General features: G+C 38.9%; 4 protein-coding genes across 4 annotated transcripts; 3 read left to right on the top strand and 1 right to left on the bottom strand.

Moving 5' to 3' along the window:
- Positions 1-4,777: 4,777 nt before the first annotated feature.
- Positions 4,778-9,729, top strand: LOC109243465 (cinnamoyl-CoA reductase 2-like). The gene is made up of 6 exons (XM_019410401.1): positions 4,778-4,992; positions 5,713-5,882; positions 6,687-6,872; positions 7,174-7,336; positions 8,719-8,908; positions 9,387-9,729. Exons 1-6 carry the CDS (start codon positions 4,869-4,871, stop codon positions 9,517-9,519), a joined length of 966 nt encoding a protein of 321 aa, XP_019265946.1. The 5' UTR covers positions 4,778-4,868; the 3' UTR covers positions 9,520-9,729.
- A 16,875-nt stretch (positions 9,730-26,604) lies between these two features.
- On the top strand, positions 26,605-27,488 carry LOC109243462 (auxin-responsive protein SAUR50-like). The gene has a single exon (XM_019410396.1). It carries the CDS (start codon positions 26,693-26,695, stop codon positions 26,996-26,998), a length of 306 nt encoding a protein of 101 aa, XP_019265941.1. The 5' UTR covers positions 26,605-26,692; the 3' UTR covers positions 26,999-27,488.
- An 11,857-nt stretch (positions 27,489-39,345) lies between these two features.
- Positions 39,346-40,202, top strand: LOC109243460 (auxin-responsive protein SAUR50-like). The gene has a single exon (XM_019410395.1). It carries the CDS (start codon positions 39,411-39,413, stop codon positions 39,717-39,719), a length of 309 nt encoding a protein of 102 aa, XP_019265940.1. The 5' UTR covers positions 39,346-39,410; the 3' UTR covers positions 39,720-40,202.
- A 10,068-nt stretch (positions 40,203-50,270) lies between these two features.
- On the bottom strand, positions 50,271-50,843 carry LOC109243458. The gene has a single exon (XM_019410394.1). The coding sequence runs from the start codon at positions 50,841-50,843 to the stop codon at positions 50,271-50,273; it is 573 nt and encodes a 190-aa protein (XP_019265939.1).
- Between the last annotated feature and the right edge of the window lie 21,246 nt (positions 50,844-72,089).

Below are 72,089 nucleotides of genomic sequence, written 5' to 3'. Positions count from 1 at the left end.
TCATCAGGTACTTTTTGAAATCTCTTGTGATCATAGCCATTTCCGCATCCTCCAGATCTGAACCTTCAGCAATTCTAAGAGCCAGACTTCTTTCCTTCTTGGGTGCATCCATTTTCATGGTTTGCCTTCTCAGTTCATAGGCAGTAAGGTTTCCAATTAGTTCATCCAGCTTAAGGATAGCAATATTCTTTGATTCCTGAATAGCAGTGATTTTGCTTTCCCAAGAGACTGGCAGAACCCTTGTTAAAATCTTCTCAACTTTGTCTTCTTCAAGGATAATCCTTCCAAGAGACTTAAGTTCATTTGTCAGTGTGGTGAACCTTATATATATCTCTTGGATGGTTTCTCCTTCCTTCATGGTGAAATTCTCATATTGAGAATACATCAGTGTTCCTCTGGACCTCTTCACTTGAGGTGTTCCTTCATGAGCCACTTGCAAAGTGTCCCAGATTTCCTTAGAAGTGGTACAACTTTGAATTCTTCTGTACTCATACGGACCTAGTCCACACACAAGCCATTTCTTGGCCTTGGCATTCTTCTCCCATTTCTTCAAATCTTCAGCAGTGCAGTCAGCTCTTGTCATTGGCACATCCACTCCTTCCTCATTCTTCTTTGTAGTTGCCAAAGGACCATCAGTGACTATGTCCCAGAGTTCATAGTCCTCTCCTATGATATGATCTCTCATCCTGTTCTTCCACCAGGAATAGTACTGACCATTGAAGAGTGGAGGCCTAGCAGTGGATTGCCCTTCCTAGTTCCCAAATGGTGCACTCATCTTGATCTTTTCCTAAGGTGTTAACCTCTTCAAGGATAACCTGCTCTGATACCAATTGATGTTCTAAACGTCAATACCACACAAGAGGGGGGTTGATTTGTGTGGTACCCAATTTTCGCTCTAGAAGAACCTGGTTCTTCTAGGTGTAATAACTACTACTGTTTGCGGAATAATAAGTACATAAAATAAAGAACACAAAGATTTTTACGTGGAAAACACCTGGCTCAAAAGGTGAAAAAACCACGACCTACTACTCAGTAGGATTTTCCCAAACTTCCACTAAAATCACTGAGCCAAAACAGCATTTACAAAGCTCTTTGTAAACCTAAGGATTAACTCTAATCCCGTTGTGGCACACAGCCTCAACTGTTGCGACAACTTCAAGTTAGCTTATAACTTGAACACTCTAGGTACCTAATACAATTGCTTCTATGAAAGCTGAAAGGTACAATTTTAAACCACCTACTACAATTGAACTAGAATAAAAGGAATACACAATGGGACTGATTCTTCTATCTCGTTCAAGTAGCTTCAGGAGTGCACACTCAAATCTCGCATAAATTGCTTGCAAAATCGCCTTGCTCTTTTGCTCTCAATTTTGTTTAACTTCTGCGTATGTGCAATACCTGTAAAAGAGAACAATCACTGTCTTTTAATGGGTTAGTAATCAGAGTTTGATTGGGACTCAATTGCTGATCTTCTATCGTAGTTGAGTCCTCGAAGATCTCAAACTCCAACACTATCTTTATCCGAATTGTGTTCTCTTCATATAAGGAGACTTTCTCCCCTTATCCAATATGCAACCTTTTCGATCAGATCAGAAGATATTGCTGCTTGATCAGTAGGACTTATCTCCTTCACGTGCATCTCATATGTATAGGTTGAGCATGACTGTGTTTTACACGATGGACCTGGTCCATGACTGAGTTCAGTTGTCATTCTTCAAAACTTCACCTGTTCTTGGGCCAACACCTTGGCTTTCAGCCAGCTAAGAATTCGGATTCAGAATACCAAAGTAACAGGTAGGGAGGATGGACAGAAATTTCCAGAAGGATCATACAGCACAACTGGTCAAGTAGACCAGCAAATTCAAGCCAGGTTCACATAATCAAAGTGCCACATAATTAGTCATCATAGGAGTTAGGAGAATAAACAGGTTTGCAAAACATAGATTGGACTAGTTGACAATTAAAGGTCTAAATTAGGTTAAGTCTAATCTAATGCCTTGTTACTCAGTACTTGGACATAATGAAGGGATACACATATTGATGATTACAGAAAGGAAAGAATGGCAAATGCACCAAAACATTACTGAAAACATGTCGACATAGGAGTAAGGTCCTAGTTATCAAAATATAGTGTTTGTCTTTAAAAAAAAAACAAGATGGCATGAAACAAGTTTAGAGCACAGGACTTAGTAAGGAATTCATTCAAGTGAAAGGGGATTTTCATAGAGTTAAGGTATTATCCAAACACACTAGCAGAAACAACATACAACCATAATAGTCAGACTCATACCATAATACTAAGTAATACCATGGAGAAACACCCAACAACGGAGGAAAACTAATATGGTAAGTAAATAATGGGAGAATCTCATGGCTAGCGGGATTAGAAAGGGGGATTGGTGAAGGGCGGCGATTATGGTTCTTCAGAGAGGCGAGACAGAGAGAGTTTAGAGGCGGCGGGTAATGGGATAATGGGGTTAGGGTTTAGGTTAAATGGATTTAAAAGGGGAGCTGGCCTGTGAGCCATTGATCTCTGAGATCAACAACCAAGATTGAAGGAAGATGGGCGGGTCATACAAAACGGGTCCCGACCGGGTCGTTTTAAAAAGGGTGGTTTTGGTTTTGGGATAATTGATTTGGGCTGGGGGGTTTTGGGCTAGGGTATTAAGTGTTGGGTAGTTTTAGGTCCGAATTTAATTTTAAAAATGGGCTATTATTTAAATACAAATTTAACAAAAATAATTTATAAAAAATACTTTAATAAATAAAAAAATGTTATTTATGCAATAAAATAATTAACAATAATAATTTAGCATTATAATATTATAGAAGGCTATTTTGACACAAATAGTATAGATAAAGAGAAATTATATATGAATATAGGCTATTATTGCGAAATCAGGTAAATAGCTAAAAATTGCAAACATAATTATACGCAATAAAATAAAAATATTATGAAACATATATGAGGATGCACAATAGTAATCTGAATGATTAAGTCATCATAAAATAATTTGAAGGAATAATTAATAATTATTTAAGTAATTAAAATGCAGAAAAATCACTTTAAAGCTCTAAAAATTAGGGAAAATTATAAAAAATGCATGTATAGATAAATGATGATGCAAATATACTATTTTGAAAGTATATATACATTTAAAAAAATATGAGGGGAAAATTGGGTATCAACAGACGTGACAGTCTGATACAGCTCTCGAAACGTCACGTCGCTACCTCGTGACGGGGTACTCGCCTCTCGCACAAAGCGCTCAGATTTGTCACAACTTTCGAATCGACAGAGTCCGCCCATCAAGCTCGCCAAAAGACGACCTCAATAGGCGGAGGGACTAACTGTGTGGGTCGAAATCTGACCAAACAGGAATTTACGGAAAGAGGAACGACAGTCATTTGGGCCGAAGTCGCATTCGTATAAAGCTATAGCGACAAGCACCTCGGCCACGGTCGAGGTCGTGTACTCAGAATGCTTGTACAGTGAATTGGTTGTTACAACATTTCAGAGGGTCAAACTGTAACACAGTTAAGGGGCTGAGGTACTCTGGCTAATGACCGTTGTGTAAAGGAGAATACTTAGTATATATACTAGGTGAGAGAACTAAGGAAGAAAAATTCGTACAAATCACACACTTCTTCACTAACAAAAGAGGTGAATAGGAGAATCCATCTAAAAGATGAGAGAAGGTTCAGAGCTTTGCTATTCATCTTCTGTAGCTATTGTTATGGAATAAATAAAGATACACCCCGTGGTCATTAATGGTGAATTCTTTCTTTATTCTCTATTTTACAATATGGATTAACAATGTCACGAATGAATGTAAGCTCATCATATACATTAGATTTTTTTTCCATTATCTTAATGAGTTCATGAGCCTAACCTTACACAACTCTTCTTATTTATCATTCATTAATCTAGAGTCAATTATCTTTGAGTAGGATTTACCCCTTATCCATTCATTTAAATTAATTTAACTAAAAAGAGTTTAACACTTTTTGGTCAAACATTAGGCCCTCACATGTTTAAAACACGTCACTAAAGTCTAAAGCTTGTTAACTTATATACCTAGCATCCCTCTTATGTTTTGACGATATGAGACTGTATCTAAAGGTGATGTGTTATAACGAACTACTAGTATAAACATAAAAATTAAAAGTATATGATAACTTTTCAACCAAGATATAAGTTTGCTTGCAATTATGAAGGTTAGATTTGTTATTTAAATGTTTTTAATCCATGCACTTCCTGATGGATAAGTGTTAAAAATATAAATATAAGACATATAATTTGATGTAAATAAGTAATAAGAGTAAATTTTTAATAGGAGTAAATAATTTGTAATGCGAGTAAATACATTTCTTTCTTTTTTTCCATATATAAGTGCGAGTCCAAAATCAAATTATTTCATGTTCCTTGTTATTCATCAAAATAGAAAATTGGTAAGACGAGAGAACACTCATACTAGACATTAGGGAAGTAAAATTCTAAAACTACAAAAAAAAAGGTACACTAGGAACTCGAGACACTTCCAGTTTTAGTAATATGGTTATTAGGTTTTATATTTAAAAAATATTTTTGAAACTTGTGATCTTAAAAGCTTAAGGGATAAAAAGTTTGTGGGGTCATGATATTTGTGTGGCTATAAAAGCTACTCATTAAAGATAAATGGGTAAAATAAAAGAGTTTAAAGTTGAATTATTTTCAAATTTAAAAATATGTGTGTTTTTGTTTTGGAAGAGAATAAAAAGGAAAGTAGAGTACTACTATAGTGTGAATGGTCCTAAATCCTAATGCAACAAGAGTGGCAGTGAGAAAGGAAACGGAAAAGGGAAATAAATAATTGCAGAGAGCGATGGCGTTGATGGGGGAGAAATGCAGAGTGTGTGTAACAGGAGCAGGTGGCTACGTCGCTACGTCGCTAGTTAAGCTTCTCCTTTCTAAAGACTACACCGTTCATGGCACCGTTAGAAACCCTTGTAAGTAAATCCTTATTTCCTATTTTTCTACTTTTCAATATATGTAATAGTATTGAAAAGAAAGGTAAAAACTTTTTTCGACAAGATTGTCAGTTGTGTTTTAGAACTGTTCTTAGTTTTCAAACTACGGAGTATATGTTAGGAGCCTCAGCTGGGAAGGAGCCCTTTATTTCAACCGAATGTTCTAGCCTCTAGGTGAATATTCCTAAGAAATTGGTTCAACTTTCAAGCAAGCAATCAATTATTCCAAATTAGTTGAGTCGGCTTTATTGATCATTTATAAATATTTCAATTTATTCTTGTAAGGCGGAATATATTGACCTAATACTTACAGTTGCACCAATTTTTGCAATCAAAATATCTTTTTTTTTTTAAAGGAGAATTTCGATTGACTTGAATAATTTGAGAACTGAATTGAGAACGGCTGTAAATTATATCTTATGGCAATACCTAGATTTTCAGAGATATTTATAGTTGATTCATCCTTTCGCTTGCTGTGTTCCCCCCTTGTCCTCTACTCATGATCCTTTCTGCTGATAACATTGAAGAAACTAACTGTGTTATGAGAAACAAAAGGTAGCATATTTTTCATACATCCAATGCGCCCAAATAGAAAACATCGTTCTTGTTTGGTAACATGGTATAATAATTAAAATTGTAGGGGTTTTTTAGTTTCTGCTGAAAATTTCTGAAGAGGCCTCATTGTAAATCAATTTGCAGCTGATGACAAGTATGCTCATTTGAAGAACCTTGACAAAGCTGCTGAGAACCTAAAACTCTTCAAGGCAGACTTGCTAGATTACAACTCGCTTGCTGCAGCCATCAAAGGATGCAATGGAGTATTTCACGTTGCTAGTCCCGTCCCTTCAAGCTCTGTACCAAATCCCGAGGTGTGACTTTGCTATGACCTGTTAAATTTTTTCTTGTGACCACATGTAGAAGAAAACTAGGTTCCCTAAACATTTAAAACAGAGTAAACTAATAAACCAACATGGCCAGTGTCCAGTTTTTACATACCTCCACGAATTAAGAGATTATCAGCTTATTCACTTTGTTAATATGAATCACATCTTCTGGTTTTACTTTATGACTACCAGGTAAAAGTGGAATCTTCATGACTCACGAGTAGTCTAGCCTATTGATCTTTAGTACATGTTATTAGTTGTTGAAAGTGCTCTGAGGTATATTTCGACTGAATGAAAAACAAGATGGTGAATTTATATTGGGATTACACAAAGTACTATTCAAAAAAGTTTTTCAACAGAGATTCGCCAATTTATCTTTTGCCAGTCATTTTTTTATCATCGTAATATCTTTCCCTCAATTATTCTATTCCTGACTATGGGTAATCAGTGAATTGTTTTCGAAATATTGGATATTCTGATAGCAAAGGAGTTCTTTCGTCTCAATATTTGAATAATATTCATTACTTAAAGTGGTTCTTTCGATCATTCATCAAAAGGAGACACTTGATTTGAATTTGACCAGTTGAGTTCTTATAATAAGAGACGCTATCTATAGAGCTCCTCCATTTGGAGTCTTAGACATTGGAAAATCAGGTCCATCCAGGATACATTGTATTGTGATCAAACGATCTGCATTTCTAGTTTGGTTTTGGAAATAACGAATCCCACTGTGCTCTAGTTCTGCACAAATAAATTATCTTCTTCATATGTTCAATTGTTTGATTGCAGGTAGAACTAGTTGAGCCTGCAGTAAAAGGCACACTTAATGTTCTGAAGGCATGCTCTGAAGCAAACATCAAGAGAGTTGTGTTTGTATCTTCTGTTGCTGCTGCTGCCTTGAACCCCAACTGGCCGAAGGGCCAAGTGAAAGACGAGACCTGTTGGTCGGACAGTGAATACTGCAAAGCAACTAATGTAACTTCTTTACTGATACAAGTTTACGAATTTGATCTGTGGACATTTTAAGATTTTAGTTAATAATCTACATGTTTCTTAGTATGATACTCAGTGTTGGTAAAGTAATTTACAATCTGTATCTTGAATACTCAGTGTTGGTAAAGTAATTTACAATCTGTATCTTGAATACTTTTTTTACTGGAGCAGTTTCCTGTCTGATTGGCTTAGTTTTGGTGAGAATTTCAGATTTGAATCTTGAATGCTCATTTTGCTAGAGCAGTTTCCTATCTGATTGTTTTGTGGTTCCACATGCATGCAGAACTGGTACTGTTTTTCTAAGACGATGGCTGAGAAAGAAGCTTGGTCATATGCAAAACAAACTGGACTTGATATGATAACTGTGCTTCCAACACTTGTTTTGGGGCCAATGTTGCAGAGGACTACAAATGCCAGTAGTTTGGTTCTCATTAAGCTGCTGAAAGGTACCCAACAAGGCATAGTTATACCTCACTGGTTTAATGTTTCTGCATTACTTCTATTTTACATCTCTGCTTGCGTGAGTTGCTCATTGGTAAATAAACAGAATTCACTTTTCCCACAAGACATGTGTTCAGCATGCAGTTTTGTTAAATTCATTGCCAATGCTTAAAAGTCTCAAAATGATTTACATGTGTAACTATAACAAGTCTTGTCATATTGACATTTGGTTCTCCAAAATACATGGTGCTTGACAATGAGTAAGAGATCATTGAATGCAAAATGGTGCTGTCTAGTTATCTTTAAGGCATATCATTTAAGCTACAAGTGAAAATTTCTACAATATTATTTGTCCATGTAGCTGGATTAACCTGAATTGCTTTGCAGCTTGGTAGCATGTCTACCTTAGCATGGTATTTATGAGACTGAGCTCAACTGCTCAAGTTTATAGTAGTTTTTTATGCTTAATATGTTGGTTGGTGGTAGCTAGGACTTTTCGTCCATAACATTTAGATAAAATAATTATGTTGAATTCCACGCACTAGTTAAGGGGTTCTTCCTTATCTATACATTCACTTTATACCCCCAGATGCTTTGGACAACTGCCGGACGCCCCTCTAGCTTAAGTTACCATATTTGGCTCGTCTGAAGTTTATATACTCCCTTTGACCAATTTATTTTTGCACAATTATCTATTATGACAAAGAGACAGCATCACGTCCCCATTTCCCTTTTATGTAAATTGCAGAAGACTTTCTTTATTATCTATAAAATAAAAAAAATAAAGAAATATATATTGGTCATTTGATAAAATTTAGTAGGCCAGTTTGTGATATAGTTTTGGTTACAAGCATCCTCAGGTGCTTTATCATCCTTCTACTCTAGTGTTTCAAGCATGGCTTTAGCTATGAATTCTCGAGTGTATTGCCTGTTTAGATAAAAGTCCTCCAGCTACTATGCACCAAGGGCTACTAAGCATTGTGTTTAATGTTAATGCATGTCAATTTCTATGTAGCTCCCAGGACTTTGGTCTAGGAGTAAGAGCAGAGTTTGGGTTAGACACATGTCATTAGTTCGAGCCTGCTGCAGACAAGAGCCTACTATTTAAGTGGAAAAGGGTAGAGAGGCAGGCGCATCATCGATCAAGTTTTGAACTGTGTGCCACTAGCCCTCTAGAATTTCTTGGTTATAAAAGAGAACATTAGTCTCGGTTACAAAAGTCTATCCGCTTTTGTATCATCTGAGTTGCTTTGCATTTTCTTATGTTAATGGCTTCATGTGTTGTTTCTGTGTTTTCATGTATATGGATTCATGGTCATGGTTCTTTCATTTTTTCACTTGAAGTGACTGACCTCTCCCTGCCTACGCTCTTGTGTCATTCATATAGAAGGATATGAAGAGCTGGAAAACAAGAGCCGATTTATAATAGATGTACGTGATTTAGCTGAAGCTCTGGTGCTGGTATATGAGAGACCTGAAGCTGAAGGTAGATACATATGCACGGCTCATAAAGTGAAATCACAGGATTTGGTTGACATGCTGAAGAGACACTACCCCAACTACAACTATCCTAAATGGTGAATTTCTCTCCAATTCTACCTTAGGCTTCTTTATCGGAATCTAGTGTCCTATTTCCTGTGTCTGGTTTAAGAGTTACAAAAAAGCGGCGTAACGAAATCGACTTCTCTTATGGGATTGTGATTCCTTTTTCCAGTGCGTGATGCGTTTGGTTAAGAAGTTACAAAGGAAAAAGTGCATGATGAATTTGGTCTATTTGATTGAGTCTATTGATAAGTAGTCTTCTTGTCCTTCTGCATAGAAGTTCCTCACTTGTCTGTTTTGGGCCTAAGCCCGCACGACTTTAAAACGTCTTAACCGGCGAGATGCTGGATATATAAGGAAACAACCCTTAGGCATTAGTGACGCGACGCGTTTTAAGGCCGTGCAACCCTAGGTTCAAAGCGGGCATGTCACTAGTTGGGTGTACTGTTACACTTGTGCATAGAAGTTCCTCAATTAAATCTGTTGTCCTGAATTGTACTGTTTATTTTACAGCTTTACTGATTTGATGGAGGAAGGAAGTTATAGTTCAGAGAAACTGCAGAAGTTGGGTTGGCAATATAGGCCACTGGAGGAAACTCTAATTGATTCAGTTGAAAGTTACAAACAAGGGGGCTTTCTGGAATGAAGAAGAGAACATCTCAAGATCACTTTTTGCTTATTGTAATAGCTTGTGGTTGTTACTCTGCATTTTTGATACAGCATAATAAAATAATACATAGATTCCTGCATAGCACATACAAGTATTATTTAATTATGTGGGCAACAAAAATGACAGTCAAACCATGTTTTGTGTAATGCTGAATTTTATGTTAAGTATGAAAGATTCAACGGAAAAGGGCCATGTATGCTAGTGAACTATGCGAATTAGGACAGATATGCCCGTCGTTAATAGTTTGGCACAGATATGCCTAATCCGTCCAATACTTGCTCATTCATGCCCTTAGTTTAACGGAACCACTATTTTGTCTTTCTTAAGTAATTAATAACCGGACCCAACCAAAATCTGCCGACCCGATCCGTTATGACCGACCCACCCTTATTCCAAAGATATTTTTTGATATATTATTTTTGTTTGATTTGGGAAATTGTGTGATAATGATATTTATTTATTTGAGTTAATTTGATAATCGATTTGTTTTTGTTATACATCATTTCGGGAAGTAATCGTACTAAAGTAGTAATTGATATTTGTTTATTATTTTAATAATATAATATTCGAATTAGTTTGTGCTTTCTTCAATCATTTTACCATCTATCGTTATTTTTCTCACAGTCTATTTGTATTTTTCACCAATACAAATACGAATAACTCCATGTTCACTATAACTTAACTTGATGGATCCGTTTTTTTGTTTAGATAAGTGATCATTATATGATTGAATATTAGTTTATTGGATTATTTCTCCATTACAAATTTATTTATGAAATAATTAATAAATTTTTTAAATAGTGGTGCTTCTTTTTTATTTTTATTAATTAATTATTTCATAACAAGCACCACTGAGAAAAATAAAAATAGATGGTAAAATGCTTGAAGAAAGCATAACCTAATTCAAATATTATATTATTAAAATAATAAATAAATATCAATTACTACTTTTAGTAGGATTACTTTCCGAAATGTTGTATAACAAAAAAAACGATTATCAAATTACTCACATAAATAAATACACAATTTCTCAATCAAACAAAAATAATATATCAAAAAATATCTTTGAAATAAGGGTGGGTCGGGTCCTAACGGATCGGGTCAGTAGATTTTGGTTTGGTCGGGTTATTAATTATTTAAGAAAGACAAAATAGTCCGTTAAACTAAGGGCATGAATGAGCAAGTATTGGACAGATTGGGCATATATGTGCCAAACCATTAACGACGGGCATATCTGTCCTAATTCGCGTAATTCACTGGCGTATATGGTCCTTTTCCGTATGTGAAAACACAACTGTAGCTATAGAGGTACTAAAAAATATCAAAAGAATATCTTTCCTTAAAGATACACCAGTTATCTATTAGTAAACGGGCCAACTAACCAAAAGAGTTAAGCGTTTCATATACCAAAATTAGAAAAAGGAGTGAGTGAACAAGTCTATCGTTACAAGTCTATTTCCTGGTTATATGTGAAAACACAACTGTAGCTATAGAGGTACCAAGATACTAAAAAAAATATCTTCATATTGGTAGTGTTTTCCTAGAAGCTACGCTCAAATTTAAAAACGGAAAAGGTCCAAATATATCTATGTAATATGAGAAAATATTTAAATATACCCCTCGTTATATTTTGGGTCCAAATATATCACTGTAATATGAGAAAATGTATAAATATACCCCTCGTTATATTTTGTTTAACGACCCGGCCGGACGTTTTGAGAATTAATGCCCCGATCCCTTATTAACTATTTCCCCCGTGATTTTTTATGCTATTGTGATTTGCTGGGATGGTTCATCTTGAGTTTCGGAGTGTTTTGGGAAACTAAATCCCTAAATGAGAGTTTAAGTCTTAGAATTAGACCGTAGTCGGAACAGTGAGAAGACTTCTCCGAAATGGAATTCTGTCGATTCCGTTAGCTCCGTTGGGTGATTTCGGGCGTAGGGCGTGTCCGGATTGTATTTTGGAGGTCCGTGGCTTATTTAGGCTTGAAAATCGCGAAAGTTGAATTTTTAGAGTTTCGGGCCGATAGTGGAATTTTTGATATCGGGGTCGGAATCCGATTTAAGTTGGAGTAGGTCCTTAGTGTTGAATATGACTTGTATGCAAAATTTGGGGTCAATCGGACTTGGTTTGGTTGGTTTCGGCATCGATTGTAGAATTTTGGAAAATCATGTTCATTAGGTTTGGATTAGAGGGTGATTCGTGGTTTTAGCGTTGTTTGATGTGATTTGAGGGATCGACTAAGTTCGTATGATGTTTTAGGATTGGTTGGTATGTTTGATTGAGGTCCCGGGGGCCTTAGGTGAGTTTTGGATGCTTAACGGACTTGATTTGGACTTAGGCATTTTCTGAAGTTTGCTGAACCTGATATAATCGCACATGCGGATGTGCGATTGCAGGTGCGGTGCCGCAGAAGCGGCTGGGTAGTGGCAGAAGCGGAAATGGACCAAGGAAACAGGAACCGCAGGTGCGGCTGGGGGACCGCAGATGCGGAATCGCAGATGCGGCCCAGTGACCGCAGATGCGGCCCTAGCCCGGATAAGTGACCTTCGCACCTGCGATGATATTTCCGCAGGTGCAGGACCGCAGATGCGGTGCACCCCTTGCAGAAGCGAGATCTCTGGCAGAAAAAGGGCCAAATCGAGGGTTTTATCCCATTTCAATTTTGGGACTTTTGGAGCTCGGTGGGAGGCGATTTCTTGAGGGATTTTGAAGGAGAACTATTGAGTAACGAATTCTAATTCTAATTTGGTCCTAATACATTAATCTATTGTTGTTTTCCTTATCTAATTAAGGAATTTGAGAGTGGAAGTTTGGAAATGGGGGAAAAAGTTCCCCAATTGAAAATCTGAGTTTTGAATAGGAATTTGACGTCGGATTGGGATGATTTTTGTACGAGTGAACTCGTGAGTGAATGGGTGTTCATAATTTGTGATTTTTACCCGATTCCGAGAGTGGGCCCGAGGAGGATTTTTGGGCATTTTTCGCCTTAGCTTTGAATTCATTAGTTAAGTGAGTTGCTTGTAGCTATATTTACGTAATGTAATTGATTTGATTAGATTTGGGCCACTCGGAGTTGGATACTCATGGCAAGAGCGTGATTTCGGATTGATTTTGAGCTTGGTTCGAGGTAAGTGGCTTGCCTAACCTTGTGTGGGGGAACTCCCCTTAGGATTTTGGTACTGTTGTTATATGAATGCCGTGTACGTGAGGTGACGAGTGCGTACACATGCTAATTGTTGAAAAACCCCGTTTTCATTAAGTAAATATCTATGTTTTCCTTTAATTGAGCAATACCAGTATATGTCGCCTCCTGTTTAGATTAGGAAAGCATGCTTACGTGCCTTAACTGCCTTATTTGCTTTAATTGATTTACCTGGATTCTGCGTAAGCATGTTTAGAGTAAGAATTACCCGTCTTCTTTGCTACGAACTTGATTAGAACTGTAGATCTTTCCTAGCTAGAACTGTTGTGTACATTGAATGAGTTGTATATTTATTTTGGGACTACGGATCGGTATTTCGGGAGATCTCCCTGTATGTTTATGTTTGGGACTACGGGACAGTATCCCGGAAGATCCCCCTGCACTGGATATTTATTTTGAGACTACGGAACAGTATTCCAGGAGATCCCCTGCACATTTACGATTTGGACTATGGGACGGTATCCCGGGAGATCCTCTGTACATTTACGTTTGGGACTACGGGCCGGTATCTCGGAGATCCCCTGTTGTTATCTCTGTGTACTGAGTTATTTGTTCATGTGATTTCATTTTTCATTGACTGTTAGCATTTTTAACTCTACTGCGATATTTCATACTGTTTTATCTTAATATATGTATAAACCAGTAAAGCCCTGACCTAATTTCGTCACTACTCGACCGAGGTTAGGCTTGGCACTTACTAGGTACCGCTGTGGTGTACTCATGCCCTTTCCTGCACATGTTTTTCGTGTGCAGATCCAGGTACTTCTTCTCAGCCATACTTCCAGTGAGGCGAGGTGATCTCAGAGACTTCGAGGTATATCTGCCGCGTCCGCAGACCTAGAAGTCCCTCTCTATTCCTCCTTAAGCTATAGACTTCCTGTATTTTCTTCGTTGTTAGATTTCTGGAGTTAGAAACACTATGTACTTCTGTAACTTGTGATTCATGAGATTCCAGGTTTTGGGAGTGTTTATATTCAGTTCGAGAGTGTTTTTATGGTATATGCCGAGCGGCATTTTAAACTCCTTTATTATATTTACATGTTAATTGTTAATTTTCGTATCTTGTTTCATTTCCGCAAATTGTTAGGATTACCTAGTCGTAGAGACTAGGTGCCGTCCCGACAGTTCACGGAGAGAGAACTTGGGTCGTGACATTTTGGGTCCAAATATACCTCCATCATAATACTATAAATTTTAATATACTCCTCTTCTGTTAAGTTTGTCCAAGATGCACATCCAATACCACGTGGCACTGATATCTGATGAGGTGGATGCCACATGGCATGCCACCTCCGCGCCCCAAACCTATTTTACCCCTCCCCTCTATTTGTTTTTCTTCCACTAAAATTTTATTTCTCTCCACCACCATTGCCATCATAACCACCACTAAGAACAATATTGAATTTTCAGCTAGTCAACTCAGACCATATCGGAGTATCTGAACAGTACCATCTGTAAATGCTTTGCGCACCCGAGTCTGCAAAATAATACTTCAATTCGTCATCCCAGTATCATGCATACTAGTAGTACATAAAGACATTATCTAGTTTCTCGAGGAAGAGACTTCACCTAAAATTCGAGAAGCTTAGGGTTGTATCGAATCCAATGCGAGCGATGAATGAAGAAACAAATATATATAAAAGACTAAACTTTGAAATACAATATTGTTCATGGTGGCGGTAATGGTGGCAATGGTGGTGAAGGGGAAGAAAATTTTAGTGGTGGAAAAAAATGGAAGGGAGGGGTGAAATGTGTTAGGGGCACAGAGATGGCATGCCACGTTGCATCCACCTCACCAAATGTCAGTGCCAGATAAGATTGGAAGTTTAACTTAGACAAACTTAATGAAAGAGGGGTATATTTGAACCAATAGTATAATGACAGAAACATCTTTGGAACTAATCTTTTCTCTAGTACAGGGGTATATTTGGACCTTTTTCGATTTGAAAATATTTGAGTTAGGTTTCAATCTTCGGACATAATCTGCAGTTATTTACTACCTATTTAAACAGTAATCATCAATTATTTCATAACATTTCGAAACTTCAACAATCAAAGACTTCCTAAAAACTATAAATATGGAAACAATATGCGTATGAACAAAGTGTTAGGTATTTGTCTAGATTTTTTACTATATTTGATTTTTTATCTTTTGAAGAAAGGACAATATATTTACCATAAAAATTTTACCTTTTACAAAAAATAAAATATAATTCTTTCATATTTGGCTAGTCATTTTTTTTGGAGGAAAATATTTTGGACTTCTAAAAGTGGAGGATCCTTCCTTCTCAATTGGTAGCATCCATAATGTAGTCATAAGAGGTTCGAGAGTCTTGTTTATGGGGAAATTTTTGAGACAAATGTTATAGACTACCACTTTTAAGTCACGACCCAAAAACTAACTCTGTCGTGCTGGCGCTTATCGTGGTACTAGGCAAGCCGACACATTATCCAAACAAATCGATTTCCATTTCAAAGTTAATTTCCAAGCTATTTAATATAAAACTTTCATAAAGGAGTTCAAAACAAAACAAAAGTGCGGAAAGAAAGCCCGACATCGGGTGTCACTAAGTCATGAGCAAATACTACAATTGTTCAGAAATATAACAAGACTAAAGTAGTCTGGAAGTCAACTACTAATATCTATAGGGAGATAGGAGGGAGAAGAGCAAGGCCGCGATCGCTATGCAGCTATCTTGCCAACTCCAAATATCCGCGGCGGATGAAAAATCAACGCTCGCTAGCACGTTCAACAACCCCTGGATCTGCACACAAGGTGCAGGGAGTAATGTCAGTACACCAACTCAGTAAGTAATAAAGGTAAATAAAGACTGAGCGGTAGGAAACACATATTATCCACATCATAAAAACTCAGTAAGTACAACATGCTTCCAAATCAGTATATGGGTCAAATCATCTCATTTAAAATCCAGTTTTCGGTAAAATTATTTGAAGATGCTTTCCAACAGTATCAACAGAGACTCAATGCAATTTAGAGTAAAAATGGTGAAAATCATAATCAGTCCCTCGGGCAGAAACATAGTTCGTATATAGCCCCTCGGGCAACATGAATATAAACCGCCCCTCGGGCATAACATCACTCAGAATCAGCCCCTCGGGCAACCCTCACAATCGCTCGTAAACAGCCCCTTGGGCACAACATGAATCAAGAACAGCCCCTCGGGAAAAAACATCGTATCACTCATTCAGGGTAGCCGCGCTCACTGGGGGTGTGCAGACTCCGGAGGGGCTTCTACAGCCCAAGCGCTATAACAAGCCACCTCGTGTCATAATCAATCAGACCCTCGGCCTCTCATAATCACAAATCAGTAACAACATGCTGCGGTGCGCAGCTCGATCCCATAATATCCTCACAACACAGGCCCTCAGCTTCACTCAGTCAAAAACCTCTCAAGCCACTCGGGCTATCAGTAAAACAGGGTGCTCAGCCCAAAATATCATTTTATGCATCAAAAACGGAGTAATAAAGACTGAGTTATGAAATCAGTAAAACATAGCATGACTGAGTACAGATCTTAAGTCAACACAGTGAGGAAATAATAGAAAACACTCCTAAGGGTCCAAACAGCTTGGCACGAGGCACAAATATGGCATTCAACCCAAATTATAGAAATTCTTTCTAAAACACATAAGTATCGTATAGTTTTAAGTCAAATACGCAACTTAATAGCTGCTACGGAACGGACCAAGTCATTATCCCCAACGGTGCACGCCCGCACGCTCGTCATCTAGCATGTGTGTCACCTGAAAATAGTGAAACGATATGAAATTCGGGGCTTCATACCCTCAGGACAAGATTTAAAATCATTACTTACCTCAAATCGGTCAAAATCCTAATCCGCGATGCCCTTGCCTCTCGAATCGGCCTCCAAATGCCTCGAATCTAGCCACAAACAATTCAATACAATCAACACGAGCTAAAGGAATCAATACCATAAGAAAACGTTAAGCTTTAGATCAAAAGTCAAAAAGTCAACTCAAAACCCGGGCCCCGGGCCCATGTCCCGAAGTCCGACAAAAGTCAAAAAATCCGATAACCCACTCGATTATGAGACTAACCATACTAGTTTCACTCAATTCCGACTTCGAATCGACTTTCAAATCCCAAAAGTTCATTTTATGAAAGTCCACAAATTTTTCCCCAAATTCCACCCCAAATCACGAATCAAATGATGATTTCAATGATATATTCATGAATATTAGACAAAACCGAGTTAGAATTACTTACCCCAATGATTTCCTTGAAAAACTCTCAAAATTCCACCTCAAACCGAGCTCCCAATGTCAAAATGTGAAATAGAACCCTAGACCTCGCTTATATAGTGCCCTCTGAACTTCCAGTCCGCGGTCCGCGTATTTCCATCGCGGCCGGAGTCCTGAGCCAACCTCTACTGCGGTCCGCATAAAATTCACTGCGGCCGCACAATCCTCACCGCGGTCCGCGAAATTCTGTCGCGGCCGCATTTTGTATTCCTCTTTTGGAGGTTGTTCTCTCGATATTTTATAGTCCATCCGTTTTAATTTAGATGAACTAGTTTGAATAGGCATGAAGTTTGAAAAAAATAAGACTTTTGAAATTTGTGGTCTTAAAAGCATAAAGAGTAAAAGCTTTGTGAGACTATGACATTTGTGTGGTTATAAAAACTTCTTATTAAGGGTATAATGAAAAAATAAAGATTTTAAAGTTGACTTATTTCCTATTATAGAAATGTGTCTGTCATGAGCCACAATTCCCACCTTCGGGATCGTGATGGCACCTAACATTTCACTTGCTAGGCAAGCCAACGTTAGAACAATTTATCTATTTTCAACAGTTCAAACTAAATGATAAAGTAAAGGCTGAAATAACTGTAATAATCAAAAGTAAAGTGTGAAAGCCATAACAATTGAAATATCTGATACAACCTTGGAGCGAGTGTCACAAGTGCACGAGCTACTAGAGTAGTAAAAATAATTGTCTGAATAAAACATAAAGATGTCTAAGGAAAAATACACAGCTAATAGAAAGGAAAAGGGAATCTAGGAGCTGCGGGCGCTGAGCAGCTGTACCTCAAGTCTTTACAAAGCTGGCCAATCCGAGCATGGTAATAACCGCCGCTGGGACCGACTCCAAAACTGCACATGAAGTGCAGACTGTAGTATGAGTACAACCGACCCCCATGTACTCTGTAAGTGCCGAGCCTAACCTCGGCAAAGTAGTGACGAGGCTAAGGCAAGTGACTTACACTACAACTTGTACGCAGTATATAATAAAGACGGGAGAGGAAAATACAGAACGAAATAAGACAGTTAACTGAAAAAAATAGCTAAATCCTCAAAGAAAACCAGTGCCGATCAGAATTACCAAATCCTTAGAGTTCCGTATGAAAAACACCGAGAACCAACACAATACAAGGAAATAGAAACACATAGGTTGTTGCGGCGCGCAACTCGATCCCATCGTACAACACAATCCTCCTTAATTCCACCGTAATAATAACAACAATCATAAACAAATAAATACATGTTGCGGCGTGCAACCCGATCCCATCATATAACAAGATCAATATCATAATTTACCCTTATCTCACCGTGTCAATCTACCCTTATTTCACATGTTGCGGCGTGCAACCCGATCCCACCATATCAGTACAAATTCACTCTTATTCCACCATATCAGTTCACCTTTATTTCACCTGTTGTGGCATACAACCGGATCCCACCATATCAGTACAAATATTTACTGAGTACAATTAAATCCACAATTCAAATTACAAGAACCTCTACGATTGATGAATATAAAGTTGAATCAGAAAGGAAACCTTGTACCAACTTGGGAATTCACATACGTAATATTACACGGCAAGACAAGTCCGGCAAAAAACAACTAGAAGGTGCAAGTAAGTCAATTAAGGCAAATAACAGCGAATCATGAAAGCATGAAATGGTCTAACATTTTTAACAGGAGAAACAATGATTAACATGTAGCAAATAAAGCATGGAAGGCATTCAGAACACAAAACAGTTAAGGCGCGGAAGGAGATAATTAAGGAAAAATGGAAAAAATCAGGGAAACAAGTAATTCGACGGCGTATAAGCACTCATCACCTTGCATATACTCCGCAACACATGGAATTCACGTAGCACATAGTCTGAGGGTTCCTAATTTCCTCAAATCAAGGTTAAACTCAACACTTACCTCACTCTGCAGTCAACTCAGAGCTACCGGGGCCTATCCCTAAAATTTGCCTCCGAACCACTCGTATCTAACCACAATTGACTCAATAATATCAAATACTGCTATAAATCAATTACAATGCATAAATTTAGGATTCCCACATTTTCCCCCAAAAAGTAGAAAATCGGCCCCGGGCCCGCTTGATCCAAACCCAAAATTTAAACCAAAATCCAACTACACATTCACCCCCGAGCCCGGTTATGTAATTTGTTTTGAAATCCGACCCCAATTTGAGGTCTAAATTCCAATTTTACAAAAATTACTAATTCTACCCAAGTCCCCAATTTCTAACATGAAAATCCTAGATTTTAGGTGGAAATCTTATAAAATGTAATGGGTAATTGAAAGAGAGTAGGTTAGAATCACTTACCAACAAATTGGGGGAGAAGAGCTCTTGAGAAAATCGCCTCTAGGATTTTCTAGATTTGAAAATTTGAAAGAATGAACAAAATCCCGTTTTTGGGACTATTTTAATCACTGGCGTCAGGTGTTAATCGCGTTCGCATGAAACTTGACGCGCTCGCGAAGAGCAAAGTCTCACTGGCTTACGCGATCGCGAGTTAATCTACACGCATTCGCGTAGGCTTAGCCCCCTAGCCTCCGCGTTCGCGATCCTTGTATCGCGTTCGCATAGAGTAACATTCAGTTCCCAGCCCCCACCTCTATCTCACTACATGTTCGCGATTGACTGGCCGCGTTTGCGAAGAGCAGACCCCCAACGCTCCGCGTCTGAGACCAAGGTCTCGCGTTCGCATAGAACAAAATCTCCCCCAGCCCAGTTTACCCATCGCGATTGCGGGATTATATTCGTGATCGCGAAGAAGGAAACACCAGAAACTAGCAGAAGTGAAAAACCAGCAGATCTTCTAAGTTCAAAAGCATCGTAGGCTATTCGAAACACACCCGATCCCTCGTGGATCTAAAACAAAATATGCACACAAGTCCAAAAACATGATATGAATTCGCTCACTCGATCAAAACACCAAAAAAACACCTAGAACTACGAATCGAACACCAAATCAAATAAAATTTTCAATGAAGCTTTAAAATTTCTATTTTAACAACCGGATGTCTGAATCACGTCAAACCAACTCCTTTTCTCACCAAATTTGGCAGACATGTCATAAATATAGTAGTGGACCAATACTGGGTTCCGGAACCAGAATACGGACCCGGTATTAACAAAGTCAAATATTGGTCAAATCTTTAAAGCCACTAAACCTTTAAACTTTTAATTTTTGACAAAAACAGGTAACTCGAGCTAGGGACCTCCAAAATCGACTCCGAGCATAGGCCCACGTCCCAAATCACGATACAGACCCACTAGAACCATCAAAACATAAATCCGGGCCCGTTTTCCCAAAACGTTAACCAAAGTCAACTCAAATGGAATATTAAGGCAAAAATTTCATATTTTATCAATTTTTATCATAAAAGCCTTCAACAAAAAAATACCCGGACATTGCACGCAAATCGAGGAAAGCTTAAAGAAGCTATTGGAGGCTACTAAATACAGAATTAAGGTTTAAAACTCTAGATGACCTATCGGGTCATCGCATTTTCCATCTCTAAAACAACCGTTCGTCCTTAAACGAACATAGAAAAGTACTTGGGCTGGTGAAAAGGTGTGGATATCTACTCCACTTGTCCGACTCAGACTCCCGAGTAGCTGCCTCGACGACTGACCTCTCCACTGCACTTGAACTGGAGGATAACTCTTTGACCTCAACTGTCGAACCTGCCAGGCTAGAACATCCATCGGCTCCTCCTCATAAGTCAAATCCTTGTCCAATTGGACTGAGCTGAAATCTAATACATGTGACGGATCATCGTGATACTTCCAGAGCATGGACACATGGAACACCGGATGGACTGCTGATAAACTAGGTGGCAACACGAGCTTGTAAGCCACCTCACCCACTCTCTGAAGAATCTCAAAATGTCCGATATACCAAGGGCTTAACTTGCCCTTCTTTCCGACCTCATCACACCCTTCATGGGTGAAACCCGGAGTAATACCCTCTCTCCGATCATGAATGCAATATCATGAACTCGACGGTCGACATAACTCTTCTTCCTAGACTGCGTTGTCCGAAGTCGATCCTGAATAATCTTGACCTTATCCAAGGCATCATGTACAAATCTGTACCCAACAACCGAGCCTCCTCCGGCTTGAACCATCCAACTAGCGATCGGCACAGCCTCCCGTATAATGCCTCATAGGGAGCAATCAGAATACTCGACTGGTAGCTGTTGTTGTAGGAAAACTCCACAAGTGGAAAGAACTAATCCCAAGAAGCCCCGACATCTATAACACAAGCTCGGAGCATATCCTCCAATATCTGAATAGTGCGCTCGGACTGTCCATCCGTCTGAGGATGAAATGTTGTGCTCAACTCAACCTGCGTGTCCAACTCACACTGTACTGCCCTCCAGAAGTGCTAGGTGAACCGCGTACCTCGATCATAAATGATAAACATGGGCACACCGCGAAGACGAACGATCTCGCGGATGTAAATCTCAACCAACTGCTCTAAAGAATAAGTAACTGCCGCAGGAATGAAATGCGCTGACTTGGTCAGCCTGTCCACAATAACCCATACTGCATCGAACTTCTTCTAAGTCCATGGGAGTCCAACAACAAAATCCATAGTGATACGCTCCCACTTCCACCTAGAAATCTCTATCTTCTGAAGCAATCCACCAGGTCTCTGATGCTCATACTTTACTTGCTGGCAATTTAGACACCGAGCTACATATGCAACTATATCCTTCTTCATCCTTCTCCACTAATAATACTGCCGCAAATCGTGATACATCTTAGCGGCACCCGGGTGAATAGAATACCGGGAACTGTGGGCCTCCTCAAGAATCACCTTGCGAAGTCCATCTACATTGGGCACACACAAACATGACCCTACATTCTTAAAAACTCCATCATCTACGACAGTAACCTACTTAGCACCACCATGCCGCACTGTATCCCTAAGGACAAGCAAATGAGGGTTATCATACTGCCGCTCTCTGATGCGTTAAAACAAGGAAGACTGAGCGACTGTACAAGCTAGAACACGGCTGGGCTCTGAAATATCCAACCTCATGAACTGATTGGCCGAAGCCTGAACATCTGATGCAAGCGATCTCTCACCGACTGGAATGTACGCAAGGCTGCCCAAACTCACTCTCTTTCTACTAAAGGCATCGGCCACCACATTGGCCTTCCCAGGATGATACAAGATGGTGATATCATAGTCTTTCAATAGCTCCAACCACCTCCTCTGCCTCAAATTGAGATCCTTTTGTTTGAACAAATACTGCAAGCTCCGATGATCCATGAATACCTCGCACGACACGCCGTAAAGATAGCGGCTCCAAATCTTCCGCGCATGAACCATGGCTGCCGACTCTAAGTCATGAACAGAGTAGTTCTTCTCATGAACTTTCAACTGCCGCGACGAATATGCAATCACCCTTCCATCCTGCATCAGTACTGCACCAAGCCCAATACGAGATGCATCACAATACACCATGTAAGATCCTGAACCTGTGCGCAACACCAACACTAGCGCCGTAGTCAAGGCAGTCTTGAGCTTCTGAAAGCTCGCCTCACACTCTTCTAACCATCTGAACGGGGCACCCTTCTAGATCAACCTGGTCAATGTGGCTGCTATAGAGTGAAAACCCCTCCACAAATCGACGGTAATATCCCGCCAAAACCAAGAAACTCCGGATCTCCATAGCTGAAGTGGGTCTAGGCCAGTTCTGAACTGCCTCAATCTTCTTAGGATCCACCTTTATGCCCTCTGCCGATACAACGTGCCCCAAGAAAGCGACCGAGTCCTACCAAAACTCGCACTTTGAAAACTTGATATACAAGTGGCTATCCCTCAGAGTATGAAGTACAATCCGAAGATGCTGCTCGTGCTCCTCTCGACTGCGGGAGTAGATCAAGATATCATCAATAAACACAACCACAAAGGAATCCAGATAGGGCTTGAATACCCGGTTTATTAAATCCATAAATGGTGCTGAGGCATTCGTTAGCACAAATGACATCACTAGAAACTCATAATGCCCATATCGAGTCCGAGAAGCTGTCTTAGGGACATCAGATGCCCTAATCCTCAACTGATGGTAGCCAGACCTCAAATCAATCTTCGAAAACACCTTGACACCCTGAAGCTGATCAAATAAGTCATCAATCCTCGGCAATGGATACTTTTTCTTGATGGTGACTTTATTCAACTGCCAGTAATCTACGCACAGCCTCATCGTTCCATCTTTCTTCTTCACAAATAACGAGACACTAGGTCTAATGAAGCCCTTATCATGTAAATCTTGCAACTGCTCCTTCAATTATTTCAACTCTAGCGGGGCCATATGGTATGGCAGAATAGAAATGGGCTGAGTGACCGGAGCCAAATCAATATAGAAGTCAATATCTCTGTCAATATCTCGGGATATGATCGAGAAGGTTAAACTCAACACTTACCTCACTCCGCAGTCAACTCAGAGCTCTACCGGGGCCTTTACCCTAGAATCCGTCTCCGAACCACTCGTATCTAACCATAATTGACTCAATAATATCAAATACTGCTAAAGGAATCAAACATTGCATAAATTTAAGATTCCCACATTTTCCCCCAAAAAGTCAAAGAATCGGCCTCGGGCCTGCTTGGTCCAAACCCTAAATTTGGACCATAACCCGATTACCCATTTACCCCGAGCCCGGTTACGTAATTTGTTTCGAAATCCGACACCAATTTAAGGTCTAAATTCAAATTTTAGAAAAATCCCTAATTTAACCAAATCCCTAATTTCTACCATGAAAATCCTAGATTTGAGGTGGAAATCTTATGAAATGTAATGGGTAATTGAAAGAAAGTAGGTTAAAATCACTTACCAACGAATTGGGGGAGAAGAGCTCTTGGGAAAATCGCCTCTAGAGTTTTCTAAAATTGAAAATTTGAAAGAATGAACAAAATCCCGTTTTTGGGACTGTTTTAATCACTGGTGTCAGGTGTTCATCGCGTTCGCGTAAAACCTGACGCGTTCGCGAAGAGCAAAGCCTCACTAGCTTACGCGATCGCGAGTTAATCTACGCGTTCGCGTAGGCTTAGCCCCCCTAGCATCCACGTTCGCTATCCTTGTATTGGGTTCGCATAGAGTAACAGTCAGTTCCCAGCCCCCACTTCTATCTCACTACGGGTTCGCGATTCACTGGCCGTGTTCCCGAAGAGTAGGCCCCCCAACGCTCCGCGTTAGCAACCAAGGTCTCGTATTCGCATAGAATAAAATCTCTCCCAGCCCAGATCGCGAGTGTATATTTGCGATCGCAAAAAAGGAAACACCAGAAACCAACAGAAGTGAAAAACCAACAAATCTTCTAAGTTCAAAAGGATCGTAGGCTAATCGAAACTCACTCGATCCCTCGGGGATCCAAACCAAATATGCACACAAGTCAAAAAATATGATACGAACTTGCGCACGCGATCAAAAACACCAAAATAACACCTAGAAATACAAATCGGACACAAAATAAAATGAAATTTTCAATGAAGCTTTAGAATTTCTATTGTAACAACCGGACGTCCGAATCACGTCAAACCAACTCCGTTTCTCACCAAATTTGGCAGACAAGTCATATATATAGTAGTGGACCTATATCGTATTCCGAAACCAGAATACGGACCCGATATCAATAAAGTCAAACATTGGTCTAATCTTTAAAGTCATCAAACCTTTAAACTTTCAGTTTTCGACAAAAAGCGGTAACTCGAGCTAGGGACCTTCGAAATTGATTTCGGGCATACGCACAGGTCCCAAATAACGATACGGACCCTCCAGGATCGTCAAAGCACAGTTCCGGGTCTGTTTGCCCAAAATTTTGACCGAAGTCTACTCAAATGGATTTTTAAGGCAAAAATTTCATATTTTATCAATTTTTATCATAAAAAGCCTTCCAGAAAAAAGTACCCGGACCGCACACACAAATCGAGAAAGGCTTAATGAAGCTATTGGAGGCTTCAAAACACAGAATTAAGATTTAAAACTCTAGGTGACCTATCGGGTCATCACAGTGTCATTCTTTTTTGAACGGACTAATAAGGAAAGCGTGTTATCTAAATTGAAACATTGGGAGTACTCTCTTTTATATATTTGATTGTTCATCTCAGCCTGTGGATGTAGGTCAATTGACCAAATCACGTTAAATATTTGTGACTCTTTGGTTTAACGTACTCTTCAACTGTGTGACTTATCGTCATTGAAAGTATACTTTGTTAGCTTTCGCATAACACTTTATTATTTTGATCTTAACACAAAGAAGTTTCAGTAATCTAGTAGGATAGATACGATAGTAGTTAAAAATTTGGAGCCACCGAGAGGTGCGGTGGAATATGTGGGATTCTGAAACGAAAAAACCATTCAGTAGAAAATGCTTTACTCTCGTTAAAGAACTTATTCAATGCGAATTCAAATTAGTCGGATCCGCTTTTAACATCGCAAAGTTGATTGGGACTCTCATGGAATAGAGCCAATCGTAGTAGTATATACCCTATCCATATAAGGCATCTTCCGGGCCAGAGGCCCCCCTTCTCTTGAGGAATAATTCGAACTAGTAAGATTTATATACCATGGGGTAATTATATGATTAAAATTTTGGGCATCATTATTTAGGAGTATAAGAACAGAGGTGAAAAAGAACCGAGAAGATCCTACTTCAAAGGGTCAGAAACATTATAAAATCCAGTATAGAAAGATTTTTTTGTTGATCATTTTTACACTTTCCTCTCTAGATACTTATTCTTATTTCAAGTTGTTCCAAACAAAGTAACTAAAATATAACTATATATGCAGGTACAAAATGTACCCTCATTACCCCCTATGTACTATCGTGGCTCCTATCACGACTACTTACTTGCAAAATAATTCTTCATAACTCCGTTGCTATTTATAAAATAAATAAAAAATAGCTTAGTGCACAAAATATTCTGCATTCACGCAAGGACCAGGTAAGGGCTATATTTTAGGTAAGGGCTATATTTTAGGAAGATGTGATGTAAACAACCTAACCTAATACAAGAATTAATGACTGCTTCTACGGCTCGAACTCGTGACCTATAGATTATACGGAAACAACTTCACCATTGTTATTTATATTATATTAAAACCTTTTACAACCAAAGCCTTAGTGCAACTAGAAGAGCTACATTCATGTAAGGTTACAGAATCAAGTCATGAAAATAATTTTGTACAAAACATGCAAAACACTTTTACATACAATACATTCAATGTGATTCGTCCCTTCTCCAAAAACTACACACATCAAAAGCCTAAGTAAACCGTGCTGGCCTTTTATTAAAGATAAAAGAAAAAGTCACCGGGGCTGCATTTTGGGTGTTAGCTATGGGGAGGTGAGTGGTCCAATCTAGTGTTTTTAGGTGGGGTGACAAAAAGTAGGGTATAGGACCAATGGAAGAAAGAACAAAAGAGACTCAATGTCCTTATACAAGACTAATCCCTAAAAAAAAACCTTTTTAGTTCCTTTGTTCCCACACAATCCATGTGCCTTTGTTTTTCTATTTCCCCTATAAAATACTCTCCTTTCTTCCAATTCTTCCCCACACAACTCAAAAAAACAAAACTTTAAGCTACCCCAATTGAAACTTTTTTCCCCTTAATTCTTCTCATATCAAGAACCAAAATGGCTCTAAAGAAATCAAGCAAACACTTTACTCAATCTGCAGCCTTCAAACAAATTATGAAAAGATGTTCAAGCTTTGGAAAGAATGAGAATGGATTCCCTCAAGATGTCCCAAAAGGCCATTTTGTAGTATATGTGGGTGAAAATAGAAGCAGATATATAATCCCCATTTTTTGGTTGTCACATCCTGAATTTCAAAGTATGCTTCGAAGGGCTGAAGAAGAATTTGGATTCAATCATGATATGGGACTTACTATCCCTTGTGATGAAGACGATTTTTGCTCCCTAATATCAATGTTCAGATAAAAAATTGAAGGACTTGAGTTGATGATCTTTTATTATATATGTTTTTACTTGGAAATTATCAGTGAGCCGCCACTGAAGAGATGAAAAGTAAGACTGCATACAAAAGATCTAATGCTGTCCAACTCTTCTCTGAAGTCCGGATCACGCGCACAACAGAAACTTAGTGCACCGAGCCGTCCTTCATTAGTCAGACACAATGGCATCAAATGAATAGTTAAGTTCAACTAAGAAAGAAACACCATCTAACTCTTTAGGGGGTGAGTTTGTACAATCACATGTACTTAATATTTTGATCAGCGGAAATGCAGTGTTCTAGGTTCAGTTGAACTTGAACCCATTGTATGTAGTACTTTCCCATGTACTTAATATTTTGTACAATCACATGTACTTAATTAGGGGGGAAGTATACATCTTTTTAGTCATCCACTTTAAATTTGATAAACAAAAGTAATGGTCATGAGAGGTGAAATCAGAATTTAAATATGATAAATTTTATGTTTAAGGCTTTTAGTATGAATAACTTGTTTGCTTAAAAGTATGTTTAAAATTTGATATTTTTTGAAATTTTAATACTCTATAGCTTTTTATAATATATATTTATGACTATATTACTTTCCGATCAATTTAATGATTTAGATTTTCCAAATAAAATTATCTTTGTCCATTCTCTCTTTAATTTTTCAATTCTGAGACGCAATACTTATAGATGAAGACAAAAGTTAATTGGAATGAGAACGATATATGAACGATATATCTATTTGACGAATGAGAGATAACGATCTCTCACATTAAATATTATCATAACAAGTACGTAAAATCAGGGGCCGATGCATGCTTACCAAAGCGGTGCCACACAACACCGCTTCGTTAGAAAACTTTACTAAAATATATGTATTAATACTGTATGAAAATGGATAAGTAGAAAAAAATGACAATATTTGACATAAATTGTATCTTAGTGTTTTGGTCATGTGTTTGATTATGCTCTTGAAGGTCAAAGGTTCAAATCTTAACTGGCATATTTTTCTTTTGAAATATTTGAGAGAGTCTTTGTGGTTAAAAATTGTGACTAAGTAGAAATGAACTCACGACCTTTTCTAACTTAACATTCAACAAAACTAGTAGACTAAGGTTATTTCTTATCTAAAAGTATGATAATCAAAATTATATTCCAGTTCTTGCCTTACCAAAATTTCTGGGTACGCCCCTGCGTAAAATGATATAATACATATATATATATATATATATATATATATATATATATATATATATATATATATATATATATATATATGTGTGTGTGTGTGTGTGTGTGTGTGTTATATGCATATATGTATATATATGTATGTATTAGTTTTACGTGTATGCGCATGCGTGCATGTTTTTGCGCTAATTACTTGCAGGAGCGGCTCAACCCCATGGCAGCTAAAGCCAAGGCTTTTGGCTCCAAAAAATATACGGCCCAAAATATCATTCAAATTACATATATAATAAGTATGTTAAATAATTACTCCTATAATTTTTTAAAATGGTAAGTAAATACATTGATCTATCATTTGCTATGTCAATAATCATTAAGGCATAGTTTCAAATATCGAATGACATGCACTTAATGATTTCCTCCTTCCTTCCTCTTATTCTCTTCAGCTTGGATTAGTTTTCGCTTTATAATGGCTTTTGTACATACTTTAAGCTAATTAGCTTCATATTGACTTTTGGGCTTAATTTTGTAACAAAAAGTACTATGAAAAACTGTACACGTACTCTAATTGATACACTCAATGAAATAAACAGATTTGATTCGTCTTTCACATGCCTATATAATATTATTCATAGAAAAATGAAGAAATTTTCTCCAACGAAATGATGTTTTTCAAAAGTGAAATTATAAAAGTTTACCTAAGATCAACAATATTTCAAGAATAATTAAATAAATTGGCTATATTATCAATTAAAAAGAAAATATTAGAAGAAGTTAGCTGTAAATTATATTTAACATCTTTGTCTCTAAAGGCCTCTAATAACAATTCAGCTTTAGGCCCCATACTCGTTCGCGCTATTGATTACCTAACACAGCCTTCGTTAGATCGTTAGATGTTTTCTGAGGTAGATTTTATCTAACTAGTCTTTGCTTTGTAATATGGGGGACAACAATGTTGCATTTACCAGCCACTGCTTATCACTAGTCATGAATCAACAACCTCAAAATTTAGATATTAAAAGACAATATCATATGTTTAAACCCTTTTTCCAGATTTAAGATAGACAGGCTTCAAAAAGGAACTCAAAGAAATATCTCGAGAGATATCAGACAAAGTGCAATGGTCCATAACTTTTTGTATAGATGATACTGTACAACACTGTTATTAGTCTTTTCTAGTTTAGTGTATGTTTCTTTTTAGAGGCAGATCGAACAACAATAACAAAGTACCCAGTATAATCCCACAACAAGGTAGATCTTACCTCTACCTTGTGTAGGTAGAGAAACTGTTTCAGATAGACCCTCAGCTCAGCTCAGACAAGCATAAGCACAATAGTTAAGAGCGGGAAATGCAGTGATAAAGAAGATAAAGGGAACAGTAACAAGAACATGTTAAGAATAAAATCAAGGCAGAAGCAACATCAGGTAACTATTGATCTAAGAAACAAAAAAACGAGAATTGTAGAGGAGAATCCAACGTTTAAAATTTATGAATTTAGAATTTTAGTCATTTTAAGTTATCTGGTACTAAATGAATAATTTGTATAATATAAATGAATTTTTTTAAGCAAATATGAAGGTGGACTAAAATTACTAGGTTTGATCAAACTCTTAATGAGGAAGGACGTCTTTTGTAAGTGGATTATTTGATTTTATAAAAGACAAAATTGAGGATCAGAATCACTAGTTTTAGAGTCTTGTCCAATGCATCTAATCTCTTTTGCTCACCTCATCGGCTAACTACATGTATGTCCCTTTTATAAGAGTTGATAAGAATCGTAAAAGGCTTGTCTATATTGATTACAATAGAGACGTTTATATACCAAGAGGAGAAGGGAGAGAGGAGACAGAGTTCTATATACATAAGACTCTTGTGGAAATAGGAAAGAATCTCATAAGATACAACTTAAACTAGGACTCCTGAATAGGCTTGGAGTGTCTATCCTTATCATGCCCCCTTAAGATGGGCTCAATCTCCTTGAAACCAATCTTGTTGACAAAGTGTGTAAATATTGATCATTTAGGCAAGGCTTTTGTTAAGGCATCAGCAAGTTGATCGCCAGTGGGTATGTGATTAACAGAGAGCTCATTGCGTTCCACTTGATCTCGAACAAAGTGAAAATCGATAGCTACATGTTTCATACGACTGTTAGAAACTGGTTACGACTAAGGTAAGTAGTACCAATGTTGTCACAAAACACCATAGGAGGACTGGATATTGGAATGTGAAGCTCCTTCAGCATGTTAGTTATCCAATTAAGCTCAGCAGCAACAATTCTATATTCAGCTTCTGTGGAGGGTCTAGCAACTGTCTATTGCTTTGTGGAGTACCAACTTATGGGATTCTTTCCTAGAAAGATAACATATTAGGAGGTCCACCCCAATCAGCATCTGAGTATGCTTGAAGTTTGAGTGAGCTACTGGGATGAAAATGGAGACCATATGTGATAGTGACCTTCAGGTAGCGCAGAAGTTGTTTGGCAGCCTGCCAATGCTTTCAACTAGGTGCATGCTGAAATTGAGCAAGTTTGTTTACTGCAAAGCAAATGTCCGATCGAGTAAAGGTTAGGTATTGTAGGGAACCAACAACTTGCCTATACAGTTTGGCATCAGCAGGTGTTGGAATTATCATTCAGTGAGAGTGCTTCACCGACTGACATCGACATGCCAACACTGTTAGAGTTTAGCATGCTAAACTTTTCTAGGAGATCAACAATAAAGCCACTTTGAGTGAAAATTAAACTATGTTCATTTTGTAGAACTTCGACTCCAAGAAAGAAATGGAAGGGACCAAGGTCTTTAATGGAGAATCTATCACCTAGGAGTTGAATGGTGGTTTGGACTTGAGAGGAGTTAGATCCAGTGACAACAATATCATCAACATAGATCATGACAAAGAGAAGCGAGTTAGGAGAGCATTTTATAAACAGAGAATCATCTGATTTTGCTCTAAGGAACCCACAGGAAAGAAGAAAGGTTTTGAGCTCATTGTACCAAGCTCTAGGAGCTTGATGAAGGCCATAAATGGATTTGTGAAGCTTGCAGACATGCTATGGAAATTCGAGGTTGACGAAACCCCGTGGCTGCTGCATATAAACAACCTCATTGAGAGATTCTTGCAAGAAGGCATTGTTTACATCTAGTTGACGTAAAGGCCACTTGAACGACACTGCTAGAGTGATAATAAGCCTAATAATAGTGTTTGTTATTACATGGCTGAAAGTGTGAGTCGACCCCAGGACGTTGATAAAAACCCTTGGCTACTAACCTAGCTTTGAATCGTTCAATAAATCTATCAGGTTTATGTTTTACACGATAAAACCACTTGCAGCCAACAACGTTATGTGAGGGTAAGCTAGGAACCAAAGACCAAGTATTGTTTTTAAGATGAGCTGTGAATTCATCATGCATAGTAGCCCGCTACTCAGGGTATTTGTTGGCTTGAGAAAATGTGGTAGGAGCAAGAGGTAGCTGCTTTGGTGAGGATACAACAAGGTAGTCAAAAATAAACGTAGCTTTGAAAATGTTGTTCTCTGCTCTAGTGACCATGGGATGATTGGAAGATTGCAACCTATGTTGTGGTTGAGACAATGGTGATTGAGGTGGAGAAGATATAGCAGTAGGTGAGTTAGGTGTAGAAGATACCTGTGAAGGAGAAGATGAACTTACAGATGTCTCTGGTGGCGTATCACCCGCAATGGTAGGAGTTGAGATGATCTCTGGAGTGACCTGTGCAGCAAGTTATTCAAGGTGTGAAGGTGTAGGGAGTGTGATAGGTGTATCAGTGTCAGATTGCAAGTTAGAATGTAAAGAAGGGCTTTCTAAAGGATAGTGCCAAGAGTCCATATTGAGAGAAGATGCCCGGGCAAGAGCGGAAAAGTTTGATTTGAAAGGAAATACACGCTCAACAAAAGAAACATGCCTGGAAAGATAAACTTTGAAAGAAGAGAGATCAAGGCAAACATAATTGTTAGTGATAGTGGAGTATCCGATGAAGACACAAGGCTTAGATTTTGGATCAAATTTGGAAGAGGTGTATGGTTTTAACCATGGATAACAGAGGCACCCAAAGATTTTAAGTTTGTGATGGTTTGGTGAGGGAGTTAAAAAGTCAATGAAATGGTGATTTTAGATTGCGTAGCGGTGTGGCCAGACGATTGATAAGGTAAACAACAGTTTGGAAGGCAAGGGACCAAAATTTAAGGGCTACAGATGCATGGTGAAGCAAGGTTAGAGTTGTATCGACAACATGCCGATGTTTTCTTTCGGTTCTACCTAGAATTTGCGGAGTGTAAGGAGGACTTATTAGGTTTTGAATGCCATGATTCAACAGAAGAGGCTTGAGAGAAATAAATTCACCTCCTGCATCCGTATAGAGTGTTTTGATTGAAATATGAAACTGATTTGTTATCATGCGAGTGAAGTTTAGAAATATATCCTTTACTTCTGATTTAGCTTTCATGAGAAACAACCAAGTGTATTTGGTAAAATGATCAACAAACACCACATAGAAACAAAAATTATCAAAGGAAGATATAGGAGAAGGACCCCAAACATCAGAGTAAACAACATCAAATGGTTTCGTACGAGAAATAGTATTTGCACCAAAGGGTAGTTGGTGAACTTTATTACATAGACATGAATTGCAAAAGCAGAAAGACTCATTATTCGCTACTGGAAGCTTAAAGGATGAAACACATGCGAGGTTGTGGTCAAATAGTTCTTTCTACACCTCTAGCAAACCCTTCTGGTCAAATTCAAATCACACAAACACATCTCACAGTCACATCATACTCATCATGTAGCCATCCAACCACAATTTCAACAATCAACACCTCAGTGCTCAAGCCACAGTCAAAACCCAGCCTCAAGTCCTCCTGACTGGCCCATAATCAACACACAAAAATCACATCTCACACTTCATCCAGGGAATCACAAGTCGTCAATGGACAACTGATACCGAGCGCTCATGCGCACATATGAATGCGTGGAAGGAATTCAAGGAGTTACACTTCAAGCTGAATCAATACCGCACGATAAGGAAAGAAAGATGGGAAGTATATCCTAAATGTCCTGTAGCCTCTTGAAGATAGGTATGGGCGTCATCGTACCGATTTGCAAGACTCTACTAGACACTTGCTCATGACTTGTAGAACCTATGAACCTAGAGCTCTGATATCAATCTAACACGACCCAAAATCCACTAGTCGTGATGGAACCTAACCAAACCCGTTAGGTAAGCCAACTAATAACTATCCAATTTTAATATTGCTAATAAGTCAATTAAACAAAATAAGTTATCTGGATCCATTACATTTCTTGAGGAATGGTAGTACAAATCATGAGCTTCTAAGAATAGAGTTTACAAAGATGATATGAAGAAAATACACCTTCTGTTTGAAAAGTACATAAACAAAATTTTATAATCTAAGGCTACCGTGAACAAGAGGCAGCTATAGCAGGAACGCAGGTACGCCTTAAAATCCAGCAACCATCGAACGCAACAACATCGGCATCCGGGATCTGCAAGCAATGTGCAGGATGTGCAGTATGAGTTCAATCGACCCTATGTACACAAAAAGTAACAAACCTAACCTTAGGTTGAAAGCAGTAACGAGCTGGAACATAGGTCGGGTCCAACCAATAACCAATAGTAGTTCATACAATGTTGAGCATATAAACAAGGAAATAATCTCAAAGATAAAAATGTTCAGCTTTTGCACAGTTTTCTAAAAATAGTTCCGCTTTCAAGAATATCAATGAAAATCCAAATCCTTTATCGAAATAATCAAAAAGTTCTGAGATAGTTTAAAAACTGTGATTTTCGTGAAAAATCCTTTCCACAATAAATAAAAATGCTTCATTTCCTTTCCAAATAACAAGTGTGAAATACCACTCTATGCCCACATATCAATGTGTGTAAAATGTCATGAATGATGTGATACCGTACAGCATGAGGAAAATGCGTCTCTATGCATGTATGCCACAAATGCATGCCAATGCCATGTATCTCATAGATGAATCATGTACTCACACTCTCAGAGTACTCGACCTCACTGTATCACACTTTCCACTCATCATACTCAACCATTCGGTACTGTATATGGCTCATACGGCCCAGGAAAATCCATCCCGGAACATATACAACATTGACTATAAGTCACCTAGTACCGAGGAAAAAGGGCAGTCCAACCCTGTGGAGAAATCCATCTCCAAGTATCAAGTACTTCGGACAAATCCATGTCCAGGGAAATCCATCCCTCAATAATATATAAATGCTCAACCACTCGGTATTGTATTGGCCCATGCGGCCTAGGGAAATCCATTCCGGAACATATACATCACTGACTAGAAGTCCCCCAGTACCGAGGAAAAAGGGCAATCCAACCCTGTAGAGAAATCCATCTCCAGATATCAAATACTTCGGACAAATCCATGTCCAGGAAAATCTATCCCTCAATAATATCATCCGCGCTCACTGGGGGTGTGTAGACCCCGGAGGGGCTCCTTCAGCCCAAGCACTATCACAAGCCAATCATGGCATAAATCAATAAAACATGCTCCAGCGTGTAACCCGATCCCATAACTGTCATTCATAATCAGGCTCTTGGCCTCACTCAGTCATCAATCTCTCCAGTCTCACCCACGGGCTCACAATGTCATGAAAACTGACCCGGAATAATGATATGATGTATCAATAAGCTACAATTGAGACTGAGATATGATATGAGTGCATAGATGTGACTGAGTACGAAGTATCAATGAATCAATGAGATGACAAGAAGAAACGACCGCTAGGGGTCCCAACAATATCAGCATAAAGCCTAAACATGATATCTAGCATGATGTACATCTATATTACTTTATCACATGGTGAAAAACACAAATATCAACAAAGTGGGCCACTAAACATTGCCCCGGAAACAAGAGAGTCACAACTCACAAGGTGCACGCCCACATGCCCATCACCTAGCATGTGAGTCACCTCAACACCAATCACATAGCACGTAATTCGAGGTTTCATACCCTCAGCACTAAGTTTAGAGGATTTACTTATCTTAAAAAAGCCAATTCCGGCACCGAGCAAGCCAAGCGATGCTCCAAGATTGCCATCATGCACGCAGCGACCTCCGAACAGCTCAACACTAGCCAAAAGCAACTCAAATACATCAGATAAAGCCCAAGGAAGCAATTACAAATGATAAAGATCGAATCCTAAGTCAAATCCCAAATCCGGCCAAAAATCACACCCGGGCTCACGCCTCGAAACTTGACAAAACTCACAAAATCCGACAACCCATTCAATTACGAGTCCAACCATACTAGTTTCACTCAAATTTGACTCCAAATTGGTGTTCAAACCTCAAAAATTCAGATTATGAAACTTTAGGCCAAAACCCCCAATTTCCTCTTTAAATTCATCAACTAATTGCTCAAATGAAGATGGATTCATGAGATATAATCAAAACTGAGTAGAGAACACTTACCCCAATCCTTGTAATGAATTTGCTCCAAAAATCGCCTCAATCCGAATCCCACATGTCAAAATATGAAGAAAGAAAAAAAATACTCGATTTTATAGCTTCTGCCCAGCAATTTCCGCATTTGCGGTAAAAAAGTCGCATCTACGACCTCCGCTTCTACGGATAAAGAACTCGCATTTGCGAGAAAATCGCTTCTGCGATGGCCAGGACTGCACCTGCGGTCGCGCTTCTACGCAAATACCTTCACTTCTGCGGACCTCCACCCCTCAGCGAAAACTCGCATCTGCGATGCTTGGCTCGCATCTGCGGCCATCGCACCTGCGGAATATCAGTCGCAGGTGCGAAAACACTAGAACCAGCAGCTCCTCAGTAATGAATACATGAAGAACAATGATCCGAACCTTGTCCGAAACTCGCCCGAGCCCCTCGGGACCACATCCAAACATACCAACAAGTCTGATAACAACAAACGGACCTACTCGAGGCCTCAAATCACACATAAAAACATCGATACGACAAATCACACCTCAATTCGAAATCAATGAACTTGAAACTTCAAACTTCCACAACCGATGTCGAAACCTATCAAATCACGTTCGATTGACCTCTAATTTTGTACACAAGTCACATTTGACATTACGGATCTGCTCCAACTTCTGGAATCAGAATCCGACCCCGATATCAAAAAGTCCACTCCCGGTCAAACTTTCCAAAATTCCAACTTTTGCCATTTCAAGCCAAATTCTACTACGGACCTCCAATCACAATCCAGACGCGCTCCTAATTCCAAAATCACCCAACAGAGCTAACGGAACCATCAGAAATCCAATCCGAGGTCAAATACTAAAAAGTCAAACTTGGTCAAACCTTTCAAATTTAAAGTTTCAAGCTTAGAATCATTCTTCCAAATCGAATTTCGAATAACCTGAAAATCAAACCGTCGATCCAAATAAGTCATAATACTTTATCTGGAGTTACTCATACCCTTAACAACCGAACAAAGTATAAGTGCTCAAAGCGATCGGTCGGATCATTACAGTTGAGTTTTGACGCAGAGAGAGAAGGGGGTGAAGCTACAAATTTATAAACTGAAAGTGTGTACGCGTTAAGGTACACTTGCTGGCGGGGCCATGGTACGGAAGGAAAAGCTGGGGGCCTACTTGCTTTGTTGCTAAGCATGATTGATTGCTTTTCCATAGGGTTATTAGTATATGTGGGTCAAACTAGTGAGATTTGTATACCCTTGGGTTAGTATGATTGTGATTCTCCGCATCCTTATTTAGGAGTATAAGAACAGAGGTGAAAAAGAACCGAGAAAGTCCCACTTCAAAGGGTAATAAACATCATAAAATCCAACGAACTTGAATCACCAAAAGTGGATAGATTTTTTTGTTGATCATTTCTACCTTTCCCCTGTAGATAATTTTTCTTATTTCAAGTTGTTTCCAACAAAGTAACTAATATATATATATATATATATATATATATATATATATATACACACACACACACACTAGATGATGTACCCGTGCGATGCACGGGCCCAATTGTTACTTTTTTTTTTCTTCTTCTTGTTTTCATCCTTTTAATATTTCTTGGTCTATTGTTAATTATACACTTTCTACGCCTTTAGGGAAAGAAGAAAGAGAATAGGCTTTTGTGTAATAACGTATAAAACCACGCTTACATGTATTGTTATTTATCTTTTGCATTATGTGCATTTTAATTTTTCTAAAATCGTATTACTATACCAATCACTTTGAAACACTTGTCGAGTTTAATGCTTTATTATAGAGTGATTAGATAATAATTCAAGTAGAATTTTAATTATTTCTACATAGGGCCTTTTTTATTTTAAAAAAATTTTGCATCACTAATCCTTAAATTAAATTATTATTAAATAGTAATTAAAAAGTCAGTTGAAAAATAAGTCGTCATGTATTTTTCTCATTTTTTAAATTGAAATACAGTTTTATTCTTTTAGTATTTTCAGTGTGTTAATGTATTACTTTTCTCTTTTGGTACTAATCAAAATTTAAATAATAAAAAATATTAATATTATTCCCAAATAGTTGATGAAAAGGAATTTTTTGGTTCTTTGAGATAATAATCGTGATTTTTAATTATTAAGAATTTTAACAAGAAAATTTGTGTTTTGTTCTAGTTGAATGACATAATATTATAAATAAATTAATATCTCGATCACTCTAAATACTAATCAAATTGACCGTAAATTGAGATATTGCAGTTTCTTCTAGTTTCATTTGATAAGATTGAGATACTATATAGGGTATAATACGATTTTCATCACAATAGTAGTATTTGTTGAGACTATTTTAAAAATAATTAATTGTATATTTATGTATTTTGAAATTTATATAATGTTGAATTCTTATTGAATAGAGTATGTACTCAACTAACTTCGATCATAGAGGGAGAAGTATAATCCTGTATGACGATACTTCTCATACTTCCTAATATATAACGATTTTTAAAAGAAAAGAATTTCACAAATTAATTGTCTTAAGTTTTACTTCAGATATTCTCAATTCATATTTTAGAGAGGGGATACTTATTATACAATTTGAACAAATTTTTGATATTCTATAATAAAAAAGTGGACTTGAAACTATATTTTATTCTTAAATAATTTTTTTCCAAATTTTATGAAGTATTCCAGTTGAAATTGCAATTTAATGAGAACTTTGTATAAAATGATATCAATTGATAATGATATAATAACATTTGAATGTAAATCTACATACATTATCACTAATTTTTTTTTAATGAAATCTTCTTTACCTGGAATAGTTAATAAATAAAATAATATTTCTTAAAGAGATAATAGAATTGTCATATATAAATGTATGTGACTTAGTATTTTTAATCAGGTGAACATTTGAATTATAAAATTACCAAAATAATAATTTTTCTAGTTAAAAGTACTTATGGAAAAAATAATAATAACAATCAAGTAATGCATTTAATGAAGATAGTGAAGGTTGAATGGAAAGTGGGGTCCACCTAAAGAATTTAATAGCTTATGGGCACGTTAGTTTTGGTTTTTTCTTTTATTAAGAACCCACAACCAAATTTTTGAACCTAGTATACAAACAAACAATACACTAATATATAAAATAGATATTATGCCCTTGGTCAACCTCCTCTTCTCTCTTCTATATATATATAATTTTACAATCAAAGCCTTAGTGCAACTAGAAGATAGTTAATTTCATGTAAGGTTACAGAATCAAGTCATGAAAATAACTTTCTACAAAAACATGCAAAAACACTTTTACATACAATACGGTCTATGTGATTCATCCCTTCTCCGAATCCTACACACAAAGAGAGCCTAAGTACACCGAGCTGGCCTTTTATTAAAATTAAAAAGAGACGCCAGTCACCGGGGCTTCGATTTGGGTGTTAGCTATAGGAAGGGAGTGGTCCAATCTAGTGTTTTTAGGTGGGTTGACAAAAGTAGGGCATAGGACCAATGGAAGAAAGAACAAAAGAGACTCAATGCCCTTATACAAGACTAATCCCTAAAAAAAACCTTTTTAGTTCCTTTGTTCCCACACAATCCATGTGCCTTTGTTTTTCTTATTTCCCCCATAAATACTCTCCTTTCTTCCAATTCTTCCCCACACAACTCAAAAAAAACAAAACTTTAAGCTACCCCAATTGAACCTTTCCCCCCTTAATTCTTCTCATATCAAGAACCAAAATGGCTCTGAAGAAATCAAGCAAACACTTTACTCAAACTGCAGCCTTCAAACAAATTATGAAAAGGCCGTGTTCAAGCTTTGGAAAGAATGAGAATGGATATCCTCAAGATGTACCAAAAGGCCACTTTGTTGTATATGTGGGTGAAAATAGAAGCAGATATATAATTCCCATTTCTTGGTTGACAAATCCTGAATTTCAAAATTTGCTTCAAACGGCTGAAGAAGAATTTGGATTCAATCATGATATGGGACTTACTATCCCTTGTGATGAAGACGATTTTTGCTCCCTAATATCAATGTTCAGATAAAAAAATTGAAAGACTTGAGTTGATCATCTTTTCTTATATATTTTTTACTAGGAAATTATCAGTGAGCCGCCACTGAAGAGATGAAAAGTAAGACTGCATACAAAAGACATAATGTGATCCAATCCTTCTCTAGAGTCTGGATTACGCGCACAACATAAGCTTATAGTGCCGAGCTGGCCCTTCTGGATCACTTGCACAACAAAAGTTTAGTGCGCCGAGCTGGCCTTTAATTAATAAGACACTACTGAAGATGATGATGACCAAGCTTGGTTGAGCAACTAAGTTAGGCCATTAAGTGGATAGTTAAATTTAATAAATCAGAAAGAAACCCCATCTAATTACTCTTTAGGGGGTGAGTTTGTACAATTAGAAGTACTTAATATTTTGATAAGTGGTGTTAAATTTGCACCCGTTTAAAAATTCTTGGTGTTACTGTTCATGAGCAAAAAGAGATATTTCACAAATACTTTTTATGCAACTGTCCGTTTGGGTTAGAGTTTGCACCTTGTTTTTATCTTTGTTTTACTCTTTCTTCACGAACAATTTAAAACGAGCCCAAGAACTCAAAAACAACGGTAAAATAAATAGCACAAACTAGATGAATAGCATGGCAAATTAATTTGGAAAATCGTTAATGCAAGCGACGTGCAAATTATGCTAAATTTTAACGTGGAAAACATAAATTTCAATGTGATGTTAATGAATTCATGATAAGATGAAATTAATTCTTTCTTTCTTCATTTTGGTCAAAGATATTGTATAGCAAAAAAGCCTTTGTAATATCAGCGCATCTCGTTGTATAGCAAAGATATTGTAACGTTTACGCTCAGCATTTCTTTTTTGTTTTTTTAATGAAAGTTTGCCTTGCACGGAACGTTGACTCTTCACTTCATGAGTCAATGGGAGGATTCCCCTTATTCCAAGTTATTTGAGCAAAGATCATTTTTAGTGGAGAAATTAAAAAATAGTCAGATTTACAAGTGGTCGTTCAAAAATAGCCCAGTTTCAAAAGTAATCGAAATTTAGCCACTTTTCATGTAAAGATAAATCTGAGCGAAAACACTGTTCAAAACCCGGAAAATACGCCAGTATATTATGCTGGAGTTCCAGCATAAGTATATTTGAACTCCAGCATATTATACTGGAGTTCCAGGATAAGTATGCTGGAACTCCTGCATAATATGATGGAGTTCCAGCATAAGTACACTAGAACTCCAGCATAATATACTGGAGCTCCAGCAAAGTATACCGGTCCAGTATAATATGGTGAAAGTTCATACACAAGTGCTCGAATCTCCAGTATATTATGCTGGAACTTTCCATGGAGTTCCAGCATAATATGCTGGAAGTTCATACACAGGTGCACCGAACTCCAGTATATTATGCTGGACCGGTCTCTGTTGCAGCAAAATAGTGGCTATTTTTCATTGACTTGGTAAACGCTGGCTATTTTTGAATGACCAGTTCGAAAACTGGCTAGACCGTGCTATTTTACCATTTTTAGCCTACAGCCAAAATTATTTGTATCCATCAACCGAAAAAGTGTATAAAATTTATATATTTTTTATATAGAATATACTGTATATTATATACAAAAATATATAGTTTTTTGGCTATTATTTTTAGAGCGGCTTATACATTGTCATTTTTCCAAGTTATTTACGCTCTAAACACGTAAAAATAGCACGGTATAGCCAGTTTTCGGACTGGTCAATCAAAAATAGCCAGCGTTTATCAAGTCAATGAAAAATAGCCACTATTTTGCTACAATAGAGACCGGTCCAGCATAATATACTGGAGTTCGGTGCACTTGTGTATGAATTACAGCATATTATGCTGGACCGGTATACTTTGCTGGCTCCAGCATAATATACTAGAGACTGGAGCACCTTTGCTCAAAACTCCAGTATATTATACTGGACCAATATACTTGCTGGAACTCCAGTAAATTATGCTGGAGTTCTAGTGTACTTATGCTGGAACTCCGTCATATTATGCTGGAGTTCCAACATACTTATTCTGGAACTCCACTATAATATCCTCGAGTTCAAGTATACTTATGCTGGAACTCCAACATAATATACTGGAGTATTTTCCGGGTTTTGAACACTGTTTTCGCTCAGATTTATCTTTATATAAAAAGTGGCTAAATTTCGATTACTTTTGAAATTGGGCTATTTTTGAACGACCAGTTGTAAATCTTGCTATTTTTAAAATTTACCCTCTAAACACCCTTTTTCACCTAACAGAAAGCATAACACTACCAAAACTCTTTACCTTTTTCTTTTTTCTTTTTTCATTTTTTTAGTTTTATTATAGGGAATAGGAAAAAGAAGAATAGATGAGGGGATTACAAGATAGGGAATCGAACCCTTACCAATAAGGTAAAAGTTCATGTATCCATCTAATCGAGCTACTAAGATTCCCCACCAAAATTGCTTAGAAGATTAATGCAGCTTGATATATTAAGGTAAGTAATCACATGGAAGAGGCGGTTTCGACCTACATACAATGGGTTCAAATTCAACTGAATCTAGAACTTTCGACACAAAACATAAATATAAATTATTATGAAATTATTAAAATTTCAACAAATATCAAATTTGGAATCCATAATTTTAGGTGTAAATATTCTATGCTAAAAGCCTTAAATATTGAATTTTATTAAAAATTAAATTCTCAATCCACCTCTAATGACCATTATTAGTTTCAATGATGTAATCAAGTAATTATATGATAGGATAAAATGATAGTTTGACCAGATGTTGAGGCGTTGTTGAACACACAACATTCTTCTGAGCACATGCTAGTAGGACCCCTATGACTATATTACTCGACTTTCCAATCAATTAAATGATTTAGATTTTCGAAACAAAATAATTATTGTTCATTCTCTGTTTCGTTTTTCAATTCTGAGACGCCAGACTTAGTTAAATCTTATCATATTAAGTAGGTAAAATTATATAAATACACCCACATGCCTACATGCATACAAATATACAGGGGCCCAGTAATTTTCGTTCAAACTCTGTATTTGTGTTAAGAAATCCAATTAATATGTACAAATTCTTAATTTAGAACTCAGTAACTTAAAATGATTATTATGAGAGCACTTCTGGCCAACTCATTAATAGACACAAGAGCCATTTCATGACTGCTCCATGTGCCCTGCCAAGTGCTATCAGAAGAATTCAAAGGGAAACAGGCTTCTCTAGGAAAGACTCACCTCTCACATACCTAGGATGCCCTCTGTACACAGGCAGAATCAGAATAATGCATTTCAATGGCCTTATCTCTAAGGTGCTAGGAAGAATCCAAGGCTGGCATGGCAAGATGCTATCCTATGGAGGCAGGGCAACCTTGATCAAATATGTCCTCCATCCCTACCAATTCATCTCCTCTCAGCTGTGTCCCCTCCTAAGACTGTCATGAAACAAATTGAAAGGTTGACAGCAAACTTCTTCTGGGGAATGGATAAGGACAAACTCACGTATCATTGGGCATCATGGTCCAAACTATCATTCCCTCCAAATGAAGGTGGTGTGGGTTTCAGAACTATTTAGGATTCATGCAAAACCATGGAGCTCAAGCAATGGTGGCATTTCAGAACAGCAAATTCTCTTTGGAGTTCATTCCTAAAGGCAAAGTACTGTCAAAGATCAAATCCAATATCCAAGAAATCGCACTCAGGCCAGTCACAAGCATGGAAGAGATTGATGGTCAATAAGAAAGAAGCAGAAAAAGTAATCCAATGGAGACTTCACAATGGGAAATGTAATTTTTGGTGGGATAATTGGCTTGGTTCAGGGCCATTGGCATACAGCAGAACAGAAGGGGGCAGACCTGGCAACATACAAGTGTCCTATTTCTGGAATGAAGGTCATTGGGATCTCCAAAAGCTCAATGGAATTGCACCACTTCATAAAATCTCAGAGATCATGCAGACAGCTATCTTTCACAACCCTGACCTCCCTGAAAAACCTATCCAGACTCCTACTGTCAGGGGTAAGTTTATATGTGCCTCTGCATGGAACCTTATCAGAAAGAAAAAATCGCCTAATTTCACAAATAGGAAGATCTGGCATAAGAAGATTACCTTTAAGTGGTCCTTTTATTTGTGGAGAGCTCTTAGAAACAAACTCCCAACTGATGACGGAGTGCAAGTCTTCAGTGGTCCAACTGTCACCAGGTGTGTATGCTGCTCTATGCATGCTCTGGAAACAGTAGAACATCTCTTCAGTTCTGGGAACTTTGCAAGAATCATATGGAAAAAATATGGGGGTCATGTGGGCATTCAAACTGAGAACTTGCCTTTGAGAATTCTCCTGATAAAATGGTGGATGTTGAAGACTTGTAATTCAGTGCAAAAGCTCATATTAGATACCCTCCCCATCATCATCTGTTGGAACTTGTGGAAAAACAGATGTAGTGCCAAGTATGGAGCCAAAATATCCTCCCTAACTAGGGTCCTCTACTCCATCAATTCAGACATCAACCTACTCCTAAGATCCAACTTCCCTGACATCCAATGGCCTTTCAATTGGGGGGAACTCTATTCTTTCATTGAAAACATTCAGCATCATACCACCATAACCCAAGTCACATGGAATAAACCAGACAATAGCTATGTCAAGATTAATTCAGATGAAAGTGCTATGACAAATCCTGGAAAGATTGGAGGGGGTGTCATTATTAGAGACCAACATGGCCATTTCATTCATGCAATGGCTTTCCCCTTGGGAGAAGGTAGCAATAACTATGCTGAAACTGAAGCAGCCAGAATAAGAGTTCAATGGTGTTTGGACAATAATATCCCTAGAGTTCACTTGGAAGCAGACTCTACACTTCTAGTTAAATGGCTGACAGAGGAAAATGACTCTCCTTGGGCTTTGCAAGAGAAGATTTCCCAGCTAAGGCTTTTGTGCTCTCAGTTTGAAGGATTCAAAGCTTCACATGTTTATAGAGAAGGAAACTTTCCTGCTGATTCCCTCTCAAAATTGAGCCATGACCTCCATACCATAACAAACTTCACCACTGCCTCTTCACTCCCACCCCTCATCAGAGGCCAAGTTGTCCATGACCAATGGGGCACCCCAGCTTTGAGGCACAAGAAAACCAATAGCCTGTTGGTCTCATCTCAAAATGCAAGCTCCTCCTCAACATCAAATGGTTATGGTTGAAACAACTTCAAGGAAGGGGTTCTAGTTACCAGTCCAAATGAAGCACTCCATGCACCAGCTGTGGGAAATTAATGCCTTTTCTAACATTTGTTCCTTTTTTGCAGGTACCATCAGAAGGGGGCTGTACAGTCCATTGGCCTGCCTTCAGAGTGTGGTACCAACAGCAATGCTGTTCAATCTACTGAAGGGAAATCAATGGATAGTAACAACCCCAAACTCACACATACAATGCAATCTTGAACACAGAAAGCCCTGCAAACCCTATAAATGCAGGAAAAAAGATCAAGGAATCCAAAACAAAATGCACTCCATATTCCAAAAGTGTACATCAAGTCAAACCTTACCTCCCCATCCCACCATTGTTCTTAGAACCCACAAGAACCTAAGAGCAAACCTTTTCCTAGGGAAGAAAAAAAAACTGTCTGCAGAAAATAGACAAGGAATATTGGGCAGAAATGCTCTTTTCTTCTCTAACTCAATTTTCTTTTTTTGCAGGTCTCCTCAATACTTTGGTGCTCACTCAGCTGATATGCTCACAGGGTGTGGTATTAGCATCCATGATGCTCATTCCCCTGGAAGCCTATCAATTGAGTACAGCAACAGTCCCAGTTCATGCTGCAGCACTCTGCAACTTAACCTTCATCAACAACTGTTTCTGGAATTCCCAAAAACAAAAACACCTTGCAATCATAATAACATGGCAGGACTTTAATTGTTGCTATCTGACTCATGTCTCCAATCATCCAGTTTTGGGCCATCTGATTCATGCCTGGAATGTAGGGGTCCAAAAATGTCTTCTCCTATTCTTGCAACATTGTTTCTTCATCACCTGCAGGTTTCCATATACAAGCAGCAATGCCTTCCTCCTCTCTTCACAAATCAACAACAAATCAACTGATTGCAGTCACTACAAGAACCTGCAATCAGTTCTTCCTTACAAAACAGGGGTCATAACTTCCCCCCTCTCCCCAGACTCATATCCAGAATCCACAAGAACCTGGATTATGAGCTCCCTTTTTCTAACAAGTTTGCTATTCATTGCAGGTACAGGAAGCAGACTTGACCAACTGATGCATTTTCGATCAGTGGTATTAGCATCCCAGATGCTCAATCTGTTGCAAATGTATCAGTTGACTCAAGTCTCTCCACCTATTCTCATAGATGACTCTTGGTCCCATCCTCCATGGATACAACTCACAGTACACACAATACTCAACAGACCTCCAGTTTTCAGTAGAATGCAATCTCAGCAAGGACAAACATCACATACTTCTACCTCTCTGAAACTGAAGGATACACAACATGCTACAATCATTAAGCAGGCAAGCACTCAGGCTTCAGCTCAACAGCAAAACAACACCCCTGCCAAGATACAGTACAACATCCAGGAATCAAATGAAGAGCACAGCTTAGCTTTGGGAAGCAAATCATGCTCACTCCCTTCTGTCAGCTTCAAGAAACTGCAACACCATAGTCAGAATGACTGGACTGTTTTGTTTGCTATCTTCAACATAGCTTTCTTTGTATCCAATGTCAAAGCTAGGATGAAGATAGCTCTTACTCTCACTAAAAGTTTTTTGTCATACTCCCATAGGAAACTCTACAATTTCATTAGTTGTAGAAGTGTCTGTATATGGAAGATGTGCTTCCAACTCATCCTTTGCATAGATTTAGGTTTACTTTTGCTATTATATATAGTTGGCCTAGGTTATCTTCAACTTGTTTTTGTATATCTGATTATCTACCACTTAAAGGTAGATAATTGGAACATCATGATAGGTCTAACTTCTCACAGCATACAGGTGTCATTTGATTGTCAATGTTGGACAAACAAATGCCCTTTCATCTTATTTCTGGAGGTCAGGTTTATGTCCTCCTCCATTGTTGTACTTTGTGTTATATATATGAAAATCAATCCTAGGTACAATGCCCAGTAGATTCTGCAAAAAAAAAAAAAAGTTCAAATCCTAGCTCTGCCGATACAAATATACAATATGTATATGTGTTTTAGTTTTACGTGTATGAGGATACGTGCATGTGTTTGTGCAGATCTACTTAACACAGCCTTTGTTAGATAATTAGATATATTCTGAGGTAGAATTTGTCTACCCAGCCTTTGCTTTGTAGTACTAATTAACGGAAATTTAACACAAAGATAAATCTTGCTTTCATTAGATGAGGAGATTACGAATTTAAGCCGTGGAAACTAATAACTACGAATTTTTTGAAAAGATCTCATGAGGAGGGATTGTAAATATCAAGAATACAACCAACATATATGGGACAACTTCAGTACCACCGTACGTACAAAGAAAAGTAATCTTTTTAGATCACCATTTGTTAAGTTTGTTTGTACCATTTAATATGGGGGACAACAATGTTGCATTTACCAGCACACTGATTATCACTAGTCATGAATTAGCAACCTCAAATTTTAGAATTTAAAAGACAATATCGTATGTCTTATGGACGCTTTTCCAGATTTAAGATGGAGATGAACAGACTTCAAGAAGATAAATATCTGAACTCAAAGGTAAAAAATCTTCAGAGACATCAGACAAAATGCAAGGGTCCCTAATTTCTGTATGGATGATCCCGTTCAACACTGGTATTAGTCGCTTTCTTGTTTAGTGTATGTGTTTCTTTGTAGAGACAGATCCACCAACAACAACAACAGCGTACCCAGTATAATCCCACAAGTAGGGTCTGGGGAGAGTAGTGTGTACGCATATTATTAATCTATGTTCGAATAATTTATGCAAAAGTAAAATAGAAACAGAAACAGAAATAAAAACAGAAAGAATTAGAAGTTTTGAGCCCAATAGAAAACTGTGTTTCCTTAAGAAATTTAATCCCCTTATTATTTTTTTGATGAAGAAAAAAAAGATATTATTAATCATCCCAACAACAACTGCATGAGGTATACATTTTAAAACTGTACAAACTAGGAAAGCTAGGTATTGCTGCCAATAATCTTACCATTGTCGCAAAACCTGGCTCTATGTGTTCTATGTGTTATGACCTTTGTCTATATAGTCCACCTTTTACTCCCTGTCCCTCTTACTTCTTTCCTTAGTACCTATTCTATCATTTCTTATTTTACATTCATGCTGAACTTGAGTACAGATAGTCCCTGGGCTAGGGACTCGTTGATGCCATAGTGTTTCATTGCGAGCCTTCCGTATGTAGTACACCGAAGCTGCAAGTAATGTCATTATGAATGATCCGCATCTTTCTCTTTTGACCCCTATTAGCCTTCTCCATATCCCTTGTAGTGTAGTATTTTGTATCCTAATGTTCAACCACTTCAATACTGCAGTTAGGCAAAGCTTTTGAGAACAGGCATTCAAAAAACAAGTGTTCTAACGTCTCAGGAGCATTCTCACAAATTGTATAGTTTGTGTCTTGGATTATCCCTATTTTCTGCATTCTCTCTCTTGTTAGTAGTCGTTTGTGCCCAACCAACCAACGAATAAAGCTATGTTTAGGCACATTTCCTTGATTCCATACCCAGCTGCTCCAAGGCCATTTCTCCGGGTTCCTATTCTCCAAAGGTAACCACTTTTAATGGTATACCTGCCGCTCCTTATCTGCCACCCTTGCTCCACATACCCCTGTACAAACATGTCCCTAATTGTTCAAATTTTCCTCCAATACCTGCAGCAGTCATTGGGAGGTCTGTATTGCCACCAAGAGCTGCCCTTTAAGTAAACATGGTCTATCCATTTCACCCATAAGTCATCTATCTTGTGAGAAATATTCCACACATACTTGGCTATTACTGCCTCATTCCATATCACCCCATTTGTGATTTCCAGCTTCCCCTCCCCTCCCCCCCCCCAACTTTCTTTGGTCTACAGACCAAGTCCCTTGCTACCAATGGTGATTTGTTACTTACATCCTTTCCATCCCATAGAAAGTTTCTACAGATTACTATTATCTTTTTCATCATTGCTTTAGGTAAAAGAAATATGGGTGCCCAATATGTGTTTACATGCATCAATGCTGAGTTAATGAGCTGCACTCGACCTGCACATGATAAGTGCCTCGATCTCCACGCTCTTATCCTAATTATCATCCTGTCTACCAACATCTCACATTCTATACAAGTGAGCTTCTTGGTTGAAATTGGAACTCTCAGTATTTGAATGGTAGAGAACCCGTCTGGTACCCTGTGATGTCACATAAATTCATCAGACATTGTTGACCCATATTGGCACTGAATATATTTGACTTCCCTGCATTGGTGAATCCTGAAGCACTCGAGAAGGACTTTAGGCCTCTTAACATTCAGCAATACTGACTGGTAGGTTCCTTTGCAAAATAGAAGGACATCGCCAGTAAAGCATAGGTAATTCAGACTCAATCCCTTACATTTTGTATGATACTCAAAGCCTAGCATGTTAGCTACCCTCTCATTATTCTGGAAAAGTATTCCATGCAGATGACAAAAATCAGTGGGGAGATTGAATCGCCTTTTCTCAAACCACACTTACCCTGGATATATCCATATAACCCGCTATTCAAAGCAATGTTGTACTGTGTTGTTGATATATAAGTCATCACCCATTTGATGAATTTCACAGGTAAGTTCATAACATGTAACATTTCCTCAACAAATCCCCTTTCAACTGAATCGTATACTTTCTTGGGGGCAATTTTTATCAAGCAACTCTTGGTGGTGGCTTTCCTATTGTAGAGTCTTACTAGATCTTGAAAAATGAGGATATTCTGCACTATACTCCTCCCAGCTAGAAATGCACTTTGGTTGTCAGATATTAGGTCAGGGAGAACTTGTTTGAGCCTATTACAAAGCATCTTCGATATGATCTTGAAAATAGTATTGCAACATGCTATTGGTCTGTAATCCCCTATATTGATGCATGAGCACTCCTTGGTATCAATGTAATAACTATGTTATTCAATACTTTAAGCATCTTTCCACTTCTAAAGAATTCCATCACAACTTCTACCACATCTTTCCCTACTATTTCCCATCCAACTTTAAAGAATTAGCTACCAAATCCATCTGGGCCTGGTGCCTTGTCTCCAGTAGTAACCCATATTGCTTTCTTGACCTCACTTCCAGCAAATTTCTCTTCTAATTATGTTCTTTGTACAGTAGAATCAATAGGATCATGTCTTACCAAGCTTCTACATACATGCTCCCTGTCACTTTTATTGGTTCCCAATAGTCCTTCATAGAAGGTGATAAAAGCCTTAGCTACCCCCTCCAGATCAGTGATGTTCTGCCTTTTTGCATTGTCAATATAGAATATTTTGTTGGAGTTTCTTCTTGCTTTCATAACACCGCGGAAATTTTTTGTATTCATGTCCCCTTAAGTCAGCCTGTGTACTTTGCATTGTTGCCTCATGAATTTTCCCTAGCAACATTCAATGTTTTACATTCTTGTGAGAGGTTAGTTTCTTCAGCTATCAAGTGAATGTTATATAGATCCAATTGAATTTTTTCGTGGCACTTTTGAAACTTCTGTATTGCCTCATCTGCCTTCAGTTCAACCTTACTAAACCTGTCTTTATTCAGCTCTTGCAGTGTACGTTTGATCTTGTTCAATTTTCTCACTAATTCATACATCTCAGTGCCCTTCCTGTCAGTCCACCACCCTGCTTTTATTTTCTCCTTGAAGTCTAAGGCCATACTCCACATATTAAAATATCTGACTCTTTTGTTCTTTGGTTGACTTCCATTTTCCCAACTGATAATGGCTGGATAGTGATCAAACAACCCATCACTCCTATAATGTACCATTGATGCAGGTAGGTTTATTCCCCACTCAGCATTGACCATCACTTTAACTATTCTACTTCGTACCATATCCCCTCGACTTTGCTTGTTTGCCCATGTGAAAAAAGCTCCAGAGGATTTAAGGTCCAACAATGAGCAATTCTCAACACAGTTTTTAAAGTCTCTTATCTCTTCCATTATGATCGGGCTTTGCACTCTCTCTTCTTTACGTAGAACACAATTAAAGTCCCCATTATCGCCCACGGCCCCTCATTTGAGCATGAATTTCTTTAACTGCCTACCAGAGTTCTCTTCTTAGTGCAACATCATTGAAAGCATATACCATAGTCACATGAAACTTTCTTCCAGTCCTTCTATGTTGTATCTCACAGTGAATTAGTTGTACTATCATTTTAATTATATTAACTCCATATAGCATTGGATTCCATAGAATCCATATCCTTCCACCTAGATGCTGGGATAGGTTTGTGCTGAATGACCAGCCTTGACAGAGGTGAAGAGAGACTAGTTCGGCTTTTGCTCTCTTCACCTTGGTTTCCAGGAGACTAAACACCCCTACCTTTTTTGCATTATGCATGAACAGACGAATCTCAGTCTATTAGGTAGGTTTATTTACTCCCCTAGTGTTCTAGAAACCAATACTGTCCATTAGGATGGGGGAGGACCCCACTTTTGCCAAGTCCTAGCTCCCCTCCACCATGCACTTCTTCAAGAAAAGAAGAGCTTGGTTCTTCTGAGTATTTGTTCCTTCCTTCAACTGGTTGTTGCTCCACTAGGATAGAAAATGTTTTCTCTAGCTTAATGGTTGTATTATGCATGGTCACCCCTTTTTAAAAATATTTCCTCGACTTGAATCCTTGTTGGTTGACTTGCTTGCTTGTTATCTTCTTGATCTGGTTTTCCCCCTTCTCTACGGGTACTTTGTCCGCTATATCTGTTATTTTTCCCAAGCTAGTACTAGTCAATTGTTTTTCCCATCCCTTGTTGGTCTTTACTCCCTTCCATTTTCTCCTGCTTACTCTTTTCTTCCTAGAGAAATTTCCTACACTCTTTCATTTCATTTCATGGCCATAGTTACCATATTTATCACATAAAATAGGCTTCCACTCATATGTTATAGTTTGCTCTATCACTTCGCCGTACTCATTTTCAAACAATATGAATGTAGGGTATGTTTAATTTAGTGCAATCTCCACCAATAATCAAAACATATGTTAGCCTTTCCCTCTGTGTAGTTGCACTATCTGCTTTGAGTGGCTACCCTATCAGCCCTGCTATTTTGGTCAAAGCATTCTTGCCCCAGTATTTGATGTCCAATCCTGAGAGTATTACCCACACATGTATCTTCTCCATTTGAGTCTTAGAGAAGTCCATATCTGGTTTCCATGGTTTTACTATGATTGGCTTTTTGTCGAACATTTGGAACCCCTCCTCTACCACTCTGTTCCTGTTCTCCATATCATGATATCGTACAATGAAAACATCACGATTAATTTGTGCAACCTTACCAGTACCTAATTTTCCCCATATCTGCCGAAAGTAGCCATCCATTACTAGTTGAGGAGGATTGGATCCTAAGACGTAACAGACCACCGTCGATGCGCAAAACTCCACTTCATCTTTAATATCATCTAGGGTAATTTTCACATTCATATGACTCTCTACTGGTTTGCTCAAATCAAGTCCATCTGTGCTCCGAATTGCTCCTACTACACGACTCCATGATTTAGGGTTTGAAATTGAATTCGACAGCGTACCTTTGTCCTCACTATCTGTCACGACCCTAGTTCACCAACCGTGAACATGTCATGACGGCACCTGGTCCCCCATGACCAGGTAAGCCTAACATTTGCGAAAATATAATAATTGCGGAAAAATAGAGAAAAATCAAATCAATTATCTAAAGGAAACTGTACTGAATGCCGCTTGGCAAGTACAACTCAATATCACAAGTCTAAAACAATTCCCAAAACCCGGAAACTCACGGGCAACACAGGCTACAGAAGTGTATAGTAAAGGTACCAAACTCCAGAATTTCTAGCAACCGAAAGAAGGAAAACTAAGTACTAAAGATAGAGTGAGAGGGAGACTCGTCGGTCTGCGGACGTAGCAGATCTACCTCGAAGTCTCCGTAGTCCTCCTGCCTCACTGATAGTGCGCCTGAGTGGAGGTACCTGGATGATCTGCACATGAAAAACATGTGCAGGAAGGGCATGAGTACACCACAGCGGTACTCAATAAGTGCCAAGCCTAACCTCGGTTGGGTAGTGACGAGGAAGGTCAGGGCCCTACTGAGACAAAATATATTAATAATAATAATTTAACAATATAAAAATCTGACAGATATAATAAGTACAGCAGTGAGATAAGACAAGTCAACGAGGCTATAACAACTACACGAGTACAGAATGAACACAGCTCAACACCAATGATAACAATGAGGGTCTCCCAGGATACCGTCCTGTAGCCCTTTTTCTCATCTGTCCGGTAGATCTCCCGAGATACCGTCCCGTAGTCCATCATATGTGTACATCCGAAGGATCTCCCGGGATACCGTCCCGTAGTCCAACCACCAATGTGCAGGGGGATCTATCGGGAATCTAAACCGCAGTCCCAAAGTAAAAGTGCAGAGGGATCTATCGGGAATCGAACCCGCAGTCCCAAAGTAAAAGTGCAGGGGGATCTATCGGGAATCGAAGCCGCCGTCCCAAAGTAAAAGTGCAGGGGGATCTATCGGGAATCGAACCCGCAGTCCCAAAGTAAAAGTGCAGGGGGATCTATCGGGAATCGAACCCGCAGTCCCAATGTAAATGCGCAATCATAACCAGAAGGTACACGGAAACGAAGTACAAAAGACAAGCAACAGGTAGTACTGGCCTAGCATGCTTCACGTAGTACAGTTAAGGCAACTTAAGCAATTAGGCAAGTTAAATCAACTAAACATGCTTTCCTAATCTAGCACAGGTTATAATTGCAAGTAGAATAAAGCAAATATGAAAGGAACTCAATCTCAATATCTTAAGAAAATCGGATTTCCAACAATTGGCTCAAGTACGCGCCCGTCACCTCGCGTACAAGGCACTCAAATCAACAAATAACAAATCCTAAGGGGAAAGGTCCCCCACACAAGGTTAGACAAGCCACTTACCTCGAACCGGCTCAATATCAATAGAAACCACGCCTTTGCCACGAGTATCCGACTCCAAATGGCCCAAATCTATTCAATTCAATTACATATCGTAAATAATATTGCAAACAACTGATTCCACTATTAAATTTAGAGCTAGGGCGCGAAAATAGGTAAAATGACCAAAATGCCCCTCCAGCCATCGTCTCGGAATCGAATAATTTTTACGTTTTCAGAACCCTCGTACTCTCACGAGTCTAACCATATAAAAATCTCCCAAATCGGAGGTCAAATGACCCCTCAAAACCCCATAGTTAGGTCTAAGAAGTTTACCCACTTCCCATTCAAAAACACGAAATTAAAGGGTGAATTTGCGATTAGATTAATGGGTTTTAGTCATAGGAGAGTAGAGAATCGTTACCCGGTGATTGCCCTTGAAAAACCCTTGAAATTGCTCCCAAGTTCGAGCTCCAAACCTTGAGTTTTGATAAAAATGGCAAAACCTCGTTTTTGAAATGTTAAGTACTGTTCAGGAGTCTAAAGCATCGCGAACGCGATAGGAAGCACGCGTTCGCGAAGAAGGAAAATATCAGGGCCCAAAAATGCCCTTCGCGATCGCGAAGGGAGGAGCGCGAACGCGAAGGCCAGGGGATCAAGAACTACGCGAACGCGACAAGGCTTACGCGATCGCGATGGAGGAAATAGTGAAGCTACGCGGACGCGGGTGATCTTATGCGAACGCGAAGAGGAACGGGCCCCCCTCTCCAGACTTACACTACGCGAATGCGGGAGAGTGGCCGCGAACGCGATGAGAGGATAGGCTACTGCTACGCGAACGCGGTGCCTTCTTCGCGAACGCGAAGAAGGAATTCAGACCTGCAACTTTCTGCAATATTTCCAAACTTCATATTGCTCGGATGAGCATCCGAAACACACCTGAGGCTCCCGGGTCTCAACCAAACCTACGGACATATCCCATAACATCATTCAAACTTGTACCAATCCTTAAACCACCTAAAACAACGCCGGTAACACGAATTAATCAAATATTCAAGCCTAAGAACTTCAAATTCCAACGAAACACACTTTCGATCAAAAACCTAACCACACCTCGTCCGATTGACCTAAAATTTTGCACGCACGTCCCAAATGACATGACGGTGCTACAGAAACTTCCGGAATTCCATTCCGACCCTCAGATCAAAATTTCACTATCGGACCGGAAATTTAAAAAATTCATACTTCGGCATTTCAAGCCTAAATGAGCTACGAGCTTCCAAAATTCATTCCGAACACGCTCCCAACCCCGAAATCACCTAATGGAGCTAACAGAACTATCGGATTTCCATTCCGAGGTCGTCTTCACATTGTTTCGATTACGGATCATCTTTCAACACTTAAGCTCTCATTTAGGGACTAAGTGTCCCAAAACACTCCGAACCCTAACACCGAACGTCCCAGCATACCAAAATAGCAGAATGAACTTAGGGGAAGCGGTAAATGGGGGATCGGGGCATAAATTCCAAAAATGACCGGCCGGGTCGTTACACTATCTATGACTTCCTCCTCCACCATGTCATCCCAGGATGTCATCCCCAAACTTAGATCCACACATTCCCCACCTCTGTTCACTGAATTGCTCCTTTGCTGTGTTTTCGATGTGGACGCTATGGTTAGATCCAAAGGAATAATTCATTGGATTTCATCGATGATACGTTGCTCCTTCGCATTAGCCGAGTCTGAAATTCCCGTCTTTTACATGGTTATTCCTTAGTTACTACCTTTCGATTGCTGTCCCCTCCCTCTAGTCTTCGATTTTCTCGTCATCAGCGAAGCTGAGAGAAGCTCTCATTCCATAGAGAGAAAAACTTTTTCATCGCAAAACATTCCCTTATTGTTGCTCAAGGTTATTGGAATAATTCCTACTAGGATAGAATAGAACAACTATTCTATAATACCGGCAATAGAAATTACAGAATTTCATCGAACTCAACAAACGGCAGTAAACTACATTGATGCTTAGTTTTGCTGTGAAAACAATGCAGAAATGACGAGAAAAAAAGGGAGATTGTAAGGTGTACGAAACAAGGTGTTATTGCACGACATTATTAATTGTTCCCATTTCATATCGCAATAAATTATTATTAGCTTTGTACGAAAATTGTAATTAAGCTCTTCCTAAATGAGAAGGGAAGCCTTGAAGCGATAATAAAATTGTCTTCTCGTGACCTATAAGTCACGGGTTCGAGCCGTGGAATCAGCTACTGATGCTTGCATCAGGGTAGCTGCCTATACTACACCCCCTTGTAGTGCGGTCTTTCCTTGTATCCCGCATGAACGTGAGATGCTTTGTGCACCGAACTGTCCTTTTTTCCCCCTAAGTGGTAGCAATCCGATGGAGACGCTTGGGTAGAAGGAAACTCATATCAGTATTTGTGACTCTTGGTTAATGCTTGATTTGATATAAATGGTGATAGGCTCAAATTACACTTAAATAAATAGTGTAAGGCGATAACAGGGAATAGGTGTGAAAATATTACTTGAATAGTGTGAAACTTGACTTAAGTCGTAATTCTGCTCATTTAGCTTAAAAAGAGAATGATATAATTGTGAGTTAACAGGTTAACTATATTGTTGTGAGAATGTAATTAATTTTATTAAGGAAACCAAGGTTGTGTCCCCACTAATGAAATGTAATGCTATCGGTGTTACTATGATATATTTCTAATGGAAGGTCCTTTGATATGCATTTGACTATCCAATATTTTGCAATAGTTGGGTCGTATTTTCTCTTTATGATTATCCCAAATATAAAAGAGTTGCAATTAAGAATAATCAATTTATGCCAAGTAGAACCCACTTATTCCTAAGCGATTCTATTAAACAAGGTTAAAGCCTTGAGCTCTTGATATTCACTTCTACCAAACCCTAACCCACTTTTCCAAGTAAAGATAGAGTAAAATGGAACAAGTCAATGTTTGCAACCACCAATAATAAATAAAGCATTAGAAATGAATAAATATCAACCAACCATTATATATATACTCAATGTTAAACACCCATTAACATTACACCCATTTAGGGTCCACAACCTTAGTATTTAAAACTAGCTACTCATACTAGACTCCAAAAATAAAGCAATAAATAAAGTCATAAAGTTTACAAAGGTACAAGATTCTCTCTTCAAAAGCTTCCAAAATAATGGTGTATTCAATGCCTTCAATGTGGTCTTTTTTTCAGACTCAATGTCCCACAAAAACCCTAGTAAATTTATTTATAGTGGACCAAAAGTTGGGGTCAAAGATGGACAAAAATGCCTCTGCAGAACTCATCTGCGACTGCAAAATGGTCGCAGATCAAGTATGCGGTCCGCATAGTTTCAAGGGTCGTCGCATAATCACACGCCCAGTTGCCCAGTTCTCCATCGCATTTCCATTCTACGATCCGCATAGTGATTATACGACCGCAGACTTCAACGCAAAGTGTTCAAGCAGAGTTCTCTTGTTGCAATTGTGCAGTCATTATGCGGGTTCGCAGAAGCGTTATGCGACCGCATAATGGACCACATATTCTTCTCTTCAATAGCGGAAAAACCTGCTTCAGTCAGCGGTAGGTTTGCGGTCCGCATATCACTTCCGCAGTCGCAGACTTGCCGCATTTCTTCCCTTCGATGGGTTTTTGACTTCTTTTTCATGTTTTTGGTTCTTCAAGTCTCGTACACTACAAAACACCAAAACTTTATAAGAAATAACTAAAAATTCTTCAAAAGACGAGCTAAAGTCTATGTAATTAGTATCGAAAGTGCCGAAATTCTACGTCACATCAACACCCCCAACTTAAACTCTTGCTTTTCCTCAAGCAACTAAAACAAAATCATCCTACCCTATACTACTCTATTTCCGACATATCACAAAATAGCAGTGACTGTATATGGTTTGACTATCAGCTAACAAGCATGTAACTTCTTTTATTCACCCTCAGTGGAAAACAACGATCATTTAGCAATTCGACTAATCAACTTGTAAACTTCGAGCCTCAAGCAAAATGGCAGATTGCTACCCACAGCTAAGTGTGCACTTGTATTCTACTTCAAGAACCTAGCTTCTGCTAAATCTTGCAAATCATTCATGCTCACAACAAAGAAAATCCCCAACTCACACATATGTACAGGGAATGCAATCAAATACTCTTGCACTCAGAACGAAAGCTACATGCTACAAGTATCAGTCCATATGCTTGCCCTTATTTTAACTTGCTGCTCTCTCAGGAATGATTGGTTGTAGATCACCAAGGACTTTTCACGGGTTGTAGTGTAGGCTTCAGGACGGGTTGGATGAATATTTGGGAATGTAGTGGCTATACCCTCCTTGAACTCTACATACACTTTTCTTCTTTACTACGTAGCACTTATTGACCTCGAGTTACCGACATAGAACCACCTCAAAGTATTTCTTCAGTTTTCACAAGACTCCACTCCATTTCTCTCCTTTTTTTTTTATATATGTACAATTGTTTTTTGTTCTTTTCTTTGGAGCTTGAGTATCTTCATATACAACTTTGAGGTTTTTGTTGCTTTTTTTCCTTCTACACACAGTAGTCAACCTTATCCATTTCCACTTTATACCGGCACCCCCAACTTAGGCTTTTAGCCTCATTCTTAATCGTTCAAGGAAGGATGGGGTTCAAAAGAGGAAATTATTTCACAAGGGGTAAATGTTTGTAATGTGGAAGCCAAATAAAAGGTTAAAGGCTCAACGAGGGTAACTAGGGTAATTGATGTACTAGGAAGGTTAATTTGGTCAAATTAGCTAGCAGTCATAAGAGAGCCTAAGATCATTTCAGCACCCAATCATTAACCTGAGAATTGCATTAAAAAACCAACCGGGCAAGTTCTAGACATCAAAAGTTAATCGTATGCACTATTTGTACAAATCCTCTCTCACTCACAACGCATGAATTGTTCGACTCAGCATAATTTCAGCCCTCAAGTGAATGCAAGTCAACTCAAAGCTTCATCACATGATAATTGAGATTCTGAGTAAGCATAAAGTCAAAGGGCGAGCCTCAAGTTCACAAGAATGACTAACCATTTATGTTTTTTTATACAACATTTGAAGGGTATAATTTATTTAACAAAAATTCATTACATGCTTGAAACTAGAACAATCAACACCAAACAAGTCAAAACATATTATGCTACTGCCATGGTTCTACTATTACACCCTTGGAAAAGAACCCCCCAAAGAAAAACCAAGGGGAATTCATTGTTATCTACCAATCTACACTATTAAAGTGAAGAGTTTATGTACAAGTTCTTAAATAAAATTTTACTACCCCAACCCAACCATAAAACATGCATTGTCCCCAATGCATAGAGAAAGTAAAAGCAAAGTTTAGGGGCTTCCTGGGGCGCACTAGGTGCTAGGAGGGGCTGAAGCATCCGGGGCAGCTGTGGGGTCCGATGCTGGCACCGAGGAAGCTACAGGTGGAACCTCAGACTGTGTGGTGGTATCGGAAGCTAGAATGGGAAGATCAACGTGCTGTGGAGCTTGGTCTGGAACCTGTGAGCTGCTAGCCTCTTCCATCGATGGCTGCATGTTCGATGGATTGGCCTTGGCGACCATGTTCGCAATAGAGTGTGCAATTGCTGTCTGCACATTTGCTTCCTCTTCATCCTGTATATCTGTAGAGACTGCAACTTGTTTGCCTTTGTTGTCCCGTTTATCCTCAGTCTGCTCAACCAATGCCTCATAATCAGTTTCCTCATCCTCACTGTCTCCCTCATCAGTCTCCCCATCAGACTCTCTAGATCCCTCTTCTAATGGAGTGTCAATGTGTATAACGAAAGCCGAAACCTTTGAAGTCTCAGTACCCTGGTCTTCTGGAGCTGTCATAAGGTTTGTGAAATCCACGTCCAAGCTCGGAATGTGGGAAGTGCTAGTGCCCTGCTCACTTTCCTGCGAAAGAAAGGAGGTCAAGACAAACTCTAAATTCTGCATCTTGTGCAACTCTGATTTAAACTCAGCGACATCCTTCTGGAGTTTAGTCATATCTCCAGCTTCGGCTCTCTCGACCCTCTTAAGTCGCACTTCAAAGTGCTTGATTCAATCTTCATAGGATTGATGTTGTTGTTGAAGAACGCTTACTGAAGCTTGGATAGGGGCCAGTGCTTACCGGATGAGAGCTGGAGTTCCTTTATCAGTCTGTCTACCTTGGCATTAGCATGTTGGGCTAGTAGACCCAGCTTTGATAGAGCTGGTAAAGCAGCAGGTGGCTGTGCAGTGGTTTGCTTAAGAGTGGATATGGAGGTAGGTGGTGTAGAAGGAATGTTAGGCAGTGAGGGAGCAGCAGGTGCTGCTGAGTCTAGAGGAGGAGTGAGTGGAGGCTCTGTCGAATCGTCTACCACTGTATCTGCAACATCATTTATCCAAGTGATGTCAATATCCTGAAGAGCTTTTGCTATGAGATCATGTTTGGGTACAGGAGGAACCGTTACGGCTTTACAGAAAGCACGGATTAGGCATGGAAAAGGAAATGAGGTTGCTGCCTGGTTCGCTTGGATACCAATCTCACGGTATATAATCTCTCCCACATTAACCTTGATGCCCGTCATGATGCATGAAATGAGGATTGCCTTCTTGATTCTTAAATCTGTTTCATTTCTTGAGGGCATTAGACGTGAACATACAATATTCAGCCAGTACCGACCTTCTTGGGTAAGATCCCTCATGTGGATCTTTTATTTAGGTGCAATCCAGGGCGGAATTCCCTTGGCTAGGACAGAAGCTACCCAAGCACGCTCGGATTCCTTGTTTTTAATATTTTCGTCATATTCTGTGGTGCCTGGCTCCCACTCCTCAAAGTATACATCATTGATTGATCCTGCATCACAGAGGACTTCAACTCTGCGGACAAAAACAATGTCCTGGAACCTACAGTTTCTCTTTTGTTCTGCGTTCCTGGTTGCAGCATAGGAAGCATTGAATCCCCGCATGAGTGTCTCATTGTACTCTCTTGGGACCTGACTGAATGACTCCCACCCTCTCTTTTGATGTTTTCTTGAACATGAGGGTAATGTTCTTTTAAACAGTTCAAGCTGAGCTATTTTTCTTCTAGGATTTTTCTCTTTTCTACGCCCTCCCTGTACGAGGTCTGAGAGCTGGCAACCCCAAACCTGAGATCTTCCATATTTTTCAGGTGTGCTTCAGCATGAAGATGAACAGGTGGCACAAGATCGGTATGTGCTTCCTCCTCTTTAGACTAGGAGGAATGCTCAGATGTCCTTCTAGCTGTGTCAGGTCGGAGCGTTTGGATTGTTGTGTTTGTTGGCTCAGAGCAGCAACTCGTTTGTTTCCTCGAGCGGCAGGTGATCGCAATGAGAGAGACTTCTTTGGTGCCATTCCTGTCAATGAAATAATGGGTGAGTGCTTGATACAACATAGGAAATATATTGAGAGAGTTTGAAAGAAGCAAAAGATTTTGCGATGAGTTATGCGATCGCATAATAGCTGCGCGAACCGCACACCCATCGCACAATAAAATTACTCAAAAGCCAAAGCAAGTATGCGAGCACAAAAAGGACTGCAAAACAGGCTATGCGGCCGCAAACTAGTCACATCTTTGCTCACCAGATGGGGCAATTTTTCTGCCTCAGTTCGCGACAATTCCGTGGTCCGCGAAATGAGTTTGTGATCGCAAACTCGAACACAAAAATACATCTCAACAAGCAAATTATGGCACCAATATGCGATGATTTTGTGACTCGCGAACCCGTTATGTGGACCGTAAAGATCGTCTCCCTCAGTCAAAAAATCTACCCTTTTTCAAGAGATCGAACACCCAGTCTCAGGCCTTGCACACTCATGCCATGGAAAAATTACCCAATCCCCTGGTCTCTACTCCTAGCATGAATATTAGGTTAAGCATTGAGAAGATAGGGGAAGAAGAGGGTGCAAACTCATTACCTTATTGAATGTAATTAAGAAAGAGAGGGAGGAAAATTACATACTAGATGTTGAGCAATTGAAGAAATCATTTTGAGATGTAAACCAGGTGAGTTCTTCTGCAATTCTTGTCCCTTTTTTTTTGTGATTTTGTGTGTTTACGCTAATGCATGTTCTTGTTCTTTTCCATTTTTGTTTTTGTTTTGTTTTTGATTTTTTTTGTGTTATGTGGTGCTCGTGTGTGAGTGAGAATGAGAGTGAGGGTGTAATGACTGATATGCGAAGGGATAAGGTTTAATACCTGTGTGTTTCGCGGCGGTCAAGTGGATCTCATAACACATTATGCGGTCGCGTATGTGTTATGGGATGAGTTAATGGCTGGGTCACACTCTTCACTTCGCGATACATTCTGCGGCCGCATAACCGTTATGCGGACCGCAGAATTAGAAATCCCACCACATTTTTGAAGACCAAATTTGCATTTTTTTCTGACTGTGTCTGCGACCACTATGCGGTCCGCATAGTCACTATGCGATTGCATAGTTTCCGCAGACCACGGGTCCTTCTTTTCTTCACTCTCCTCAGTCCTAGCACCCTATTTCATTGTATTTTGAGGTACGTGCATTCTAACACACACGTCAAACTGCTCAACACTAACAACTAAACCTATAGTAATTAAAAATCTAACAAAAGATTGTTACCACATATGGGTTTAGGGCTGTGCACGGATCGGATCAGATCGGATTTAGCATATTTCGGATTCGGATTTCGGATTTCGGATTCTAAAAAGGGCAATCTGAATCCGATCCGAATTAACATTGGATCGGATCGGATTTTAAACTTTGGATCGGATAATTTTTCGGATTGTCGGATCGGATTGTCACTCACTGGAGTACTTGTTCGAAGTACATAAACAGATGCTGGCAATCACTTTCCAAATACAAATTGAGCAATCACTTTCCATATACTTGTTCGAACTTAACAATGTTCAATATACACACATATGAAAGGAGATTAACATCATTTGCTGCATACTTGCAAGTTGCAACTTACAACATTTAGGACACTATTGTCCAATTCAACGTTTCAGTTTCTTTACTTATTGCACAAAGAGAGGCATGGATCTGAAACATACGATATTACACATTACAGAACCAAAGAGCATTTTCAGAATGCAGACAAAACTCCATTCATCTCCAGTTCTCCACACAAATGTTACTGGACAGTAAACACCATTCATCTCCAAACAAAACCACAATCTGAAATATTACATAATGCAACAATTGTCTTTCAAAGTTTTAAACCAAACCAAACTGAAGACCCCAAACAAAACACAATCAATTGTCTTTCAAATCATACTGTCATAGCAAAATAAAACAAACCAAACTACTAAAGTCCCAACAGTTCTTTAACAGATTACACAAAACAAAAGAGTTCCAAGTTCCAACTTTTGGGAAGCCGCAACAGTCAACACAAACCTGCAACACAACCAGCAACCAGGCCAAATGTAGCTCTCAATCTCAGATTCTCATTAGGACTGTGAGACAAGTAAAAAATCTGCAATTTCAAACAATTAAAAGAGCATTTTCAGAGAAAGAAAAAGACAGCTCAAAGAATTTGAACATCAATAGCTTGGGCAAAACAGAGTATAACAAGTTTGTTGTAGTGCTGCTCATTACAGAGTATAACAATATAGTACTGCTCATTAATTTATTGGTTTCAGTTTTACATTGAATTTGTTAATAATAAACTGTAAAGGATGGGAAATCACAAGAAATACCTGAGCTTGTACAACAAATGGGAAATCACTATATGTCGACAATGCAAGGCTCTCTTCCCGTATTCATAAATTCTGTATAATAAGATAGTAACACAAGAAATTAGTTTAGAAGTAACCTAAATAAACATACAAATAAAGTATACATTTACATTAAACACAAGTAATAAGATAGGCTTACCAGCTTCAAGTTGTTCAAGATTATCTAAATCTTCTTCAATTTTAACCGGAGTTGTTGATTCATTCCGAAGCCAATCTTGGACACACACAAGAGCTTGAACCAATCTAGGAGTCAATGAACTCCTAAATGGATCAATTATGCGTCTGCCGGTGCTAAAGGCTGATTCTGAGGAAACACTAGAAATCGGAATGGCTAGAACATCACGTGCCATCTCAGCAAGAGTTTGAAATCTTGGTGAGTTCAACTTCCACCACCCCAGAATGTTAAAGTTTTCATGATCTTCCTCAACATCTTCACCCAAATATTTATCTAACTCCATTTTAGAATCAACTCCGCCACATTTCTTATGCTTCTTTAAATCTAGCATGAATTTTGAGAGCAATGATGAAGAAGATGGACCAGAAGATGGAGAAGATGGAAAAGATGGAGAAGATGGACATGAACCAGAACCACCATTTTTCATTGCATACACATTAAACAAAGTATCCATGTATGTTTTCACATCCTCTTGTATTTTCAAACCTACTGTTTCTCCAAAAATAGCACCAAGCGCAAATGAAAGAGTATTAAACTTATGGCGTGGATCAAGCACACACGAGATAAAAATCATTTTGTTCATCTTATGTGGATCCCCCCAATACTTGTCAAATTTCTCTTTCATATTCTTTGCCATTTCTCTCAAGAAAGCATCTTCATTTTGCATCAACTCTTTCAAAGAAGAATCAACAACACATATTTCAAGAAAGTGCACAGTAGATGTAATATAAAGTGTACTTGATACTTTCAAGGTGAGTTCATAAAAAATTTCCAGAAACTTCACAATACGTCTTACACTATCCCAATCACTACTTAAAAGTGGACCTGCAGGTTGTCCATCCTCACAAATGCAGTTAGAAATACATGACATCAAACCATAATCAATATCACAATACTTTGTAAAGGCTTCCTCATAAACTGTAGCAACCTTCAACATCAAATATGTGGAGTTCCACCTAGTAGGAACATCCAAGCACAATGATTTTTTAGAAGTTATCCTATCAAGATCACAACATTCTTTAAACTTTTTCCATCTTGCGGGAGATTGTCTTATGTACCTAACAGCTTGTCTTATTCGTTCAATAGACACACTCCCATCTCTCAACCCATCTTGAACAACTAGATTGATGATGTGAGCCATACATCTCACATGAACATGCTTACCCTCCATCAAGTTAGTGTTCCATCTAGTAAATTGCTTGGATAACTCTCTAACCATCACATCATTAGAACTCGCATTATCAACTGTCACAGTAAATACTTTATCCACTCCCCATTCAAGTAAACACTTAGCAATACCACTAGCTAAATCTTGACCTTTATGACAAGTAATTGGACAAAAATTCAGAATCCTTTTATGCAATTTCCAATTATTGTCAATGTAATGGGCTGTAACACACATATAATTAATTCTTTGAATTGAAGTCCATGTATCAGTAGTAATGCATATTCTCTGTTTTGATTCTTTAAGAATAGACTTCAAAGCAAGCCTCTCTTCATGGTACATCTCAAGACAATCCCTAGTCATAGTAGTACGAGATGAAATATGAAATAAAGGTTGAAGAGTTCTCACAAAGTCTCTAAATCCATCTTTTTCAACAGAAATAAAGGGAAGTTCATCTTTAATAATCATACGAGCTAAATCCCTCCTACATGCCTCTTGATCAAATTTTCAAGGGATAACTGAAACATCACCTGTTAGACCTTGCGGTTGAAAACCTAATGTTGTCTGGCTACCTTCTGCCTTGTAGGGATTGGTCGGACATTTGGGAATATGCAATAACAAATTGCTTGTGCCGCTATGCTTGGTATCGGCTACATATTCTTCCGAACAAAACTTGCATCTTGCTTTTTTCACACCTTCGGCATCAGTGAACTTGTCGAAGTAGCGCCAAGCCATTGATCTTTCTTGACCATTTTTCTTTTCTTCGAACCAGGTTCAGATGCACTGTTGTTGGTTGTTGAATCAGTTGAAGCATTACTTTCACCAACTTTTTCAACCATTTGAAGTTCATTCACTGTCTCTGCCTCGTTTTCCATCTACCAAAGCAAACAAAAAATCAAAATAAAATCAGAAATAGAAGAATAGAAAATGAAAGAGAGATAAAACAATAGAATATAAAGACAAATTGATACATACATACAAAAATTGAAAAAACAGCATGAAAATTCAAAATAAAGATGTTGTAATCTCTCTCTAACTCACACAAAAAAAAGACACAAAAACACACATTATTTGATTTCTGTCGTGAAATAAAAGGTGGAAAACATCACATTTGAGCTCTAAGAGAGGGGGGGAAAGCAACAATGAAACCAATAATAACTAATAGTTAGAGAGAATGCCAGGCTTACCGTCTATTAGGGTTTTGCGTCGTTTGCTCTTGATTGGAAATCGAATGTGAAGACTTGAGATTTAAGCCTTCGAGATTAGTTTTCTACTTCGAGACTTCGAGAGGAGAGGACTGAGATGAAGAGTGAAGAGTGAAGATGGGAGGCGGAAGCTTGGTCGGACTAAGATGAAGAGTGAAGAAGAGAGGACTGAGCTGTGAAGAAGAGAGGCGGAAGAGACTAGAGAGGACTGATATCGATATAAGCTAGGGCCACTCTGATAAATGAATAAGCGTACTTAACCATAAAATTTTAGGGTAGTATTTATATATAGGCCATATAATTTCGGATTTCGGATCGGATCGGATTAAAATCATGCTAATCCAAATCCAATCCGAAAATCCGAAATTTTATAAAACATAATTCGTATCCAATCCGAAAATCCGAAATCCAAAATCCGAAAATCCGAAATAGAGTGGATCGGATCGGATTTCGGATATCCGATCCAAATGCACAGCCCTACATGGGTTGCCTCCCAAGAAGCGCTTGATTTAACGTCGCGGCACGACGATCCCGGTTTGGGCTACTCAGTGGTGGGGGCTGGTGTAGGACTATCCTTGAGAGCAAATTATTCGATCAAATGCCTTTCTCCTGTGGTACCGAGGTAATGCTTGACCCGTGGGCCATTTACTTTGAAAGTTCGAGTTCCATCCTCTGACTCCAATTCAATAGCACCATAGGGGGACACACTCATAACTTTGAACGGGCCAGACCATTTGGATTTGAGTTTGCCCGGAAATAACTTGAGTCTTGAGTTGAGGAGTAAGAGTCTCTGGCTTTAAATTCCCGCTTCCAAACCTTCTTGTCATGAACAAATTTCATTCTCTCCTTATACATGGTTGCACTCTCATAGGCATGGAGACGGAATTCTTCCATCTCATTGAGTTGTGTCATTCTTAGGTTAGCAGCTTCGGCCCAATAAAGATTTAACTTTTTCAATGCCCACATGGCTTTGTGTTCAAGCTCCACTGGCAAGTGACACGTCTTACCAAAAACCAATCGGTACAGTGAGGTGCCAATGGGAGTCTTAAATGCTGTGCGATATGCCCACAACGCATCATCTAGCTTCCTTGACCAGTCAGTCCTGTTTGCATTAACCGTGTTTGCTAGTATGTTTTTGATCTCCCTGTTAGAAACTTCCACTTGGCCACTCGACTGAGGATGATAAGGTGTGGCCACCTTATGCTTGACTCCACACTTTTCAAGCAGCCAGGTGAAGGACTTGTTGCAAAAGTGAGAACCACCATCGCTAAGGATGGCCCTGGGGGTACCAAACCGCGTGAATATATTCTTCTTCAAGAAAGCGGTCACACTCCTTGCCTCATTGTTTGGAAAGGCGATTTTCGTGACCTATTGGGAGACATAGTCCACAGCCACCAAGATATATGTCATGCCATAAGAGCTCATGAAGGGACCCATGAAGTCTATCCCCCACACATCAAAGATCTCGACCTCCATTACAAAGTTCATAGGAATCTCATGTCTTTCAGAAATTGACCCTTGTCTTTGACATTGATCACATACCTTGACCATTTGATTTGCGTCTTGGTAGATCGGTGGCCAATAGTAGCCACATTCAAGCACAATTTCCTCCATGATGGCCCAACCGGGGAGTCATGGCATGCCTCGAGAATTGGCATTACCTCATCTTCTGGAACACACCACCGAATAATGTTGTCGGCACAAATACGGAACAGAAAGGGTTCCTCCCAATAGTATTGCCTACACTCCCGCAAGAACTTTTTCTTTTGATAAGCTTCCAATCCGTCGGGAACAAGGTCACTAACCAGAAGTTAGCAATGTCGGCATACCAAGGAGAGAATGTGCTAGACAATGCCAATATGTGCTCATTAGGAAAGGCATCATTAATTTCAAGGTCTTCTTTTGGTCTCCTGTCTCCTCAAGCCTAGATAGGTGATCCGCAACTTGATTTTCTCTCCCCTTCTGATCCTTGACTTCAAAGTCAAACTCTTGCAACAAAAGAACCCACCTAATCAATCTTGGTTTAGCATCCTTCTTTGCCATAAGATAGCGGAGAGCAACATGATCGGTGTAAACTATCACTTTGGACCCCAACAAATAGGCCCGGAACTTTTCAAAAGCATAGACAATGGCGAGCAGCTCTTGCTCAGTCATAGTGTAATTCATTTGTGCTCCATTGAGTGTCTTGCTTGCATAGTAGACAGGATGAAGGATCTTGTTATGCCGTTGACCAAGTACCGCCCCAATAGCTACACCACTGGCGTCACACATGAGTTCAAATGGAAGGGACAAATCAGGTGTGACAATAAGTGCCGTGGTGAGCTTTTCTTTCAATTCCTCAAAAGCTTTGAGACACTTCTCGTCAAATACAAACTTTGCATCTTTTTCAAGGAGCTTGCACATGGGATTTGCAATTTTGGAGAAGTCCTTGATAAAATGCCTGTAGAAACCGGCATGCCCCAAAAAGCTTCGGACACCTTTTACTGAAGTGGGTGGAGGAAGCTTGGAAATGATTTCCATCTTTGCCCGGTCAACCTCTATGCCTTGTTTGGAAATTTTTTGGCCCAAAACAATGCCCTCGTCCACCATGAAGTGTCACTTTTCCCAGTTTAGCACAAGGTTGGTTTCCTCACATCTTTTGAGCACTTGTCTCAAGTTGTCAAGGCAATGCTCAAAGGAGTCACCCACTACAGAGAAGTCATCCATAAAAACCTCTAGGAAATCTTCCACCATGTCCGAGAAGATTGGCATCATGCACCGTTGAAAGGTAGCCGGGGCATTGCATAGCCCAAATAGCATACGGCTAAAGGCAAAGGTCCCATACGGGCATGTGAATGTTGTTTTCTCTTGATCTTCTAAGGCGATGTTGATTCGATTTTAGCCGGAATACCCATCCAAGAAGCAATAGAATGACCTTCCCGCTAGACGATCAAGCATTTGATCAATAAAAGGCATAGGGAAATGGTCCTTGAAAGTAACACTATTTCGCTTCCGGTAGTCCATGCAAATTCTCCACCCGATCACTGTTCTCGTTGGGATGAGCTCATTTTTGTCGTTTTGAATCACGGTCATGCCTCCTTTCTTTGGCACACATTGCACCGGACTCACCCAAGAACTATCGTCAATGGGGTAGGCCACCGCGACATCTAACCATTTGATGATTTCTTTCTTTACCACCTCTTGCATGGAAGGGTTTAACCTTCTTTGATGCTCCACGCTTGGTTTGCTCTCTTGCTCCAATTGTATCTTGTGCTCACAAATTCCGGTGGAAATCCCTCGGATGTCTGCTATTGTCCACCCAATGGCTTGCATGTTCTCCCTCAAGACATTCAACAAGTGTTCTACCTGCACATCATTCAACAAAGAAGAAATGATTACCAATAGAGTTTCATTAGAGCCAAGAAATTTATAACTTAAGTGCGGTGGAAGTGGTTTGAGCTCAAGTTGTGGCGGCTCAATAATTGAAGGCTTGGCTGGAGGAGTGACTCTATTCTCTAAGTCAAGATAATATTTCTTTGTTGCATAAGTGTAGGACCCAAGTCCTTCAAATGCATTCACCGATTCCATGTACCCCTCCATGTCTTCACCATCAAAATTCACCAAAATAGCCACCAACGCCTGACCAAGGCATTCTTCTTTCATCTTTATCTCGATTGCGTCTTCTACCTCATCAACAGCATCAATGACTAAGATGCTTTCGTGTGCATGTGGCAACGTCATAACCTTACTCGCTTGAAAGGTAAGCTCTTCGTCATTAACTCGAAACGTGATCTCATTTCGTTCCGAATCCATAACTGCTCTTCTGGTAGCAAGAAATGGTCTCCCCAAGATGATAGGGATTTCTTTATCAACAGCACAATCAAGGATCACAAAGTCGGCGAGAAGGAGGAACTTCCCCACTTTCACAAGAACATCATCAACAATACCCACCGGTCTCTTTATTGAACGATCGGCCATTTGCAACCTCATACTTGTAGGCCTCGGCATACCTAACCCCCCTTGCTTGTAAATAGCAAGAGGCATCAAGTTGATGCTAGCCCCATTATCACAAAGAGCTCTTGCAAAATCGTGCAACCCAATAGTGCATGGAATGGTAAAAGCTCCCGGGTCTTCTTTCTTTTGAACGGTGGTTGTCGCAATGACGGAACTAACCTGGTGAGTCACATTCACCACTTCATTCTTGGTGGTTTTCTTCTTGGTGATCAAGTCTTTCAAATACTTGGAAAAACCCGACAATCTCTTAAAATGCTTCCATAAATGGAATATTCACCGATAATTGCTTGAGAATGTCATAGAACTTCTCGAGTTTGCTATCATCAACCTTCCTAGCAAGTCTTTGAGGAAAAAGAGGAGGAGGTCTAGGAATTGGTGCTAGAGTTTTTTGTGTCTCTTTCACCTTTTCCTTAACCTCTTCCTGGTTCACTTCTTGAATTTTCACCTCTTCTGGGACCTTTCAACTTCAACAACAATTGGCACCTCAACTTGTGCCTCAACTTCTTGTTCAGAATCTTCCGCTTCGACCACTAGTTCATTCTCTCCTTGAAGTATTTTCCCACTCCGAGTTGTGATTGCCATACAATGAGAAGTTGGACCGCTCCCACTACCTTTTGGGTTCACTATTGTGTCATTTGGGAGTGTGCCCTTCTTCTTCGGGTTTTGCTCTCTTGAGAGATCTCTCATTTGCATCTCCAACTTTTGAATAGATGCGGAGTGAGAACCCAAAAGCTCGGTCATATTCTTCATTGAATTTTCGGATCTTTCTTGATTTTTCAATACTCCTTCAAGCATGTTTTCCAACTTGGAATCACTTGAAGAACTTTCCTTCCAATACGGAGAGTTGGAATATTGCCCCTTTGGTGGAACATAGGGGTTTGAACTCCGATTTGAAAAGTTGTTGTTGTTGTTGTTACTCTAATTCCCTTGATTTGAACTACCTTGGTCATTTCGCTACTATTTGTTGCCTTGCCTTTGCGGGTTAGGCCTCCATTGATTTTGTTGTCCTGAACATTGGTAGGGTTGCCTTTGATAACCTCCTTGAGAGTTGTTGACATAATTTTCTTCCTCGTAATCCTCATTTGATATGGGTTGAACATCATCCACCACGTTTACATTTTTTTGTTTGGCATTCAGTGAACATCTTCGTCAACACATTGACGTTGGTGGCAAGCCCGGAAATTACTTAATCTCTTTCTTGGTTCTCCTTAATCATGTTGGTCAAGGAAGGAGTACCATATGCAATTCCACATATGGTGTCCTTTTAGTGCCAAGCTTGGTTATATTTTGCCATTTTGTCAAGGATTTGTGTGATCCTCACAAATATTTTATCCATAAAAGATCCATCAATTGCATTTTTGGCTATAGATTAATTCATAGGATCCAAGCCCATGTAAAATTTCTCCAACAAGATAGTATCCGGAAAACAATGATTCGGCGACCTCACTAAATATAGCTTGAATCGATCCTATGCCTCGTGTAGGTATTCTCCCGGTAATTGCTTTAAAAAGAAAATTTTATCCCGGAGCTCAGACTTTTTGCTTTGCGGGAACCATTTAGCTAGGAAAGCTCGGAGGAGTTCAGGTCAAGAATGAATGAAATTAGGTGGTAGATTTTGGATCCATTTCCTTGCCTCTCCGGCTAGTGAGTACTTGAACACCCTCAGCCTTACAGCTTCATCAGAGACATTATTCTGCTTGTGCATCGCACACACACCCAAGAAGTTTCTGAGATGTTGTGTCGGATCATCATCGGTGGAATTTCTGAAAAACTCCTCTGCTTTGAGCATTAGGATTAGACCGTGTTCCACCTTGAAGGTAACAACATCAACTCTTGGAGGGACAATAGCATTTGTATCCTCAATATTCTCATCTATATCCGCAAAAGGGTTCTCTTCATTGTACTCGGCCATGTTTACCTAAAAACACCAAGCAAAGCAAGCAGAGTGTGATGGAGTAGAAGAAGACGTAAAGTAAAGCACACGCTAAATAGTAAT

Source organism: Nicotiana attenuata, unplaced genomic scaffold (genome assembly GCF_001879085.1).
Source record: "Nicotiana attenuata strain UT unplaced genomic scaffold, NIATTr2, whole genome shotgun sequence".
Lineage (NCBI taxonomy): Eukaryota > Viridiplantae > Streptophyta > Magnoliopsida > Solanales > Solanaceae > Nicotiana > Nicotiana attenuata.
The sequence above is the reverse complement of the archived record's forward strand: the minus strand, read 5'-3'. Positions and strand labels throughout refer to the sequence as shown.

Coding starts and splice junctions, on each gene's coding strand:
- LOC109243465 (XM_019410401.1), top strand. CDS start 4,869: ATGGCGTTGATGGGGGAGAAATGCAGAGTGTGTGTAACAGGAGCAGGT. Junction 6,873..7,173: donor AATACTGCAAAGCAACTAAT/GTAACTTCTTTA, acceptor ACATGCATGCAG/AACTGGTACTGTTTTTCTAA. Junction 7,337..8,718: donor TCTCATTAAGCTGCTGAAAG/GTACCCAACAAG, acceptor TCATTCATATAG/AAGGATATGAAGAGCTGGAA.
- LOC109243462 (XM_019410396.1), top strand. CDS start 26,693: ATGGCTCTAAAGAAATCAAGCAAACACTTTACTCAATCTGCAGCCTTC.
- LOC109243460 (XM_019410395.1), top strand. CDS start 39,411: ATGGCTCTGAAGAAATCAAGCAAACACTTTACTCAAACTGCAGCCTTC.
- LOC109243458 (XM_019410394.1), bottom strand. CDS start 50,843: ATGGAAGAGATAAGAGACTTTAAAAACTGTGTTGAGAATTGCTCATTG.